This window comes from Sapajus apella, unplaced genomic scaffold (genome assembly GCF_009761245.1).
Source record: "Sapajus apella isolate SASKATOON/1434 unplaced genomic scaffold, GSC_monkey_1.0 scaffold381, whole genome shotgun sequence".
NCBI lineage: Eukaryota > Metazoa > Chordata > Mammalia > Primates > Cebidae > Sapajus > Sapajus apella.
In genome coordinates this window covers 20,313-70,823 of record NW_022437319.1, presented here as the reverse complement: position 1 = coordinate 70,823, position 50,511 = coordinate 20,313, and the positions used below count along the sequence as shown (strand labels likewise).

The 50,511-nt window shown below is 38.1% G+C and overlaps 2 protein-coding genes across 2 annotated transcripts; one reads left to right on the top strand and one right to left on the bottom strand.

Annotated features, from left to right (window-relative positions):
• The first annotated feature begins 2,529 nt into the window (after positions 1 to 2,529).
• On the top strand, positions 2,530 to 15,994 carry LOC116545812 (MICOS complex subunit MIC27-like). Its single transcript, XM_032272257.1, has 5 exons — positions 2,530 to 2,672; positions 3,210 to 3,300; positions 8,456 to 8,569; positions 8,765 to 8,885; positions 15,392 to 15,994. The coding sequence occupies exons 1-5, from the start codon at positions 2,530 to 2,532 to the stop codon at positions 15,478 to 15,480; spliced, it is 558 nt and encodes a 185-aa protein (XP_032128148.1). The 3' UTR covers positions 15,481 to 15,994.
• A 3,929-nt stretch (positions 15,995 to 19,923) lies between these two features.
• On the bottom strand, positions 19,924 to 36,833 carry SATL1 (spermidine/spermine N1-acetyl transferase like 1). The gene is given in 7 exon segments (XM_032272258.1): positions 19,924 to 20,094; positions 21,673 to 21,713; positions 22,575 to 22,676; positions 23,363 to 23,443; positions 32,013 to 32,064; positions 35,470 to 36,704; positions 36,707 to 36,833. Coding segments are annotated over 7 exon segments (1,809 nt in total).
• Between the last annotated feature and the right edge of the window lie 13,678 nt (positions 36,834 to 50,511).

Here is a 50,511-nt window from a genome sequence, read left to right as displayed (position 1 = left end):
GTTAGCTCTTCTTGTTGCATTGATCCTTTTACCATTATGTAATGTCCCTCTTTGTCTCTTATGATCTTTGTTGCTTTAAAGTCTAATTTATCAGAGATGAGAATTGCAACTCCTGCTTTTTTTGCTCTCCATTTGCTTGGTAAATCTTCCTCCATCCCTTTATTTTGAGCTTTTGTGTAACCTTGCATGTGAGATGGGTTTCCTGGATACAGCACACAGATGGGTTTTGTCTTTTTATCCAATTTGCCAGTCTGTGTCTTTTGATTGGGGCATTTAGTCCATTTACATTTAGGGTTAATATTGTTACGTGTGAATTTCATACTGCCATTTTGGTGCTAGCTGGGTGTTTTGCCCTTTAGTTGAGCTGGTACTTGTTGTTCCTTTATATGTGTAGAGCCTCTTTCAGGAGCTCTTGTAGAGCTGGCCTGGTGGTGACGAAATCTCTGAGTACTTGCATGTTCCCAAAGGATTTTATTTTTCCTTCACTTATGAAGCTTAGTTTGGCTGGATAGGAGATTCTGGGTTGAAAGTTCTTTTCTTTAAGGATGTTGAATATTGGCCCCCATTCTCTTCTGGCTTGTAGGGTTTCTGCTGAGAGATCTGCTGTGAGTCTGATGGGCTTCCCTTTGTGGGTAACCCGACCTTTCTCTCTGGCTGCCCTTAGTATTTTCTCCTTCATTTCGACCCTGGTGAATCTGACGATTATGTGCCTTGGGGTTGCTCTTCTTGACGAATATCTTTGTGGTGTTCTCTGTATTTCCTGGACTTGAATGTTTGCCTGCCTTGCTAGGTTGGGGAAGTTTTCCTGGATAATATCCTGCAGAGTATTTTCCAGCTTGGATTCATTCTCTTCGTCGCATTCGGGTACGCCTATCAAACGTAGATTAGGTCTTTTCACATAGTCCCACATTTCTTGGAGACTTTGTTCATTCCTTTTTACCCTTTTTTCTCCAGTCTTGCCTTCCCGTTTTATTTCATTGAGTTGATCTTCGACCTCTGATATCCTTTCTTCTGCTTGGTCAATTCGGCTGTTGATACTTGTGCATGCTTCACGAAGTTCTCGTGTTGCGTTTTTCAGCTCCATCAATTCACTTATATTCCTTTCTATTTTGTCCATTCTCGTTAGCATTTCTTCAAATCTTTTTTCATTTGGTTTCTTTGCATTTGGTTAGAACATGTTCTTTAAGTTGATGGAAGTTTCTTACTACCCACCTTCTGAAGTCTGATTCTGTCATTTCATCACACTCGTTCTCCCTCCAACCTTGTTCCCTTGCTGGTGAGGAGTTGTGATCCCTTGTAGGAGGAGAGGTGTTCTGGTTTCGGGTGTTTTCATCCTTTTTGCGCTGGTTTCTTCCCATCTTTAAGGATTTATCCACCTGTCGACTTTGTAGTTGCTGGCTTTCAGATTGGTTCTCAAATCTTTCAGATCGACGTTCTGTTTGTTGATGATGAGGTTATTTCTGTTTCTTGGTTTTCCTTCTGACAGTCTGGCCCCTCTGCTGTAGGTCTGCTGAGGTTCACTCCAGGCCCTGCTTGCCTGGGGTTCACCTGCAGCAGCTGCTGAACAGCAAGGGTTGTTACCAGTTTTCTTCTTCTGCTATCTTTGTCCCAGACGGATACCCGCCTAGTGTCAATCTGATCTCTCTTTTATGAGGTGTCTTTTTGGATATCTAGGGGTCAGGGATCTGCTTGAGGAGACGGTCTTTTCTTTATAGGAGCTCAAATGGTGAGCTGTGAGCTCTGTTGTTGTTCATTCAGAGCTGCTGGGCAGGTATTTTAGGTCGGCTGCAGCAGATCTCATAAACTGCTTTTTGTTCCCAGGTGCTCTGTCCCAGGGATTTAGGGCTTTATTTATGAGTTTCCGTTATGCTGCCGCCTTCTTTTATTTTATTTTTTTCCTTCAGACCTGCCCAGCCCTGCAAGGTGGCAGCCTAGTCACTGTCGGCCTATAGCAGCTTTGCTGAGGTGCTGCGGGCTCTGCCCCGCTGCCAAGTAGAACTTCCCTGCAGTCCTGTTTATATGGGTGTAGTTAGAACTGCTTTGGCGATGGTGGCCCGCCTCTGTTGAGGCGGAGTCTCTGCTGTTGCGGGTTGCCTTGGCAACGGCGGGCTGCCTCAGGAATGGCGGGTTGCCTTGGCAACGGAGGGCTCCCTCGGTAATTGCGCATGCCCCTCCCCCACAGAGCTGGACTGTCCCGGGTTCAGCTGCGCTTGCTGTGAAACTCTCAATCCAGAGTTTCTGGTTGCTGTTCTTTCGTGGGGGTGGAGCCAGCCGAGCCTGATCGCCTGGCTCCCTGCCTCAGAGCCTTTTTTAAGTTGGTGTTCCAGTCGCCTGTTGAAGAGGCGCCGGGGTCTGTTTGTTTTCCCCTGCGGCCACTCACTGCGCTGGCTTAAACAGCGGCACTGAGGTTTGTGGTGCTTTTTTTTTTTTTTTTTTTTTGCCCTGGAATCTACTGTCCTGGTTCTCTGCTCAGTCCCCTTTTTGAACCGACAAATGGGCGACTTTCTGTGGCTCCAATCGCCAGCCAAAATGGCCCCCGGACCGGTGTATTTTGTACGGAGAACCGCGGCTCCGGGGCGCCGACAAAGCAGCCGCGCGGGGCAGAGCAGCGGCGCTGGCCACAACAGCCGTGCTGGCGAGCGTGGAGCACCTCTGCCCGGGAATTTCCTAGGGTGTGGGCAATAAAAACGCGGCGTCCACTCACCCTCTGCGCTTTCACTGGGAGCTGCAATCCTGAGCTGTTCCTAAACGGCCATCTTGGATCGTCCAACTTCCCCTTTTTTATTTGGATACCCATTATTTCTTTCTTCTTCCTGATTGTTCTGGCTAGGCTTTCCAATACGGTCTTGAGCAGGAGTGGTAATAGAAGGTTTCCTTGTCTATTGGTAATTTTTCATTCTAACATTTTTTTTCCAGTTTTTCAAATATTATCCAACAGATGGCTTAATTTCTGCTTCTGTTTTAACCTCCTTCAGTTAAAACTCCACACAAATAATCATCTTTAAATTCATTAGATATAAAAGAAAAAATACTCAACCCAATGAGTTTAATATTAGCGGAAATATTTAGGTAATTCACTTTTTAAACAAACAACAATAAAATACCCACAGAATCAAAACCAATACAGTTGCTTTTAAGTCAGTCGTGTTGGATGTGTTTGGCTGTCCATAAGCTGTTTTCATGTTAACCTACTCACATTTTCCTCTCAGCAGTAAAGAGGCCTACAGTGATAGGCCTAAAAGCCTAAGTAAGAATGGAATCAATCAATATGTAAAGAAATTTCAAAAGGCAGACATATCCGTATAAATATCCATATAAACATTTGGATGGAATGTTCTTCTAGACAGCTTACCATGCATACACAGAGACAGAAAAACAGATGTTTGAATAGGCAGATAAGAATGAGATCATAGTATATGTCTTATTTTTATTTTTTAAAATAAAATATGAATATTACTTTTACAAAAGGCAAAACAAAAGAATTGCTGAACTTCAAATAAAATTTTCCTAGTATAAGAGATTTTCATATCCTTCACCCACTTTTGAATGGGCTTGTGAAAATGCAATAAAAAAATTTAAAAAAAGAGATTGATTTTTAAATGTTCTTCTAGAGTAAATAATAATTGTTACTTAAATTCCTAGAGTTGAAATCCTTGCTTTTCTTTTGACTATATCACATGTAATATCTGACAAATTCAAATATATATATATTTTTTCAGATGGAGTCTTGCTCTGTCGCCTAGGCTAGAGTGCAGTGGCACGATCTTGGATCACTGCAACCTGTGCCTCCCGGGTTCAAGTGATTCTCCTGCCTCAGCCTCCCAAGTAGCTGGGACTACAGGTGTGCACCACCATGCCTGGCTCATTTTTGTATTTTTAGTAGAGACATGGTTTCACCATATTGGTCCGGCTTGTCTTGAACTGCTTGACCTCATGATCTGCCTGCCTCAGCCTCCCAAAGTGCTGGGATAACTGGCGTGAGCTGCCGCGACCGGCCTGTAATGTTTTTCTTAACCTGAGATCCATGATGGACTTTAGGGAATCTATGCACACCCTCCTAGCCAAAACTTTATGAAAAGTCATGTGTGTACAAGAAAAACCTTATTTGTCATAACCAGGACCAATAGTTAACAATTTAAAATGTTAAAACAGTGAGTTGTAAAAAAATATAAATATATATACCCTCAGTTTTACTTCAGATTAAAACATAAATGTCCTTCTTCAGCCTGGCCAATATTGTGAAACCCCATCTCTAGTGAAAATACAAATATTAGCCAGGCCTGGTGGCGGGTGCCTGTAATTCCAGCTACTCATGGAGGCGGAGGTTGCAGTAAGCTGAGATCTCACCACTGCACTCCAGCCTGGGCGACAGAGTGAGACTCCATCTCAAAAAAACCATTTTTTTTCTTTTTTCTCTATTTTGAAGTAGGACTTTTCTTTGAGTATTGGTTTCCTGGTTAAAGATCCATAACATCATTCTAACCATAAGCCATATTTGTAATATGTCTTCTACAATTTCCAGATTAGGTTCCTTTAAAATAGAATGAACAGTTAAAAACATTAAAAAAAATAATGAGTGCTGAATCTTTTAGATGGATTTAGTTTATATTTCTCCCATCTGTTATAATTGTCTTACTCATGTCTAATTTTCATAGCAGTTATTTTTTAGCCATTCATATTTCAGTCTTTATGAAGCATTTAATTTAATTTTCCTAGAAACAGTAATTCTTTTTACACTCATATTTTATCATATTATGTTACATTTAGATTGTTTAATTACAAGTAAAACTGATGTAGCAACTTGAGGAAAAAAGCAACTTATTTTTGACAAGCATACTAATCAAATTGTGAAAGATAATACTTTGGCATATTGGAGAGCGCCTGATAGGAATGAATATTCAGCATTCTACAAACATCATTTATAATAAATTTTTAAAAAGTTTTATTAGTCAAGTCTCTTAAAAGGATGTCAGGTGAGAGCTTTTATACGGTGTCTCTATTTTCCTGAAGGAAAGGACCTATAGCTTTCAGGAGCTTCTCCAAGGCATCTATGATATTAAAAAGTTTAAGAAATGTTAGTCCAGAAAGTCTTTGAAAAATGCAAGTCTCACTCCAGTTATTCATCATTTTGAAAATATACTTCAAGATGGAATTACTGTTTGCTTTTTATAATTTTCCTCACAATATTTTTGTTAACATGTAAAGAGTAACAAGTAGTCAAAAAAAAAGTAGTCTGTCTTTGAAAACTATAAAATAGGAATAAACTAACCAAATAATGTTTTAAGGCCTATTTAAAAGAAAAAAAAACTATCAAACTTTACAGAAGGGCATTTTTAAATTTTCACAATATTTAATTGATGAATAAAGATCAAATATATTCAAGGTGTACAACATGATGACTTGATGTACATATACATTATATAATGATTATTACAATCAGGTTAACACATCCCCTTGCAGCACATAATATACCCAGAACTTGTTCATCTTATGACTGAAAGTTTGTACCCTTTGACCTCATTTACCTCACCCCTAACCCCTGGCAACCTCCATTCTACTTTCTGCTTGTATTCTGGGTATATATATATATATATATATATAAACAATGCAATCAGTGTCTTGAAGAGATATATGTACTTCCATGCTCATTGCAGCATTATTTGCGATAGTCAAGATTAGAAACAACCTGAGTGTCTCTCCGTGGATTAATGGATAAAGAAAATGCAGTACACATATGTAACAGAGTGGTATTTAGCCATTAGAAAAGGAAACTCTGCCATTTGCAACAGAATGGATGAACCCAGAGGACATTATACTCAGACAAATAAAACAGAACACAGAGAGACAAATACTGTTTGATCTCACTTATATGTGAAGGATGTTTAACAAAAAGTCTTGAATATCTTTGGTGATATATCCTGTTTCTAGATGAAAAGACTAAATGTTCAAATACGGCAAGTGTTTCAAAATCTAGAAATGTAATTCAGTTCTTACAAAAGTCCTGTATTTGAATGGAGTATGACATTCATGCACATAGTATTTATTGTCTGTCTACTGTGTATTGGTTACTACAGCATAGACAGTAAAATAGATCAAGAGGACAAAAAAGAATATCCAAAACATTATATTGAGTATATCTTTGTACACAACTGGGTAGGGGATTGACATGTGGTACAGGTGGCATTCCAGATCAGTGTGTAATGGAAAGGATGGATTTTTTTTCAGGAAATGTGTTGGAATAATTGGCTGTTTGGAAAAATACTCAGACCTTTACCAACTATCATGAGAAAACTAATTCTAGGTGGAATAAAGATCTAACCATAAACTAGAATACTATAAAAAGTATGAGAAGAAAAAGAGGAATACCTGTTTAATTTTGAGATAAGAAAGGCTTTCTTAAGCAAAATATAATACACAAGCCATCAAAGAAAAAGTTGACATATCTGATTACATCAAAATTAATACATTTCTGTAGATTACAAAATACCATACACAAAGTTAGTGGATACATGAAAAACTGGGAAAACTATTTGTTACATATATGACAAAGTATGAATATCCTTCATGTATTAAGAACTCCTATAAATCAATGAGCAAAAGATGAATGTGCCTTCTGGGAAAATGAAAAAAATACATGAACAAGCAATCTATATAATAAGAAACATAAATGGCCTAATATATATAAGATACTTGATTTTATCAACAATCAAATAAATGCAGATTTGGAAAACCATTTAGATATTGGTTTTTAGCCTTTGAATTTCACAAAGATTTAGAAGACTTATAATATCACTGGTGGTAAACAGGGTAGGAAAACAGACTTATACTCTTGATGGGACTGTAAATTGCCGCAGTATATTGCTGACTTTCCGGAGAGCAGCATGGTAATAGTGTCAAAAATTAAAATGTGTATACTCTTCAGTGCAGAAATTTCAACTCTAGGAATGTATCCTGAGGAAATACTGTAAGGGTTATGGCCCCAATTGTATGTGTAAGGATGCTAATTTCATCATTGCTTATACTTGTCATCCCTCTACCCCCAAAAAGGAAAACGGCTCATATGCTTACCAACAGGGGATTTGGTAAATCATTGTGCCTCAATAGGGAATTTGTTTAACAAATTGTGGCACATCCATTATAGAATACTAAACTAAGCAGCAATTTTAAAAAGTAGATCTAAGAGTATATAAAATGATGTAGAACCATGCCTGTGAAATATTGTCAAGCTTTTAAAAAATCCTATCTCAGAATAATATGTTTCCTGTGATCTCATTTGTATGTAAAAAGGAAAACAAACTAAATACATATGTAATTTATTTTGAAAATTTAATTGAAAACATAATTGAGATTGTATTATATAATCTATTCTGCAACTTTTTCAAATTAGTGGTTCATCATGAACTTCCATTCAAGCCAGTACATACAGAACTACTTCATCTTTTTTGAAAGATCTATAAATGTTAACATTATATTTGTTTTAAAATTTGTTTGTGTATATTTAATGTATATATGAGTAAAAATTCAGGAAGAATATGTATAACTGTTAACAAAGGTTATATTTGGGGAGGAAGAGGAATTTCTTTTTACTACTGTATTACTTAACTTTTCAAGTGTGGGTATATACTTAGGAAAAACAATAAAAATATTTCTATTTGAGGATGGAAACCTAATTTTTAAAACAAATATGTTTGTAGAAATTGTAATCTGGGAAAGCCCCTCAAAACATCTTTAAAACTTGAAAAATTAATGGCTGTTGAAATTACTTTAATCCGAATGAACAAAAGGATTGGAGAAGAATAGGAAAAAAGAAGAAATCAGAAGCAGATTTTCAAAGAGAAAGAGAGACGAATGAAAATGACAGTAACTTGAGGAATTCAGTGAGCATCCCAGCCTCTGCTTGAGTATATTTACCGATCAATGTTTATTTTTACCTTTCTACCAAAAAGAAGAATATTCTTTGGAAGAATTAGCTGATTCCTTTTATTTCTTTAGGAATGGAGAAAGCCCCATAAAATTTTAAGCCAAAGCATTAACTTTGTAGCTTGTTAAAAATCTAATTTTCTCAGTCAGCAGTTTTTTCCCAAAACTCCTGTTAATAGACACAGTTTTCACTTATATCACCATGTTATATACCTTAAATAGATACAGTTTTTTAATATGTCAACCTGATCTCAATAAAGCTGAAAAAATTTTAAAAAATAATGTAGGCATAGTTTTAGATTTATATGTTACGTTGTGAATGCAGATTATACATTTCTTATAGCCCTTTGTATGACACCACAGTTTTTTCACATAAGATTTTAGAAATGGTGCTTTGTGTTATATGATTTAGAGATTTATATCTTTATTGATTCCTACCTGAGTGTTCATATAAAATACCTGACAAATCTAAAATGTATTTTTATTTTAACTTTTAAAAATATATGTTATTTGACTTCCTTTTTGTTTTATTTAGGTAACAGGGAAAAAGATATATGCTACAAGCCAGCAAATTTTTGAAACAGTTAAATCACTGTGGACGAAAAGCAACAAAAAAGAGTCACTTCCTCAACCTAAGGAAAAAACTAAGGTAAAGTTTAAATGGAACAAGACGGTCCACATTGAGTTGTGTTTGGGTGGGTGTTGGCTTGTAATGAGGGTACTGGACAGAGGTCGAGGATAAAATAAGAAAGTAGATGAAGGAATTTGGTATAATTTTTTAAAGATGTTTTATTCTCTCAGTAAAACGATTTACTTATCAAGGAAAAATCTTTTTGGTAAACAGTTAGGATCCTCTGCCGAAATACAAGTATCTGGAAAAACAACTCACGTCTTGAAACAACACTCAGTGCCTTTGCCAACAGAACTCAGCTCTGAAGCAAAGACCAAATCAGTGTCCACCTCAGGTTTGTTGGGAATAATTGTTTCGTTTTCATTCTTTTCTTAAATAATTTGATAGCATTATCATTATTGGTTTGAACTTACAGATGCGTTTTCTCCGTAAATATTTTGTCTTTCTTGTATCTGTGGTTTGCATTTCTTTTTAGGTTATGAGGCACTTAGGTGCCTGGGATTGTTTTAAATTACCACATAGTTCATAATATAGATCTTTGTATGTGAGGATACAGAGTAGCACTGAGAGGTTGATTGGGTGAAACATTTCATATAACGTTATAAATATGAGCTATTTTGTCAGGTGGGGGAAAATGGGCCTTTCTAGATTCTAGAAATTTAAAGGTACAAGTCACACCTACATAAAGAAATGTAAGCTTCCATTTTTTGTGCTATTTACCTGTCAGTCTCCCTGTCAATCTTAAGACTTGTAATGTTGCTAGTATTCCATACTGGCAATAAATACTTTGTGGAACCAAACAGTGACAATTATGCTTTCTAAAAAAATACTACCATGATTTTACTGTGATCAAAAAGAAGGTGACAGAGTGTTTGATACCATTTTGACAATGTATTCATATTGATTTGCATAGTTTTATCTACATGTACAATGTGAATGGTAAAACCCATTAAGTTGTCTTACTGCAAAGGAAAGGTGACTAACTCAGAGGTTGGGGAATAATAATAGTATCCACCTTTTATCAAGCACATACTGTAATGCAGGGAGCTAGAAATGTGTTATTCAGCACTTACCCACAAAGTAAAACAAAAACCTCTGCCGGATCGGTAATTATTCCCATTTTATGATGAAGAGACTGAGAATCTGGGAGCTAAAATCAGTTGCACCAAATCATAGAGCTTGTGAGCGGCGCAGTTATGTTTATGGCCTAGATCTTCTTGACATCAAAGTCCAAGCTCTTTCCATTGTGTATAGATTATCTAATTTAAAACCGGAATTCAGTCTCTAATTTCAGTCTCCTTCTCTCTCACTTAATCTTTATATAAACTCTCATTGAATAACAAACCTGATTTGAGTTTTACTCTTTTCCTCTGTCCTCTCTCCTTTTTAATCAAGACAAGTTATACAGTTTTTAGAGTCTCTGAATAATCTACAGGTGACCATATTCTCACAAGAATATAATATGGTCATTTTTCCAAATGCTTGTTAATTACAGAGTATCTTTGTGAAGATGAAGCATACTGCAGCTTAACAGTGGGACCAAAACCTTCCCGAGCTAATGTCTTTTCTTCACACATCTGGATGATGGAATCCTTTATTGCCTGTCTTGGGTGATGTGGCATATGAAAAGCATTCTAAGGAGATAATGCAGAGGGAGAAAGAGATGCCAGTGCCACTCATTCTTATCATCTATGTCTTGGTCAGTTTGAGCTACTGTAAAAACACCATAGACTGGGTGGCTTGTAAACCACAGAGAGGTGATTAGAATTAGTTGAGGTGATGAGGGTGGGGCCTTCATGAATGGGATTAGTAGTGCTCCTATGAATCTTGAGAGAGCTTACTTTCCTCTACTCTCTGCCATGTGACAATACATTGAGAACTAGGCTGTCTACAAGCCAGAAGAGGGCCTTCACCAGAACCTGACCACGTTGGCACCCTGATCTCAGAATTTCAGTCTTTAGAACCATGAGAAATAAATTTCTGTTGGATCCAACATTTACTAGCTCTGTTACCTGGGACAAGTTATCAAACACCTCGAGCCTCAGCCTCCTCATCCAACAAAAAGGGAACCATAATAGTTCTTGCATGGTTGTAAAGATTAAATGAGATATTGCATGTAAAGCACTAACTACAATGCCAGAGATAAACTAAGGGGTATCAGTGGATATTAAAATATGTCATTATTATCATTTGCCTAGAGTAATTAGCCATTTTGCTGAGAAACATATTTTCATTGAGCACACTTTAGGAGTAAGTTACTTACCTAGTGAGCCCAGCCATGGCTACCACATTTCACCATATAGAGTAGATTGATGTACTGTCCAACTGTATGTTGTGGCTCTGAATATGAGTTGTTTTCTACAATCTCATGTACATTAATCGAGAAAATTATTATTATGGGAATTACAAATTTAGAAATTTGGTGTCATAGATCTCTTCAAGCATCCGATGAAAGCAGAATGAAATCTCATTAATTACAAGATTAATGTCCCTCTAAAGCAGAGGTTGGTAAACTATGGCTGGTATGCCACCTCTGACTCACTATTTTCATATATTCTGCAAGCTAACAGTGATGGTTGAAAAAATAAAAAATAATATTTTGTAACAAGTAAAAATTACATGAAATTCAGATCTCAATGTCTATAAATAACATTTTATTAGAACATACCCACACACATTCATCTATATATTGTCTATGGCTGCTTTTACACTACAGTGGCAGAGCCGAGCAGTTGTGACAGAGACCATGTGGTTCACAAAGTCAAAAATATTTGCTACTGACCTTTTGCAGAATAGTTTGCCAATTCTTCGAGAAAGAAGGGATGTACCACATACGCGTGACTCATGTCCCCCTTATGGTAGTTGACAGATTTTTTGTAGATTCGGAGACTAAATAGCCAAACTCAAAACGTCTTAACGGCAAAACCTAATTTCTTACAATTTTGGGGGGCTGAGGAGACAGAAACTAATCAGATGTCAGTCAGAAGCTTGGGAGTGCCATACCTGTACTGGGAGGAACCAGAAGTTAACTGACTTTTACTAAAACTACAACGCACCCCAGACCCAGCGCAATGCCTGACTAGATTGAGATGATAAGTGTTTCACCCTTTCTAAAGAGCTTCCACCTTTCTGGAGCTTCTACCTTTCTTTCATACACAATGTCCACCATACAAACAAACAAAGTAGTAGTTACGCAAAAATGCAGGAAGATGTGATTGATAGTCAGAAGAAAAAACAAATAAATACAACAGCAACAGCAGACCCACAGATGACTTAATATTGACGTTAACTGAAAAGGACTTTAACAATATTAATATTGTTAATATTTAACTGAAAGGACTTTACAATAATTATAATTAATAAATAGGAAAAAATGATGGACAAAATAGATGAAAATGTGGAGAATGTCACAGGGACTTAGAATCTGTTAACAAAAAAAACCCTAGTGGCTGTTCTAGAAGTGAAAAATACAGTACCCGAAATTAAGAACTCATTGGGTGGGTTTCACAGCAGACTATATACCAGAAAGCACAGACTTAATGAACTGAAAGACAAGTCAATAAAAACCAGCCAGACTGAAGCTCAGAGAGAAAAAAGGAATGGAAAAGGTTGACAAAGTACTTTATAGTGACGAGTGTCTTTAAGTGTTTGAGTTGCTGAGAAGATGAATGCTGAATGTCATCCTGATTTTATACACAAGAAACCAAAATAGAATTTGTAACAATCTTACTTCATTCAGGAATTTATTAGTTTTCTGTCCCGTTTTTTTGTACCTAACTTGCTTAAAATATCAATGAGATAACATGTGAACTAAATTATTAGTTATGTGATACTACCAGATATCACATAAGCGCTATTTGAGACTATAATTCGTTGCTGTCTCATAAGTTTAAACATATTTCTTTCCTATTTGTTATAACACCAGCTTTTTGAAAAGTCTGCTAAAAACTTTAAGCAGAAAACATTCTTATTAGAAAGCAAACATATAAAAGTGCAAAGGAATGCATCATGATGATTAGGGCATTCAGATTCAAGATGAGTTTTATGACAGTTCATTCTTTGAGAGGGTAAGAGAGCCCTTAATCCACTCAAGAGATTGAAGAAATTTCTAAGAAAGATATAATTCTTAATTGCTTATTAAGGGCATGAGATGAAGCTTTTTAAAAAGATAGAAATCAAATGACAGACTAAGTGGTTCTAAACCAGAGAGAACCATATCACAATTACTTGAGGGTTTTTTTTTTTCTCCAAAATTCATAGGTTCAGACTCTACTAAAGAATTATAAATCTCAATTTCCAGAGGTGAGGCCTCTAAACAGGTAGATTTTAGGAAGAACTCCATAGGGGATTCTGTTAACATATCACTCTAGCTAATAATCTCTGTTTTAAGTTGTTAGTAAATTAAAATCTTGAAGCCTTTTAAGAAATTTTAAGGGGTGATGTAAAGGCAAAAGGGCCTTTCTAATTCAGGAAATTGGGATAAGCTGAACCTTTCACCAAATTTAGAATAAGAGTATAGATTAAGGAAGTATTTAGAAGTGCTAGAGAGCTTAGTTGATGGTTCCCACCAGATGGCAGTAGAGATCAGCAGAACCACCAGTGTGTTCCTAACATTTTTATGTGCTACAACCTCTTACCAGAATGTTTTCAAATGCAGAAAATAAACACATAGTAATGTATGAATTTCCTTAAGTGTATTAAACAACAATATCTAACAATAGGTCTGAAAACTTTTAATTTTTAATTAGTGCCGAGTGTGAATATTTTGAGTTAATCTCTAACAATAATGTAATAAGATATCTGTGGTTTCTGTTGGTGACAAAGAAATCTAAAGTACTGCTGATACTATCGTGTTTTGTTGCCTGTATTCATTATTGAAGAAAATGTCCATTTAAGTCAAAGGTAAGTGAAAATAATGACAAATTTTCTTCATCCAAGTTAATAGATCACATGAGTTCTATAACATACCCCCAAAGGGACACGAAGTTAAGAATTTATACCGTGGAGCGCTTCATTACCTGTACCATCATAAATACTAATTACTTTGAATCTGGTTGTTCTGTTAGTATATTTGGTGATGAAGTTACACATAGGTATGTCCCGATATAATATATGTTTCAGAAAAGATAGGTATAAGATATATCATTGTATTCTAATTTCTCTCCTTTGTTTTCATTATAAAACTGGAAATTAACTTCCTTTATGCAGAAAAGGCATGGTTCCAAATGTAATAAAATTAATTTTAAGACAAATCAGATTTTGAACATATTTAAAATAAAAACAAATTTCAGGAAAAAGGTTTTTAGTATTATGTCACAAAATAAATATGAAATAGCTGTCTCTTGCCTAGTTACCATGCACAAGGTGTTGTATGCAGCACTTTGTGAGCATTATCATGTTTAATACTAAAAATACTTGTACGATATTTTTACTGCTATAAACGTAATTTTAAAGAAGAGCCTGGGTTGTCGTGTTGGGGTCAGACAAATGTGGATTCATTCCTGGCTCCACCACTTATCAACTGAATGACTTTGGTCAAGTTACTTAACCTCTTCAAATTAAAATTTTCTTATCTGTAAAATAAGGACAACGTAAAAATAGTATCTACTTCATGGTGAGATTATAGGATAACACATGAAAATAACTTAGCTACTTGCCTGGGACACAGGAAGCTTGTCAAGATCACCAGTGATCCACACATTGCTAAATCTAGGAGTCGACTCTCAATCTCCATCTTATGCAATTCATCAGTAACCTTTGGCACAGGTTCAATTCCTTCCTCCTCTCTTCCTCTTGGTTCTCTTACCTCATTCACTGGCTTTCCTCCTTAGTCTTCTTTCCTACATTCTCCTAACCTTCTTCATGTCTCCTAATCTTAACCCAGAAGACTCATTTGTACTTCAGATGTTTAATAGGCAATTCACATTTAACACAACCAAAACTTAATGATTCATTTGTTTTTCCCTAACCCTGCTTCTTCCATGTTTTCCCCTATCTCAGTAAATGTGACCTCCATTCTTCCAGTTTCTCAAGTTGAAGAGTCTCTCTCACAAGACATAGTCAACTCATTTAGGAAATCCTTCCCATTCCACCTTCAACATTATCCAGAATCTGGTACCTTTTCACTGCTTCCATTGCTACTTTCCTAATTAAAGCCCTCAGCATCTCTTCTGGAGTACTGTTATTGCTTTCTAACTGGTCTCCCTGCTTCTATTCCTTGTTTTCTTACAGATTTTCTTTTCCACAGGCAAGAGTGATCTTTTCAAAAACATAGCATCATTCACTCCTCTACTCAAAATTGTCCAGTAGCTTCTCATGTTACTTAAAGCCAAAATCTTTACCATAGCCCAATGTGACCTAGCTTTCCATTGTCTGATCACATCTCCTGTCGCTCTCTCTCTCACTGCCTCGCCGCCACCCCTACATACACCACATCTTGTCTACTGTGTTCCAACCATTTTGGTTCCTCAGACGTGGCTCAGGTTCATTACACTTGCCGTCTGCTCATCCTGGAAGGCATTGACTGCCGGTATCTATAGGGTGCACACCCTCACCTTCTGTTCTTGGCTCATATATCACCTTTCCAGAAGGCTTTCCCTGGCTGCCCTATTTAAAATTACAAATCACCTAAGCACTCCATATAGCCCTCTTTGTTTCATTTTTTTCACACAGCACTTAGCCACCATTTGATATATATTTAATTAGTTTGTCTCACCTAACTGAAACGTTAGGTCTATGTCGCCAGATATTTTTTATCTGGTTTGTTCACTGTTGTCTTCCCAGTATCAAAAATAAATTTGTTAAGTGACTAATTTTTTTTTCATTTTAATACTTTATCAGGTGCTACACAGTTTATGCCTGACCCCAAGCTCATGGATCACGGGCAGTCCCACCCAGAAGATATAGATATGTACAGCACTAGAAGCTGAAGTAGACTGCATAGAGAGACTACATAGAAAACTACAAGATGTGTGAAGTTGCAAATAATGGTGAAAAAAATCATGTAATGGGTAACTGATACATAGAGTATTACCTAAAACAAATTTTCCCCTTACATCTCCAAATGTGCAATTTGATAAATTAAATAAGTGGTTAACACAGAAACTGTGAATGCAATGCAAACGATATTACATGATTGATGAGGAGGCATAGATAGAAGTTTTAGCTTGCATTTGGTGACCTTTAAGGGCATTTATTAAAAAACAACAACAACAAATGAAGACATGAACTCCAGTGAGACTAAAATCTGAAAATACATCTATGTATGTATAAAGACATACATATTTATATGTATAAACATATATTTCTGCTCTAGCTTCCCTGAATTAATGTCAGTTAAATTAGAATGGTGTGTGGAAAGATGCGTTTCCCTCTGTTTTTTTTTTTTTTTTTTTTTCTTTTTCATTTCCTAGAGCTGGAATAAAATATCCGTGTTTTATGGGACATGAACTTGGCTTTGTCTCTTGGTTTTGTTAATGTTAATTCCTATTAAATGTCTAAAAACATCTCTAACTATTTGAGAGGGCCATATGCTACACAGGCTTTCTAATATTGCCTAGCAGTCCTTCCTAAATGGTTCCTAAGTGGTTCACTATTGTGTTCCCTGGAAGAGGTATTACAAACCTTTTATTCTCCTCGAGCCTCTTTATAACTGCCAAATTGACTGTGCCTCCTGTTTCACAGATAAAAAAGTAAATTATTAGACATGACCATTCCCAACTTCTTCCTATCTACCGTCAAGACTTACCTCTTTTCAGCCATGCATTCCCCTTTCTAAGACTAATCCTTAGAATGTTTGTGTTCTTGATCTCATTCCCTCCCATCTAAGACCATAATCCACCCTGTTTAATCTCCAGTGTTTGGTTTCTCTTTTTGCTAATTTGTTTCCTCTACCCCTAAATAACTTTAGGACTTCTCTATCTTCCGTCAACAATAACAAAACAAGACAAAAACCTTTCCTTAACTTGGCCTCTTCCCTTGAACTGTTTTTTCTCTCTCCTTCCTATGTGCTATACTTCTTTAAAAAGTAATTATTACTTTTTGACAAAAGTAAATATTGTTCCTTTTTCCCCTACTTTCAAGTCCTCTGTTAGTAAGTTGTGGCATTCTGGCCTCTATACCTACTTAATTTTTTTTTTTTTTTTGAGATGGGGTCTTGCCCTGTTGCCCAGGCTGGAGTGCAGTGGCACAAACACAGCTCACTGCAGCCTTCATCTCCCAGACTCAAGCAATCCTCCCATCTCAGCCTCCTGAGTAGCTGGGACTATAGGCACCCACCACCATGCCTAATTTTTTTGTATTTTGGTAGAGACAGCATTTCGCCATGTTGTCCAGGCTGGTCTAGAACTTCTGAGCTCAAGCAATCCTCCCAACTCAGCCTCCCACAGTGGTGGGATTACGGGTGTGAGCCACTGCACCCAGCCCCTACTTGAATCCTAATGTCATTATTGATTCTTTACCACTCTCTCCTTGAAACTCACTTATTCCTTTGCTTTCTGTTTTTCCTGCTTTTGTTATTCTTCATTTTTCTTCTCTTGCTCTGAATCCCTTAAATGCTGAGGCTGCTCAAGTTTCATCCCTAGTCCTATTTTCTCATTCTATATGTGCTCTCATTTTTATTTAACATGCTTCCCTGGCTTCAGTCCCCATTTATTTTATTATTATTCATATTTTCAGCCCCCATATCCCTCTAGTGGTATAGACCTTTATTTCTACCTACTGTATTTACCTAACATCCCATAGATATGCCAATGTCAGAATGCCTAAAACAAAACTGTCTCTACCTCCCGCTCCTTCAAATCTATTCTACCTTCTCTAATCCTATCATTACTCTCCCTCAAGTCATAATCATCACTTTTCTGGGTTTCTATAACAGCCCTTCGGCTAATTTGCTTACCATCAATCTTGCTGTCCCTCACTTCAGAATATTTCCTGCTTGCAGGTAACAGTAAAGTAGTTAAACAAATATTTAATATTAGCTTAAGAAAAAAAAAAGAGCCTATTTATAGCCTGGGATTTGGCGGTATACGGGATTTGGGCATTGGCTCATGGCGCTATCAAGGACCTAGACTTTTTCACTTTCCACTCCGTTCTCTCCAGTATGCTGGTTTGTCACCTCATGGTCATAAGCTGTCTGCTGTACCTTCAGGGAGCAGATACACATTCAAAGTAGGAAATAGCAGATAAAAATATGCACAAGATGCTTCTGACTCTCTTTTATCAGCAAAGTAAGTGCTTTCTTAGAATCTCCTCAGAAGACTTCTGGGTATGATTGAACCAGTGCTTTTCATATAGCCACACACTTAGCTCCAGGAAGATAGGGAATAGGGAAATCATGTTTCTTTTCCCCTGTGGTGAGGAAGGCACGGGTTAAGGGATTGGGAACAGGTGTTGAGTTTAAGCTAACGTAGTGTCTGCTACCCTATACTTCTAACCCATTTGTCTGTTATGACATAGTTGTCTTTCTGACACCTGTAATGGATAGTTGTCTTTCTGAAATCTTTAGTGGCTCACTATTGCCTGCTGAATCAAATCAGAACTCCCTAGTTTAATACACAAGGCCCTTCATATCCAATTCCAGCTTACCTTTAATCTATTTTCCCTCTCCGTACCCATCCTACTGCTAATGGGTATTATACCATCTTTATGACCTATCATTTGTTTCTTGAACATGCTTTGTTCTTTATTGCCTCTTTTTCTGCCTGTGCTAGTGTGTCCTCTCAAAATGTTCTTCCATCTTATCCCGCCCTACATTCTAACTTCCTACCCATCCTACAAGTCCAATTCCAGTGTCACGTCCCCTTTCTCAATCCCCCGGGGTAGAACTTAGATTCTCTTTTCTAGAGACAGAGTCTCGCTATGTTGCCTAGACTGACCTCAAACTCCTGGCCTCAAGCAATTCTCCCACCTCAGCCAAACAGACATGAGGGACTGTGCTCAGCCTTTTCTTAAAGTATACTGTATGGCCAGGTGTGGTGGCTCACACCTATAATCCCAGCACTTTCGGACGCTAAGGTGGGTGGATTACCGGAGGCCAGGTATTCAAGACCAGTCTGACCAATGTAGTGAAACCCTGTGTCTACTAAAAACAAAAAGTACAAAATTAGCCAGGTGTGGTGGCGCATGCTTGTAATCCCAGATACCTGGGAGGCCGAGGCAGGAGAATCACTTGAACTCGTGAGGTGGAGGTTGCAGTGAGCTGAGATCGTGCCATTGCACTCCAGCCTGGGCAACAAGAGCGAAACTCTGTCTCAATCAATCAATCAAGCAATGTACATAGTGTGTCTTAGTTTTGATTTAATATGAGTATGTTTGAGATCTGATCCACGGTTTTAAAAAATTGATTTCAAATACTGGAGATAAATTCTTAGGAGCTTACTTATGAAAAACTAGCAAGTGATAGTTGATATTTATAGATACGGTACTTACACAATTTATGCAATTAATATTTTCTCTCAGACAAGATTCCTTGTGTGTATGGCTGAATAACTTTTTTATAGTTTCTATGCCCATGAAATGCCTGGTAGATAGTAGGAATTCGCATGTTCTGCCATGCTGGTTGCAGCACAGGACACAAAAGTTAGAATTATTTCAAAGGACTTCTACTCTACTAGGAAAGAGAGAAACATAGAAATATGGTGTTGTATGTGTTATGTTCCCTAAGATAAGTACAAGCAAAGCACTATGGATGTTCGGAGATAAAATGTAGTTCTGGGATGATGTCAAGAAGGCAGTGGTACTTAAGCTGCTCGAGGTAGGGAAGCAACTTCATTGCTAGTTTTTCCTAAGTAAGCTCTTCAGAATTTATTTCTAGTATTTGAAACGAATTCTTTAAGCCTCAGATCAGTATAGTCAAACACCCGTATTTTATCAAATCTTAGGCATATCCTATACCTTTAATTTTTAAAAAATGCTGAGCACCATTGCTTATGTCTGGGACGCTAAAGTGGGAGGATTGCTTGAGGCCAAAAGTTTGAGACCAGCCTGAGCAACATAGCAAGATCCTGCCTCTAAAGAAAAATGCTGCCAGGTGATAATTACATTTATCCCAACATCAGATATGTCAAATTGTGAAAAAGAAGCATCTTACATTTGATGAAATATGGTGGGTAAAAAATAGCGCAACGCTAAGTATAAGTGATATTTAAATTATCTGCTCTTTTGGATTAGCACAGCTACTAGCTATTAGAATATTGATTTAGGTAACAGAAAGTTGACTAGCTCTACAAAATCTGTTTCAAAATAAAAGATCTGCTCAAAAAAGAATGTGATGATCACTTGCTGTATTGTACAACAGAGTCAAACTGCTGTTAGACTCAGGTGACATTCACATGTTGGAGGCTATGTTGGGATGAGTCATTACAAGGCCTCTTTCATTCTTCCTCTGTGATTTTCAGGAGTTCTTCTCTGTTGAACCTGAAGAGACGCCAGCCCTCCTCAGAGGAAAGGTCTAAAGCCCCTCGACTAGTATAGTAGGCGATAGAAGACTTGTTCCAAATGACGACACGAAAGTGCATGCAGCTACACTGGGTTCGGATGGCAATCTGTTTAAAAACACACAACCGAATATTACTCTCATTTGAATGTATAGTCTTTGTCAAAAGAAACTATCATGAGAGTGAACAGGCAATCTACAGAATGGGAGAAAATTTTTGTAAGCTACCCATCTGACAAAGGGCTAATCCACAGTCTACAAAGAACTTAAAGAAATTTACAGGAAATAAAAACATCAAAAAGCGGGTGAAGGATATGAACAGACACTTCTCAAAAGGAGACATTTATGCAGCCAACAAACATATGAAAAAAAGCCCATCCTCAGTGGTCCCCAGATAAATGCAAATCAAAGCCACATTGAGATACCATCTCATGCCAGTTAGAATGGCAATCATTAAAAAGTCAGGAGACAACAGGTACTGGAAAGGATGTGGAGGAATAGGAACACTTTTACACTGTTGGTGGGAGTGTAAATTAGTTCAACCATTTTGGAAGACAGTGTGGCTATTCCTGAAGGATCTAGAACTAGAAATACCATTTGACCCAGCAATCCCATTACTGGGTATATACCCAAAGGATTAGAAATCATTTTATTATAAACATACATGCACACGTAGGTTTATGGCGGCACTGTTCACAATAGCAAAGACTTGGAACAAACCCAAATGCCCATCAATGATAGACTAGATAAAGAAAATGTGGCACATCTACACCATGGAGTACTATGCAGCCATAAAGAAGGATGAGTTCATGTCCTTTGCAGAGACATGAATGAAGCTAGAAACCATCATTCTCAGCAAACTGACACAAGAACAGAAAACCAAACACCTCATGTTCTCACTCATAAGTGGGAGTTGCGCAGAGAGAACACACAGACACAGGGAGAGAAACATCACATACTGGGGCCTTTTGTGGGGGTGTGGGGTTGGGGAGGGATAGCATTAGGAGAAATACCTAATGTAGATTATGGGGTGAAGGATGCAGCCAACCCCCATGGCAGGTGTATACCTATGTAAACTGCATGCTCTGCACATGTACCCCAGAACTTACTATTTAAAAAAGTATAATCTTTGTTAACACATATGTTTTATTGAGGGTCTACTCTGTACAAGACCCTATGTGAATAATACTTTCAAATATAGCAGTTAACTGAAATTTTCTGTAGCTATAAAAAAAGTCTCACTGTTATGAGCTTTAAAACCCCTCTTATTAAAAGCTCAAAACTGATTTGCTACCCTTTATTGTATATAAAAGGTTTACCTACCCAAAGAACACATGTTCTCATATGTTCCAAAATACAAGAAGATGTTGCTTTTATAGTCTTGTAATATGCATACTGTCGGCCTGTTTTATGAATAAAAATGCCTTCTGATAACCCTCCTGCTTACTTTCACTTGATAGCAAAAAGCGTGTATAGTGTGGTTGTGGATTATATGTAAATCCATTTTAATTGAATATAGCTCATATTCTCTATATGAGTCATCTGATTTGAAAATTCAGTTTAATTTGGGTGGAAATTTGAAGTATAGGGATTATGTTCAAATGGTGTTATTAATGATTTATGGCCTGTGAATATTTATTGAAGAAAAGGTTAATAGATAGAATATCAATATTAATTTAATACATACCTGACTCAGAATCTTCAGCATTTCAGCTCCAATACCTAGACCTTTTAAATAGACAATGCAAAATGAAAACTGAAAATTTCACTTAACCAGTTATTTGCTTTAGTTAAAAAAAATAATATCTAAAACTCTGAATCTGGTTTTTGTATATTATTAATAGCTTGTGGAAACACAACTCATGAATGCTTTCATATCTCTTTTTCCTAATTGGAATGAGGTACTAAAGGTCATGGAAGAATTTGGGTTTATCTTAAAGATCAGTGAAGAAGTGAGTCTCTGCCACTATTGTCTTATAACAGTATATTTCTTATCTATTTTTACTGAAAAGCACCTAAAATTTAAAAGCATTTTTTAAAGATAAAAGTATACCTCTGTGGCCAGGCACAATGGCTAATACCTGTAATCCCAGCACTTTCGGAGGCCAAGCAGGAGGATCACTTGAGCCCAGGAGTTTGAGACCAGCCTGGGCAAAACAGACCCTGTTTCTACAAAAAAACGAATTAGCTGGGTGCTGTGGCACATGCCTGTAGCCCCAACTACTTGGGTGGCTGAGGTGAGAGGATTGCTTGAGTCCAGGAGGTTGAGGTTGCAATGAGACGTGATCACACCACTGCACTCTAGCCTGGGTGACAGCAAAACCTTGTCTCAAAAACAAAATAAAAAATATATATATATATAGCCATGTGACAGCTTGGCTTATTCAGACCTTAAGAGGAGCTAATAAAATGTTTTTCTAATCTGTGACTGAGTCTTCACTCCATGAAAGAATAACTAGAATAGTGATCAAACTCATTAATTATAGCAATAAGTTACATTACCTAAACCACCATATGTAAAGCCCTATCTCATTAAAATATGTCATTTTAATTTGTAAAGTATAAGTAATATCATAAATGTAGTTTTACCTTGGTAAGCTTTTGTGACATAAAAGTCCTCTAGGTAAAGAACCTTACCAATCCGTGAGTCATATGTAAAGTAGTACATGGCAAATCCAACAGTCAATTTGTCTAGGAAGATACAAGAAAGGGTATAGAAAGATTGTGTTGAATGTTCGCCAGTTCTTTACCCCCAAATTGCATGTCTTTTATTGTTTTTTTTAACCATCAATAAATGCTCACTGGAAAAAAATTACAGAAACGTATAACGTAGAGGGCATAAGTCCCTTAAAATACAACCTTTAGATTATAAGCCTTCTTTTTACAGTGTGGCATACGATCTTTCAAAGAATTTTAGCTGGGTGCAGTGGTTGATGGCGGTAATCCCTGTGTTTTGGGAGGCCAAGGCAGGAGGGTCGCCTGAGCTCAGGAGTTTGAGATCAGCCTGAGCAATGTAGTGACACCCTGTCTCTACAAAAAAGAATTTTAAATTAGTTGGACATAGTGGCACATGTCTGTAGTCCCAGCTATTTGGGAGGCTAAGACACTTGTGCAAAGAAGTTGAAGCTGGAGGCTACAGTGAGCCATGACCATGCCACTGCACTCCAGCCTGGGTGACAGAGCGAGACTGTCTCTTAAAACAATAATAATGCTTATACAAACATAAGTACATACCATGCATTTTCTTTAAAAAACTGGATTTATATACATATTCTTCTCTTCTGCTTAATAGTAATTATGTGCTACATAACAGTACTATGTTTTTAGCATGGAAAAAATATACTCCAGATTAAACTGAGAAGAAAGATTTACTCTACCTGATGGATTTTGTTGACTGTTTGCTTCTGCAATCAGGCAGTAGAAAAGGGGAGTGTCCCCAAAGCCATCTCTGAGTAAATCTGAAATAACAATTCATATATAGTATGTCAGAAAGTTTATAGCAGAGAGAGGGAGATGGTAGATAGGAAGCAATAGGAATTTCTCTCTCTACCTGGATAGCACTCGTATTGGTGGAAACTGAAGTGAATATTTGGGAACTCTGGAGTTTATCTGAATGTTTGCAACTTGCAGGAGGTAGCCTGGCTGGTCAACTGCAGTTAATTTGGGTCAAATTCAGCCATCAATGAGGTGGCAGCTACCCAGCACTCAGCACCCTCTGCTCCAGTCCCACGACAGGCAGCCATGGGAACAGCAACCTCTATTTCTGTAGCAGTTTGCTGGAGCAAGGGTGACCAATAAACATCTTGTCCTCAAAATACTGACGTTCTGTTTTTTGGCTGTGGATTGTTACTCTTATCACTGAGGTGAGGACTTGTAGGTTAATCGCCATTGTTTCAACTCCCAGGAGCTGAAGTAGCTTCCAGGAGATTTACTGGAGCTGCCCCGTTTTGTAAGACATTTGGGAATTGAAAATGCATATACAAGGGAATTTAGAAAGTCACTATGTGTGACTAGAGAAAAACTCAGATAGGACCTGAGAACACATTAAGCTTTCAACTCAGGCTGCTCCCTAACACAGAGACACCCTATAATGCTTTAAAAGAAACTCCATCAAATCTTTGGGGACAAAGAGAGTCTGATTTCCAAAGTCACCATAGTATAAGTTTCAAATGTCTCGCTTTTAACAAAAATCACAAGAAATAATGGTCATTCAAAGGAATAAAATACATTAACAAAAAACATACCGGAAGAAAGCCAGATGTTTGACTTAACAAACAGCTTAAAACATCTGTCTTAAAGATGCCCAAAGAGATAAGACATGCCCAAATACAGAAAAATATATAAACAAAATGATAACATAAATTATTAAAAATTCCCTCCCCCTAACATTCTGAAGCTTAAAAGTAGAATAACTGAAATGAAAAAAAAAATGCACTGTACTGGAGGGATTCAAAGGCATATTTGTATAAGTCAAAGAAAGAATCCATCAACTTGAAACTAGGCCAGGTGAAATTATTGAGTCTGAAAAACAAAGGGATGAGGAAAAGTGAACAAAACCAAAAGTGTTTGTGGAACATTATCACCATAAACTGGAGCAGGATATATCTTGTGGGACCTAACAGGAGGTGAAAGACCGACAGAAAGAAAAGGAAGAAAAAAAAGAAAAAGGGAGGGAGGGAAGAAAGGAGGAAGGAAGGAAAGAAAAAAGGAGGGAGTGAAAGAAAAAAATTAGAAAAAATAACAGCTGAAAACTTGTGGGACTTACAGGAAGGGAAAACAGAAAGAGAAAAGAGGAAAGGAGGGAGGGAAAGAATATTTGAAAAAATAACAGCTGAAAACTCTTGTACTTACAGGAAGGGGAAGACAGAAAAAAGAAAAAGCAAGAAAGGAAGGAAGGAAAGGAGGGAAGAAGATTTGAAAAAATAGCTGGAAACTTTCCAACTCTAAGTAGGATACACCCAAAGGAATCCATACCTAGGCACATTATAATCAAAGTCTCAAAAGCTAAAGAGAGAATCTTACACAGTAATAGGCAATTTGTCATATACGAGGGATAGTCAGTTAGATTACCATCTGATTACCCGTCAGAAACCTTGGAAGCCAAAAAACAGTGGACTGGCATTTCAAGTCCAGGGGCCTGGGAGAGTGGGGACTATTAACTAAGAATTTTGTATCCACCAAAACTGTCCTTCAAAATGAGGGAAAAATTAAGACATTCCCAGACCGCTCCCCCACCCCCACCTCCCTAAAAAAAACTGAAGAAGTTTATTACCATTAAGCCTACACAGCAAGAAATGCCAAAAGGGGTGTTTCAGGCTGAAATGAAAGTAAGGTAGACGGTAACTCAAAGTTGTATGAATAAAAATGTCTGGTAAGGAGATACATGAGCATAATAAGAAGTAGTACTGTAATTGTGTTTATACAGTTGACCCTTCAACAATATAGGTTGGAACTGTGCAAGTACACTTATACATGGATTTTTTCAAACACAGATCAAAAACAGAATATTCATTGGAGGAGAAACCCAAATATACAGAGAACTGACTTTTCATATATGTGAGTTCAGTAGGGCTCACTGCAGGACTTGACTATGCATGGATTTGGGTATATGCAGTGGGTCCTGGAACCAATCCCCTGCATATACTGAGAGATGACCCTAACTCCACATTTTGTTTTCTACATTGTTTAAAAGACGAATGCATAAGAATAATTATGAACTTTTATTTTTTTGAGACAGAGTCTTGCTTACCCAGGCTGGAGTGCAGTGGAATGATCTCAGCTCACCACAACCTCTGCCACCTGGGTTCAAGCAGTTCTCATGCCTCAGCCTCCCATGTAGCTGGGACTACAGGCATCTGCCACCATGCCCAGCTATTTTTTTACAAAGTATTTTTAGTAGAGATGGAGTTTTGCCATGTTGGCCAGGCTAGTCTCGAACTCCTGCCACAAGTGATCCACCCACCTCTGCCTCCCAAAGTGCTGGGATTACAGGTGTGAGTCACCATGCCCAGCCTAATGTATGCTATTTGGCACCCAATGTTTAAAGATGAAATCTCTGACATCAATAACAGAAGAGGGGAACAGACTCACTGCAGGACTTCAGTTTGCATGGATTTGGGCCTTTCATATATATATTTGCATATATATGAAGAATTTTTGTATGATATTGAAGTTAAGTTGATTTAAATTCAAATTAGATTGTTATAACCATCAAATGTAATCCCCATGGTAAACAAAAAGAAAATGTCTATAAAATATACATATAAGGAAATGAGAAGGAATGAAAATGTTTCACTACAAAAATAAAACCCAAGTAAAGGATTAATGGAGGAAAGTAGGGACAACCAAAAACTTTAAGGCATATGGAAAACAAACAGTTAAACAATACAGGTGAGTCCTTCCTTATGAGTAATTACTTTAAATGTAAACAGATTAAACACTCCTGCTAAAACACAGAGATAGGCAGAATGGATTAAGGGGGAAAAAAACAAATAAACATGATCCAAATATATACTGTCTATAGGAGACACACTGTAGATCCACAGTCACAAATATGTTGAAAATGAAATGATGGGAAAATATGTTTCACGCAAATAGTAAACAAAAGAGAGCTAGGGTGGCTATACTAGTATCAAACAAAATAGACTTTAAGTCAAAATCAAAGGACATTACGAAATGATAAAGGGGTTAATTCACCAAGAACATATAGCATTTATAAATACACATGCATTGAACATCACAGCTCCAAAATATATGAAGCAAACACCGACGGAACTGGAGAAGAATTACACAGCAAGATAATAATAGGAGATTCACTACCCCACTTTCAGTAGTACTTAGGACAATCAGGCGGAAAAGTAGATGACTTGAACACTATAGACCAATTGCACCTAACAGATATATACAGAAAACTCTATCCAACTACAACAGAATACACATTTTTTTGTCAAGTCCACATGGAACTTTCTTTAGGATAGATACATTAGGCTACATACCAAGTCTTAATAAATTTTAAAATGTCAAAATCACACAAAGTTTTTTTTTTTCTAACCACAGTACAATGATACTAGAAATCAAGAGCAGGAAAAAAACTTGAGAAATTTACAAATATGTGAAAAGTAAACAACACACTGTAAACAACCACTGGGTCAAAGAGGAAAGTATAAGGGAAATAGGAAAACACTTAAATGAATGAAAATGAAAACACAAGAAACAAAAGCTTATGAGATGCAGTGAAAGCAGTGCTCAGAGAGAAAAGTATAGCTGTAAATGCCATGTTTTTAAAAAAAGAAAAATGATCTAAAACAATAATCTAACTTTATGCCTTAAGGAAGTAGAAAAAGAAGAGCAAACTAAGCCCAAAGCTTGCAGAAGGAAGGTAATAATAAAAATTGGGTAAAGATGAATTAGAAGATAGAAAAAATATGGAGAAAATCAGTGAAGGTTGATTATTTGAAAAGATCAAAATTGACAGCTAGACTGACAAAGAGGATGCAAATAATTAAAATCGGAAATGAAAAGAAGGACATTGCTGCCAACATTACAACATTGAAAGGGAATATAAGAAAATATTATGATTTATATAACAAGAAATTGGATAACATAGAAGAAATGGACACATTCCTTCAAACATACCAATTACCTAAACCTCCTTAAGAAGAAACAGAAAATCTCAACAGCGCTGCAAGAGTTTGAGTCAGTAATCAGAGATCTCCCAACAAGAAAAGTAAGGAACTGAATGGCCTCATCCGTATTGAATTCTACCAAGCATTTACAGAAGAATTAATATTAGTCTTTCCCAAACTCTTCCCCAAAAAATGGAGAGACAGGAACACTTTGTGATTAATTCTGTGAGGCCAGCATTACTCTGATTCCAAAGGCAGTCAAAGACATCAGAACAAAGTTACAGGCCAATATTCCTTAATAATGTAGGTTAAAAAATTCTCCACCAAAGAGCAAATTGACCCAACAACATATATAGGGATTATTCACCATAATAATGTGTGATTTATCCTAGGAATGTAAGGGTGCAACGACATAAGAATATCAATGTAATATATTAATGAAACAAAGGGGGAAAACCCCACATAATCATTTCAATGATTGCCAGAAAGGCATTTGACTAAAGCACGGCACTTTCATAATAAAAGATTTCATAAAAGTAGGAATAGAACGACATTCCTCAACATGATACAGTGTGCTTATGAAACCACGTTATACCAATGGTGAATGCCTGAAACCATACCCCCTAAGATTAGGAACAAGACAAAGATTCGCATTGTATTCAACGTTGTACTGGAAGTTATGGCCAGAGCTATTAGACAAGAAAAAGTAAATAAAAACCATCCATAGACCAAGTGCAGTGGCTCACACCTGTAATTCCAACACTTTGGGAGGCCAAGGTGGGTGGATCACCTGAGGTCAGGAGTTCATGACCAGCCTGGCCAATCTGGCGAAACCCCATCTCTACTAAAAATGCAAAAATTAGTTAAGTGTGGTGGTGTGCACCTGTAATCCCAGCCACTTGGGAGGCTGAGGCAGGAGAATCGCTTGGACCTGGGAAGTGGAGTTTGCAGTGAGCCAACATTGCACCACAGCACTCCAGCCTGGTCGACAGAGTGAGACTCCGTCACAAGAAAAAAAAAAATATTAGTAGAAAGGTAAAGGTAAAACTATCTTTATTTGCAGATCACATGATTCTATATAGAGAAAATTCCAAATAATCCAAGAGAAAGCTGCTAGAGCTGATAAACAAATTCAGCAAAGTTGCAGGGTACAAGATCAACAAATAAAAGTAAGTTGTGTTTCTATATACAGGCAAAACCAAAACAAACAAACAAAAACAAAAAATAAATTAGGAGAGCAGTACCATTTACAATAACCCCTAAAAAAATTGAATACCTAGGAATAAATTTAATTAAGGAGGTTAAAAACTTGTATTCTGAAAACTATAAAACATTGCTGAAAGAAACTGGAAAAGATCCAAAGAATTTTTTTTAAATCCCCTGTATATGCATAGGAAGACAACATTGCCAGGATGCCAATACTAAGAAAAATGATCTACATATTTAATGCAGTCCCTATTAAAATTCCAACAGCCTTTTTCGCAGAAATAGAAAAGCTGATTCTCAAATTTATATGGAATTCCAAGGGGACCCAAATAGCCAAAGCAATCTCGAAAGCAAAGAATAATATTGGAGGACTCACACTTCCTGACTTTGAAACTTATTACAAAGCTGCAGCAATTAATACTGTATGGTGGTGACAAAAGGACAGACATGTAGACCAACGGAATGGAGACCTCAGAAACAAACCCTCACATATCTGATCCATTGATTTTTGACAAGGGTGCTGTGACCATCCATGTGGAAAAGGACTGTCTTTCAACAAACGGTGCTAGAGAAATGGAATATCCACATGCAAAATAATGAAGTTAGACCCTTTACTTCACATCATGTACAAAATTTAACTCAAAATAGATCAAATACCTCAATGTAAGTGCTAAATCTATAAAACTCTTAGAAGAAACATGGGAAATCTTCAAGACATTGGATTTAGCAATGATTTCTTGGATATAACACCAAAAGCACAAGTGATAAAATAATAAGCAATTTGGACTTTATCAAAATTAAAATATTTCGTATGTGTCAGGATAATATCAAGAGAGTAAAAAGGCAACCCATGGAATGGGGGAAAGTATTGGAAATAATATCTGATAAAGGATTCATATCCAGAATACATAAAGGACTCCTACAACTCAACAACAACAAAATGAATCAAGTGAATTAAAAAATGAGCAATTATCATAGACACTTCACAAGGAAGATATACAAAGGGTCAATAAGCACATGAAAAGGTGTTCAACATCACTAATCATTAGTGAAATGCACATCAAAACACAATGCGATACCACTTCTCACCCAGTAGTTTGGGTATTAAAAAAAAACAGAAATAAGTGTTGGTGAGGATATGGAGAAATTAGAACCCTTGTGCATTGCTAATGAGAATGTAAAATGATGCAGCTGTTGTGGAAAACAGTAGTGAGGCCCCTCAAAGAAACCCAAAATTATTATATGATCCAGCAATTCCACTTCTAGGTATGTGCGTAAAAGAATGAAAGCAGCAACTCAGACAGACACTTGTACACCAGTATTTCACAGCAGCATTATTCACAATAGCCAAAATTTGGAAACAGCCCAAATGTATATTGATGGATGAATGGATAAACAAAATGTCATATATATACATATATATCTATATCACATTGTATATACACGTACAATGGAATGTTATTCAGTTTTGAAAAGGAAAGAAATTCAGATACAGGCTTCAACTTGGATAAACCTTGAAATATTATGCTAAGTGAAATAAGGCAGACACACAAAGACAAATATGGTATGTTTCCAGTCATATGAGGTACCTAGAATAGGCGAATTTATAGAGATAGAAAGTAGAATGGTAGTTATGAGAACCAGGGGGGAGGGAGGTCGGCAATGAGGAATTATTGTTGAATGGTTACAGAGCTTCAGTTGAGGTGATGTAAAGATCTGGAGATAGATACCGATGCTGGATGTATTGAATGTCACTGAATTCTACAGTTACAAATGGTTAAAATGATGCGTGTATTTAATCACATTTTTAGAAAGTTTACAACAATAGGTAAGAGTAAACAAAAATCATATATCTCACCTGCCTCTATACAAGTACACATGGACATTTGAAGATAAAAACAGGACTGAGGATATTATGAAATTACTGCAATTTAAATATATACTGAAATTCTAAGGCAGAATGCTGGAGTATAGAAAGCATTTTGTTGTTTGTTATGATTGTACATATTACCCTGAGCAGCATTTTTCTAACTACAATGAAATAGTGTAGGTGCATTATCTCAACACAGTACAGATTGAGTATTCCTTATCCAAAATTCTTGGGACCAGAAGTGTTTTGAATGTCTGATTTTTTTTTTTAAATATATGGCATCATATACTTACCAGTTGAGCATCCCTAATCTGAAATCTGAAATGCTCCAATGAACATTTCGAGTGTCACTCCAGTGCTCAAAACTTTTCTGACTTTGGAGCACTTCAGATTTCAGATTCTCAGATTAGAGATGCTCAAATTTTTATGCTGTTTCAGTTAAAGTACTGCTTTCATAGAGTGTACACTACTTTCAGCTTTGTATTTCTTACTATTTATTTTAAGCCAACAAAATTACTATTTAGTTAACATTCTGGTCATGTTAATGATCAAGAATAAGGACATAAGTATCATCACATAAGATAACTGATCTATGACCTATGCAGCTCAGAGTTCTATTTCTGACCAAGGCACTAAGACTGGTTTGTTAAGGAATGGTGCAAAAGACTCCACAAAGCATCCCATAACTTCTTTCTGAATCTGTCTCCCACTATTACAGTGAAAGCATTTATATCCTTGGTAGAATGTTCTCAGTTTATTACATGCATTCTGAAGTATTCAGCTTCAAGGAGTTAACCTTTGTCAATTCATCTAGATTTTGATAACTGTCTTCGCCTAGTCTTTGCCATTTGTAATTTTATATATGTTAATAATCTTTTCTCTTCGTCTTCATATTACTGCCTAAAATGTTCTAATTCATCACAAATCACTAGCCTATCCCATTAATCTTGTTGACTATCAAAATGTAGTAAATACTTTGAAAATATTTTAAATCATTTTGCTTTTGTCAATTTCATTGTATCAAGCCACTACCCACATACTGGGTGTTAAATTATCCTTTTTTGACCAATAACACTCCTCGTTTTACATTCTGAAACAGCTGAACTCTATTGCAGCTGTAAAGGTAGAAGATCTGTTAAATATCAATTTCGTACTATAAATGGGGAAAATAGAAAATAGTGGAGCACTGACACAGCTATCAAATTTATGTCCTGTACATGTTAGTAATGGTGTCATCTTTATGTACCAGGAACAATTGCTTTTACGTATCTAGGTAGTACTGTGTGTTTCTTTTTCTTGCTCTGAAAACACAACAAAACATCTTACCAGCTGCTGTTAACTTCATCGTACCTAGCATGTTTTCACAGGCAGCCAGTTCCTGTTAAAGTAGATAAAACCTTCAGTTTATGATTTAGCAATAAATTATTAAAACTATAATCATCATAATTGTATTAAACATTTATTGACATGTGATGTCCTGGGCAGTGTTAAAAGTTAGTCAGACTTAATCCCAGACATCTAGAAACAAAATCTAACACAGTAATGCAACAAAAGGATGTATATATATTACTAGAGAGAGAGAGATTAACTATGTTGATACCTCACACATATGAATGCCAATTATCAACGTTAGTAGCGTTGAATGCAGCCAGAAACTGGGAAGTAAAGCAGAAAATGTTACTGAGCATTTAAGGCAGATGTCATAAAGTTAATGTATTATGAAGCTCATAGACTTTTCAGAAAAGTCTCTCAGATGTTGGTCTGTGAGATGTTTTTGCCAGTTTAAGTTTAGGCTTTTTTATCGTGGCTTTTTACTACATCATTTTTTTGTTTTACATATTCAGATTATTTTCTTCATGGTTTATATCTCATGCTTGGAAAGGTTACAAAATTCACTCTTGTTTTCTTTTCAAGTTTGTAATATTAATAATTGATTTGTTCAAATTTTTTGGTGTAAGAAGTTAGGTAGAATTTCACCTTTATCTTTTCCTCCCAATTGCCCAACAGCACCTACTCAATAACCCATCTTGGCGGACTTGAAATGTCCTTTTTATCATGCTACATCCATATATACAGTCATCCCTTGGTATCTAAAGGAGATTAGTTTCAGGACCTGCTTCCTCAACACCAGGATACCAAAATCTGAGGGTGTTTAAGTCCCTGATATAGCATACTCTTTGCATATACCCCATGTACATTCTCTCATATACTTTAATTCATCTCTGTATTACTTATAATATCTAATACAATGTAAATATTATGTAAATAGTTATACTGTATTGTGTAGGAAATAATGACAAGAAAAAGTCTGTCCATGTTCAGTACAGTTGCAATTTTCAATCCATGGCTGTTTGAATCTACAGATGCACAAACCATGGATGCAGAAGGCTGACTATGTACTTAAGAGTCTGAACTCTCCATTCTGTCCCATTGATCTATCTTTGCACCAGTTACCACAGTGTTTTAATTACTTACAGTTTTATAATATCTGATATAGATTATCTCCTCTTATTACTCTTCTTTTTTGAATTTCTAAAAATTTTTCTATGTGAAAATTTGGAGATTTTGACTGGAATTGCATTAAACTTTTAAGGGAAATAAGCTTTTAAAATATAGGAGGACAGCAAGGGCCAGATTACATAGAGCATTAGTAAGAAGATTCAATTTTATCCTCAAGACAAGCAGAAGCTCAATGTAGTTTTAGGCATTTCGGCTGCTGTGCAGAGACTGGATTGGGCAGGGAGGACAATATTTATGTCAATACCTCCCCTAAGATGCTGTAAGCAACCTGAGGGCAGAGACTGTAATCCAAGAATCCTTATATCTTTTATACTACTTGGTATATAATCTTCCTCTAATATGCATTCAATGTTTGTAGAATGAACAGAAATCAAATATTCATACTACCCAGCACCATCTGTGGATTACCATGGTCCAAAGCCACACTTTAAGGACTACCACAATAAAAAGCTTCAGAAATTCTCGTAAACAAGAAGTTATGGCTGCCTGGCAATGAAATGACTAGGTTCCCAAATAATGCTGTGATGCGGTGATTAAGAATAGTATAAGAGGAGTGCATACAGAGAATACTTTGAACCGGACAGTCAATAAAACCTGCAACACATTCAGCTAAGCAATTACTGTGATTGCTAACTCTAATAAATTCCTGTGCAAAGAGAGACTGTTTTGCAAACTTAGCAATGAACAGGAGTTAGAATGAATGGACATAAATTATTAAGAAGAATGTAAAAGTCAAAGCCAATTAATCATTTCATACATGTATGTGAGACAGAGTAAGTAATTTAGCTTTTCTATTATTTTGGCACAATGAATCCTTATTAAAATTACTCCCAATAAACTTCTGATGTATTCTCAGATACATGTGACAAATTAAAAGGTAAATGTGGCCAGAAACCCTACAGATAGTTTCACTGAAATGGGGTAGTCTAGTGACATATTATTGCCTTGGTGACGATGATGGGCCTTGCTTGGAAAGCTAGGACAAGTACATTTGTCCAGGTAAATAGATTAATTTTTCATTCAACAATAAATTTATTAATTGCCAACCAGCTGTCAGATGCTAGAACTACAAAAATCTCTTTAAAAGATGTTTTCTACCACCTGGAAGAATGTGAATCTGTAATAATAAGTCTGGCGTAGTATTGATGGACGATCTAATAATTCAGATTAATGTCAGTTAGAGAGACGATGTGAGAATTTGTGGAAATGGAATAGAATGTAAGCTATAAAAGGATAGATAACCCAATTCTTACAGGTCTGTAACCAGGCCTAGAATCGCTTCAATAGGTAGATTTCACTAGAAAACTATGGGCATTTTATTTCGGCCATTAAAACACACTCTCCAAAGGGAACAGAAACTTGGCCCGACTTAGATAAGACTTAAATATATTAGTGAGGAGATTAAAATGTTTTCATTATAAAACTCTTATGCGATTTGGATATCTATAATCTGGGCCTTTTTCCAGCCACATATTTACTCCATAAACAGTCTGGTCTACTGCTTTACATGCTTTATATGGAATTGTGTAGGTTGTCCATCACATAGATGATTGCTTTTAGCACCACAGAACTTCAGCACGGTAACTGTGACTACTAGATAGCTTGTCCCTTTAATTAACTGGAATGGTTTCCAAGGAAGCCATTAAAATAAACATTTAAATGAGAAATATGTAACCAAATCCTTTGGCTCCTGGGGGTTTTTGGTGGATGGGCTTCAGTGATCAATGAACTATCTGAAAAAGTATACAACATTTGTTGCATGTGAATATTGTTTTTGGGGCAGTTGATCATCAGTTTCTACAGGTAGGTTTGGTCTTAGAAGCAATGAGACTCCCTACCCCGAAATCTTAGCCACTAATATCTGAAATTCTACCATTGGAGGTTCATTTGTTTAAGGTGAGCATTTCTCTTCTTTAAGATGCTCTTTTAAAGTTAAAATGTCCCCAGGAAAGAGAACACATTCAGTCCCTAAAATTTCTAGGAATTGGCTCCCCCATAACTTTTTGAGCCCCTTACTGTATGCCAAGCAATTTATGTGCAATCATTTTATGTTATTGGTTCATAACAACGTTTTGAAATACATATTGCTATAATCTTGGTTTTAGATCCAGAAAATGAAGAGTAAAGAGGTTAGGTAACTACCAGAGGTTATGTACACAGGTCATAACTAGCAGAGGCAGAATTCGAACCCCAGCTATGCCTCCCTTACTGTTTTAGCCCTACACGAATGCCGTGAGGCTCCACGCAATAAGAACAGGCTTACTTCAATCAGACGTAAAATTTCTGAGCAGTCTTCGGCCTTTGCAGTTCTTATTTGTAAATAATCCATGCTTGTTTGCCTCATGGCCAGTTGGCTCACACTTGCCTGGCTCCTGCCTGGTTGACTCAGGCCTGGTTGGCTTACAACTAAGTGGTTCCCTTCTGGCTGGCTCAGGCCTGGGTGACTCGGGCCCGGTTCATATGTTCCTGGTTGACCTCTGCTTGGATGGCTCAAGCCCCATCGGCTCTTACTTGATTGGCTAGTGCCTGGTTGCTTCATGCCTAGTTGCCACATGCCTGGTTTACTGGTGTTTGGTAGGCTTGGGACTGGTTGGCTGGTGCCTACCTGTCTCATGCTTCGCTGGCTCCTACCTGACTGGCTCGTGTCTAGCTGCCCCATCACTGGGGGGCCTGGTGGAGATGGACCTTGTTGGCTTATACCTGCTTCACTCAGTACCAGTTGGCTCAGGTCTTGTTGCCACATGCCTGGTTGGTTCCCACCTGATTGCTGTGTGCCTGGTTGTTGCACGCCAGGTTGGTTAATGTCTTGTAGGTTTGTACTTGATTGTCTCATGCCAGCTTGGCTCGTGCTTGTTTGTTTCATGTCCACTTGTTTCGTGTCATATACGCTTGCACTCCATTGGCTTATGTCCAATTGGCTCTTACTATGTAAGCTTGAGCTTGACCGGCTTATGCCTATTTGGTTAGAATCTGATAAATTCAATTGGCTCGTGCCTGGCTCGCTCACGCCTGTTTGGTTCCTACTTGATTCGTTAGGGTCTGGTTGCCTGGGGACTTGCTCGCTCACGCCTGGTTGACTGATGTGTGGGTGGCTAGGGACTGGTTGGCTCAAGTCTGTTTGCCTTGTGTCTGGTTGGCTCTTGCCTATCTGGCTTGTGCCTGATTGGTTGGTGCCTACTTGACTCATGCTTGGTTGGCTCCCACCTGACGGGCTGTCTAGTTGCCACATCACTTTGTGGCGCACACCTGATTTGGTCTGGTTTTTTTGCTTCAAGCTTGATTTTCTGGGGCCTGATTGGCTTGGGCCTGGTTGCGATGGGCGTGGTTGGCTTAGGCCTGCTTTATTCAGGACTAGTTGCCTTAGGCCTTGTTGCAGCATGCCTGGTTGTCTCCTAGCTAATTGCCGTCTGCCCAATTGTTTCATGCCACGTTGGTTTATGTCTGGTAGGCTTGTACCTGATTGCCTCACGCCAGCTTGCCCCATGCTTGGTTGTTTACGTCCACTTGGCTTGCACTCTATTGGTTCATATCCAATTGGTTCATACCAAGTAAGCTTGTGCTTGGCTGGTTTATGTCTTTTTGGTTGGAATCTGATAAACTCGATTGGTTTGCGCCTGATTAGTTCATGCCCAGTTGATCCCTGCTTGGTGGACTAAGGATGGGTTGGCAGATGATGGGTGGGCACACAACTGATTGGCTGATGACTGTCTTGATGGAACAGGATCCCTTAACTGTAGTGCTGTGGTGGGAGGCTGTTGGTGTTCCCGATTCTTCTCAACTTGATTTTCACTTTGCGGTACCCCTCTGTCAAGGCGGGAATTGGAAAAAGAGAAGACCACCTCAGGAAGATTATTGATGCCTCCGATTTGCTGGAGTTGATTTCACCAGCGATCACAGCTGCAAGCTTGGCGGAGATTCAGGTTGTCATCTGGCCTTTCCCTGCCAAAAGGGCGGAAGTAAAGGGAAGAAGAAAATGATCCTGGAGGAGTGTAACCACCAGCCCACTCTTGCGTGGTCCTTGCGTCATAGTGCGGAAGTCACAATGCCGGTATCAACGTGCCTACGTGCTCCCCCGTGTGGTGAGGGAGGGGCGAAGCAGGGCTCGCTGGACCACTTTATTTCAGCCTCTCTTAAGAGCTTAAAATGGTGAAGTCAGAGGCTAGAAGGAGTCTCAGAGCATATGCTTGGCACTCTCGAGTGCCTGCTGTTTTACCCAATTCAAAGAAACTTGCCCTAACTCCCCTCCCTTTCCCTACGCCCCATACCTCAAATAATTCAATTCCTATTTCCGTCCTGATTTTTCACTTACCCTGGAAACTAATTGTCCTGACGAGGTACTTAAGTCTCGAATCCAGACAATACTTCTTTAAAAATAATCATAGCTGGGCTGGGCGCGGTGGCTCAGGTCTATAATCCCAGCACTTTGGGAGGCCAAGGCGGGTGGATCGCCTGAGCTCAGGAGTTCAAGACCAGCCTGGCCAACATAGTGAAACCCCGTCTCCACTAAGAATACAAAAATTTAACTGGGCGTGGTGGCGGACACCTGTAATCCCAGCTACTTAGGAGGCTGAGGCAGGAGAATCGCTTGAACCCAGGAGGTGGAAGTTGCAGTGAGCTGAGATTGCACCATTGCACTCTAGCCTTGGCAACAAAAGCAAAACAACTTCTCAAAAAACATTTGCATATATATTATGTATATAATATATATGTCAATATTTTATATTTAAATATATTCTAATATATGTTAAATATATATTATATTGTAATATATATTACATTACAATATATGTTAAATATATAATAATATAATATATATTAAACATATAGCTACAGCTACCATTTACTGAGTTATTTTATGGCCTAGGCTCAGTGGAATGTATGTTACATTTTCTTGTTCAATCCATATCAACCCTATTATCCCCAATTCTGAGCAAATTGACTCAAAAGATTTGGTTATCTCCCCAAGGCTTCATAAAAGTTGGTTGAGAGCCTGCATTCAGACCCAGATCTATGTGACTCACTTTCCAGGCTTTTTATTATTATCATTTTAACAGCGGGCTTACTTCCTCAACAATGTATATTATATAACTGGTTCTAATATTGTTTTAGATGGAATGTCTTTTATCTTTTAAATATAGCAGAGAACTTTAGTTGAGGCTGTTCTAAGTCTCACACTGTGTTAACGGCTTTACATATGCATTATCTCACTTAATCATCAGAATAACCCTGTGATGTATGTATCGTTAGTCCCCATTTTACCAATAAACTGGAAGTTAGATTAACTAAGTTTCCCGAGTATAGTAAACGGGGAATAGGGGTGGGGGTCCAAGGCTCATCCCATAGACAGAAGCATTCAATGTGAAGAGCCCAGTCACTGTTAGGCCTATGCTGGCTATAAATTGTACCTAGAGAGCCTATCTTCTTACATGACAAGCAGACCAAGTCACATCACAGAACTGTGTCAAGCCTAATACAAATTAGATGTAGGTATGTTGCTGCTTTTCATCTACCTTATAATAGAAATGAGAGCTAGTATTTAGTGAATTATTTCTGTGGTGTCTAGCATGGTTCTAAGTTCACTCATATTAACCCAATCCTCATAACAATCCAGTGAGGTAGGATATAGTCTTATACTCATTTTTCAAGTAAAGAAACAGATTAAGAGAGGTTAAGTAACTTGACACAGGTCACACAGATAAAAGTCCAGACAAAACAAGGAAAACCCAGTTATTTTGTTTTCTTCTGAAATGTAGAAGAGATGAAATAATTTTTCTGTTTGTTTTACAAAATCAAACAATTTGCATAATTTATTGTGAGAATGGATGCAGTTTGTTTTTTGCTTTCTTAGAGGAAGAGGCAAGTGATAGGTTTCTGGTTGATGCCTTTAAGTAAATTTTTAAAAATGCAGTTTCATAATCTAGAATTGGTTAACAAATTTCTTTTGCATTTTGATTTTGGCTCATGAATCTTTACATGAGTTTAAGACTATTTAGATATTTGTTTTTTGTTATTTTTAAATAATATTGGGTTTGAACACAATGCAAATGTGTTTTTAAGGGAACATACACAAACATATTTTAGCTTAAAGTTACTTATTAGCACAATTTGTCCCATCTTGGAAACTCAGAATAAGACTGCCTCCATCAACCATTTATAAATCCACCTGAACTGGTTCACCATCAGCGAAAAGGTACTTTTTAGACTATTTTTAAAAAAGCTTCAGTAGTCATTCTTTGCCACAGGCGGCAGTGTTATCCAGCTTAGGAACCAAAAATGTAAGTAATATTGTAAGCTTGTTCATTTTTCATAAAAGTATACATGCTATTTGAATTTGAAGTTTTATTTTATTCCAGATTTTATCAGAAAATTTCTAAAAGCTAATCTTAGTTTTAATATACTACTTTATTAAGTATCTAGTTTAGGTAGTGAGTTTTGTAAGCCAAGACTTCCCAAATTCTGTTTCTAAAACTTGAAAATGTACATGCATTGTCTGCTCTACCAAAATGTTTTGAATTAATATAACATATGAAGCAACCCTTCAGAGATCTAAAACTATGGATGTATTTACACATTTAAAGTCTAATGACTATAATAGAGACAATCCCCATTTCCTGTAGGTGCTAAATAAAATCTAGTATTCTGAATTCTGACACTTTTAGTAGCAGAACATAACTGAATCATGAGACAACAAAGTATGTTACCTGCAGCAAATTTGTATGGGTGTGTAGCAACCTCAATTCTTGCTTCCCCAGAAGAAAGAATTAGACTGAGGGGCATAAGGTAGAAGAAACCAAGGCAAGTTTTACGGCAGGAGTGAAAGTTTATTAAAAGCTTGAGAGGCCAGGTGTGGCATCTGAGGCCTGTAATCCCAGTACTTTGGGAAGCCAAAGTGTGTGGATCACTTGAGGTCAGGAGTTTGAGACCAGCCTGGCCAACATAGTGAAACTCTGTCTGTATTAAAAATACAAAACATTAGCCAGGTGTTGTGGTGGGTGCCTGTAATCCTAGCTACTTGTGAGGCTGAGGCAAGAGAATTGCTTAAACCTGGGAGGCAGAGGTTGCAGTGAGCTCTCACGATCACGCCACTGCACTCTAGCCTGGGTAACAGAGTGAGACTGTCTCAAAAAAGAAAAAAAAAGCTTTAGAACAGGACGTAACGTACACTTGGAAGAGGGCCAAGCAGGCGACTTGAGAGCTGACGCGCAGGGTTTGATCTTTCTGTAACTGCTTCCTTTTTCCTTCTGACAGAGTAGGGGTTGGGGGTGGTGGTTCTGTGGGTCTTGGACTCTTGCTAGCGGTCAGGGCAGGAATGCTCAATGGGTTAGTGAAAATGGTATCTAGCCAGGTCCAAGGAAGACAGGGGCAGAATTATGCCTCTGCTGTGTCCCACTGATGAGTAGTCTAGGGTTTCTCTGTAGAAACCCTAGACTCTTGAATATTGAGAGGACGGTATCCCTCACTGCGGATCATTTGGAGCTTGATGGCCTGAAGACAAGAGGAGACAAATTAGGTTATTATTTAGAAGACTGGCAAAACAAAGTAATAGGCTGAAGATAGGTCAAAAAAATCCTGAGGCTACCGACATGCTGTAGTCATAAGTTAGATGCATGAGGTTGCTAGCTGATTTCAATATGTGCCCAGAATTAGACTAGTGGTCCACGTTTTTGCATTATCCATCCCCTTGGTTTCTTTTGAGCCGCAGGCAGAGGTCACTAGTTGGTTCACAGGAATAAGCAGGATTAGTCTAAATTGCAGCGAAAAACTCAAAGACAACTCATGAGTCTAGAATCTAATAACAGTAGTGCAATATTTATTTAAACTTATTTTTTCTATCTCCAGTCCTCATTTGTATTAAAAAGAAATCATGATAAGACTGATTTGTTTGGAAAATAAGCTTTAGTCTTATTATACTTGGCTTGATTATTTGCATAAAGCACAGCAAGAATAATTGTTTGCCATATAAGCTCCTTTTAAAATTGGCTTTGATGGAACTTTGTTCCAAAGCAATCTCAGATAAGACTTTTCAAACCTTAATTAAGCCCAGCCATAGGTGGGTGCCATCAAATACCTGTATGAGTTGGGTAAATTACTCTCCTCTTGAGGTCCCACGATAACTTGGGGTCCCTGGGCCTGTCAGAAAGTGGCTTTCTTTACTGGCCACAGGTTAGTAGCAATGAAGAAGGACTGGGTATACAAGATATGGGACCAGTTTTCCCAAGGGATTTTTATTGACTGTGTAAGTAAAATTTGATTCCTTAAAAGAAAGCCTGCCATTTCAGTAGAAGATTTGGTGAAATAATTAGTGGCTCCAATTGTGTCCTATTACAAAAGAAAGCAGATTCTTATTGGACTTATAAAAATAACTATATTGTTATAAGTTAAGAGTATTCACAAATGGTTTCCAACTTCTTGAGAAATCAGAGAGATATTAATATGCTCCAAATTTTATTTATAGGAAGATAATGTACACAATTATTAAAAGCTCAAAATAGCTCAAAAGAAATGTTTTCTTGACTCTTAAGGGATCAATAACATTTTAAGCAAAAAGTCATTAAAGGATTATTTCAGTCTTCTATTAATTCAGTGCATGCAGTCCTGTTCTGGTTGATATTCATGAACATTTTAGATCTCCATGAGAGTTAAGTGTTTTCCTCTTTTCTAATGTCACAATCTCCAAAGTTATCATAAACCTGCATTTGAGAGCACCTGTTAAAGTTCCATAGCTTATTATAAAGCCACATTTTGAAGAGAATTAAAACAAGACAACAATTGTCTGTGGATAACAAAAAGTCTTAGGGCAGCAAGAGTCAAAGACAAAATTGAAAAGAAATGGGTTACCTCTGTGGCACACAATAACATAACATATACTAAGTCGTATCAGAATTACAGGAGTTTTTCATAACTTTGAAACACATACCAATAACACATTTATACAAGTACAGTCTAAAGAAAGCCATATTTTACCTTTCCATTAGTGTACTAATTAGTGTACTATTGATGTCAAACCCAGTTCTTAATAAAAACTTATAGATAAATCCATACACTCATAATCAGTTTGAACATAAGGTAGGATCTTATAAAACTTTTATAACCCTTTACAATTTTCTGTTAAAGAGCAGAACAGTGCTCTAAGAAATTCATGTTGTGCTTTTGTTCCAATGTTCAATTTGCAGATGAAGTGAATAATACTTCTTTAATTTTAGCTAATATGTTTGCATGCAGAATTTCTTTTACAAGATTAGTCTTTCACAAACCATCCACAATTTTGTCAAATCTTTAGCTTTATCCTATCTAGAGTAAAACAGTCCTTTAACTCTTTAGGCAAAAAGAAATCCACATTCCCATGGCTTCTTATGATCTTTTAACAAAAGCACATTCTACATTCCTTACACACCTTGCATGTAAAACTGTTTTTCCAGTGGTTGCAAATGCATGTTACACTGTTAACTCTTAGAAAATTTTACTTATGGTGAAAAATCTGGTAAGTAAGCAATTCTAATTATGTCCTAGGTGTGGAGCCTAGGACACCAGACAGGAGTGCAGATAAGATTTGACTCCTTCCAGCATAGCTAGGGAGCATGGCTAACTTTATATGTCCCCAGGCCTTAACTAGAATTTAATGGCTTTAAAGCAGGAAAGTTGTACAGTTATTAAGAATCATAGTAGATGACTGACTAGAAGCTGTGACATTTGGAGGATCACATCGAAAAAAACCAATAAGTATGTGAATCTTTCACCGACAATCAAGGTATCCAGATTCTCTCATCAAAATTGACTAGAAGGCTGATGTGACCCACAGAGAGAAGGAAGAGCAGTGTGGTGTGGTGGCCCACCTAAGAGTCACAGGAGGAGGGGGAACTCCCTCCCTCCAGCCAAGGGAGGTGGTGAGTGAGTGTGCTACCCGGCCAGGGAAACGGTGCTTTTTCCATGAAACTGTGCAACCCATGAATCTGAAGATCCCACTTGCAAACCCAAACCACAGAGGCCTAGCATTCCAATCCCAGAACGTGCAGATTCTTACAGCCTCTCAGCAGGAATCTGCTTGAGCCTACTGAACTCCCCAGGTTGGGATGGCCAGCACTGGCTATAGCTGCATGCTGTCTAAGCTGTGTGAACTCCTTGGGGGTGGGACAGCAGCCAGCACTGGGACTCGGAACTGCCTCACAGGCTAAGATCCCCGGATGGGGGAAGGGCAGCCCCCATTTCTGTAGCTCCAGGCTGTGCTTTTCCCCTGCTGGAGCCAGGGAGGCCGGATGGCTTGATCCCAAGGCTTGTCCACAGAGGCCAACACACCGGCAGTGGCAATCTGTAGCCAGCATGCCTCTTCAGGCCTAACCCCAACCTATCCTTCTTGAGTTGGCACGGCTTCCCTGCAGGATCCACAATAACTCCAGCCAGAGGCTCAGGGGCAGAATTCAGATCACTCTGGGCCTAACCCGCTACGAAGGGTGGCTGCCATCTCTGCGGACCAGCAGACTTAGCCTTTCCTCCTGGTGGGTCTGAGGAATCCAGGCAACCTAGATGAGTGGGTTTCGTCCCAGCAAAATTCACCCTCTCCATCAAGGGACAATGTGCTTTGTAAAATGAGTCCTGCTCCCCATGCCACCCAACTGAGTGAGACCCTCCAACAGGGGTTGTCAGACCCTCTATATAGGAGCAATCCTCCTGGCATCAGTTTGGTGCCCCTTGAGGTCAGTGGTCCCAGAAGAAGGAGCAGGAACTCATCTCTGCTGCTCTCCAGTCTCCTTGAATGACATCTCCAGGCACAGGAACAAATCAGATGAATAGGGCCTGAAGTGAACCCACAGTAAACCACAACAGCCCTATAGAAGAGGGACCAGACTATTGAAAGAAAAACAAGCAGAAAGTGATAACAGGATCATCAACAACAACAACAAAAAGCCCCAGAAAAACCCCATCCAAGCATCAGCAGCCTCAAAGACCAAAACTAGACAAACTCATGAATATGAGAAAGAATCAATAAAAAAGTGATGAAAATCCAAAAGGCCACAGTGCCTCTTCTCCTCCAAATGATCTCAATGTCTCTCTATCAAGGGACAGAACTGGATGGAGGATCAGATGGATGAATTGACAGAAGTAGGCTTAAGAAGATGAGAGATAAACTACAATGAGCTAAAAGCATGTTCTAACCCAATGCAAAGAAGCTAAGAACCTTGATAAAACATTAGAGGAATTGCTAACTAGAGTAACCAGTTTAGAGAGGAAAATAAACAGAACGATCTAACTGAAAAATACAGCAGAAGAACTTTGTGAAATTCAACAGCCAAATCGACCAAGCAGAAGAAAGGATATCAGAGCTGTTTTTTTGAAAAAATTAACAAAATAGATACATCATTAGCTAGACTAGTAAAGAAGAAGAAGAGAGAAGAATCAAATAGGCACAATAAAAAATGATAAAGGGGATATCACCACTGACCCCACAGAAATACAAACTACCATGAGAGAATACTATAAACATCTCTATGCAAATGAACTACAAATTTAGAATAAATGAATAAATTCCTGGATGCATACACCGTCCCAAGACTAAACCAGAAAGTCGAATCCCTGAATAGACCAGTAACAAACTCTGAAATTAAGGCAGTAATTAATAGCCTACCAGCCAAAAAGGAGCCCAGGTCCAGACTGCTTTACAGCTGAATTCTACCAGAAATACAAAGAGGACCTGGTAGCTTTCCTTCTGAAACTATTCCAAATTGAAAAAAGGAGACTCCTCCCTAACTCATTCTAGGAAGCCAGCATCATGCTGATGCCAAAACCTGGCAGAGACACAACATAAAAAGAAAATTTCAGGTCAATAACTCTGATGAACATCAATGTAAAAATCCTCAATAAAATACTGGCAAACTGAATCCAGAAGCACATAAAAAACGTATCCACCGTGATAAAGTCGGCTTCATCCCTGGGATGCAAGACGGTTCAACATATGCAAATCAGTAAACATAGTCCATATCATAAACAGAAACAAAGAAAAAAACCACATGATTATCTTAACAGATGCAGAAAAGGCCTTTGATAAAATTCAACATCCCTTCGTATTAAAAACTCTCAATAAACTAGGTATTGATGGAACATATCTCAAAATAATAAGAGCTATTTATGACAAACCCACAGCCAATATCATGGAATGGGCAAACCTAGAAGCATTCCCTTTGAATATCAGCAGAAGACAAGGATGCCTTCTCTCACCACTTCTATTAAGCATAGTATTGGAAGTTCTGGCCAGGGCAATCAGGCAAAAGAAAGAAATAAGGAGTATTCCAATAGGAAGAAAGGGAGTCAAGTTTTCTCTGTTTGCAGGTAACATGATTTTATATTTAGAAAACCTCATCATCTCAGCCCAAAAACTTCTTGAATTTATAACCACCTTTAGCAAAGTCTCAGGATACAAAATCAATGTGAAAAATCACAAGCATTCCTTTACAGCAACAATAAGCAAGCAGAGAGTCAAATCATGAATGAACTCCCATTCACAACTGCTACAAAGAGAATAAAATACCTAGGAATACAGCTACCAAGGGATGTGAAAGACCACTTCAAGTTGAACTACAAACCACTGCTCAAGGGAATCATAGAGGACACAAACAAATGGAAAAGCATTCCATCCTCATGGATAGGAAGAATCAATATAATTAAAATGGCCATACTCCCCAAAGTAATTTATAGATTCAAAGCTATTCCCATCAAACTATCATTGACATTCTTCTCAGAATTAGAAAAAAACTATTTTAAATTTCATATGGAACCAAAGAAGGCCCCATATAGCCAATACAATCCTAAGCAAAAAGAACAAAGCTGGAGACATCACACTGCCTGACTTCAAACTATACTAAAAGGCTACAGTAACCAAAACTGCATGATACTGGTACTAAAACAGTACCAAAGGAGCAGAACAGAGACCTCGGAAATATTACCACACATCTGCAACCATCTGATCTTTGACAAACCTGATAAAAACAAACAATGGGGAAAGGATCTGTTATGTAGTAAATGATGCTGGGAAAACTAGCTAGCCATATGGAGAAAAGTGAAACTGGACCCCTTCCTGATAATGTTATACAAAAATTAACTCAAGATGGATTAAAGACTTACATGTAAAACCCCAGACTATGAAAACCCTAGAAAAAAATCTAGGCAATACCAACCAGGGCATAGGTTCAGGCAAAGATTTCATGACAAAAATGCCAAAAGCAATTGCAACAAAAGCCAAAATTGACAAATGGGATCTAATTAAATGAAAGAGCTTCTTCACAGCAAAAGAAACTAATATCAGTGTGAATAGGCAACCTACAGAATGGGAAAATATTTTTGCAATCTACCCATCTGACAAACATCTAATATCTATCAGTTACAAGTAACTTCAACCTATATACAATAAAAAAACAAACAACGCCATCAAAAAGTGAGCAAAGCACATGAACAGACACTTTTCAAAAGAATACATTTATGCAGCCAATGAACATGAAAAAGAGGTCAACATCACTGATCATCAGAGAAATGCAAATCAAAACCACAGTTCGAGACTTGGATCCAAGATGGCCATTTAGGAACAGCTCAGGATTGCAGCTCCCAGTGAAAGAGCAGAGGGTGAGTGGACGCCACATTTTTATTGCCCACAGACTAGGAAATTCCCAGGCGGAGGAGCTCCACAGGTCACCAGTGCAGCTGTTTTGGCCAGCGTGCCTGTGCCAGCCAGCACCGCTGCTTTGCCCTGCGCAGCTGCTTTGTCAGCGCCCCGGAGCAGCGGTTCTCCATACAAAATACACCAGTCCGGGTGTCCTTTTGGCTGGCGATTGGAGCCACGGGAAGTTGCCCATTCGTCTGTTTAAATAGGGCACTGAGCAGGGAACCAGGACAGTAGATTCCAGGGCAAAAAAAAAAAAAAAAAAAAAGCGCCACAAACCTCAGTGCCGCTGTTTAAGCCAGCGCAGTGAGTGGCAGTGGGGGGAAAACAAACAGACCCTGGCGCCTCTTCAACAGGTGACTGGAACACCAACTTAAAAAAGGCTCTGAGGCAGGGAGCCAGGCTATCAGGCTCGGCTGGTCCCACCCCCACAAAAGAACAGCAATCAGAAACTCTGGATTGAGAGTTTCACAGCAAGTGCAGCTGAACCCGGGAAAGTCCAGCTCTGTGGGGGAGGGGCATCCGCCATTACTGAGGCAGCCAGTCACGACGGAGGTAGTCGGCCAATGCTGAGGCAGCCCACCGTTGCCAAGGCAACCCTCCATAGCAGGGAGACTCCGCCTCAACAGATGTGGGCCACCATCTCCAAAGCAGTTCTAACTACACCCATATAAACAGGACTGCAGGGAAGTTCACTGGGCAGCTGGGTGGAGCCCGCAGCAGCTCAGCAAAGCCTCTACAGGCAGACAGTGACAGGCTGCCTCCTTGCTGGGCAGGGCAGGTCTGAAGGAAAAAAAAAAGAAGGCAGCAGCAAAACGGAAACTCATAAATAAAGCCCTAAATCCCTGGGACAGAGCACCTAGGAACAAAAAGCAGTTTATGAGTTCTGCTGCAGCAGACCTAAACGTACCTGCCCAGCAGCTCTGAATGAACAACAGAGCTCACAGCTCACCACTTGAACTCCTATAAAGAAGAGACCGTCTCCTCAAGCAGCTCCCTGACCCCTAGATATCCAAAGAGACACCTCATAAAGGAGAGATCAGATTGACACTAGGTGGGTATCCTTCTGGGACAAAGATAGCAGAAGAAGAAAACTGGTAACAACCCTTACTGTTCAGCAGCTGCTGCAGGTGAACCTCAGGCAAGCAGGGCCTGGAGTGAACTTCAGCAGACCTACAGCAGAGGGGCCAGACTGTCAGAAGGAAAACCAAGAAACAGAAATAGCCTCATCATCAACAAACAGAACGTCAATCTGAAAGATTTGAGACCCAATCTGAAAGCCAGCAACTACAAAGTCGACAGGTGGATAAATCCTTACAGATGGGAAGAAACCAGCACAAAAAGGATGAAAACACCCGAAACCAGAACACCTCTCCTCCTACAAGGGATCACAACTCCTCACCAGCAAGGGAACAAGGTTGGATGGAGAACGAGTGTGATGAAATGACAGAATCAGACTTCAGAAGGTGGGTAGTAAGAAACTTCCATCAACTTAAAGAACATTTTCTAATCAAATGCAAAGAAACCAAATGAAAAAAGATTTGACGAAATGCTAACGAGAATGGACAAAATAGAAAGGAATATAAGTGAATTGATGGAGCTGAAAAACGCAACACGAGAACTTCGCGAAGCATGCACAAGTATCAACAGTCGAATTGACCAAGCAGATGAAAGGATATCAGAGGTCGAAGATCAACTCAATGAAATAAAACGGGAAAGCAAGACTGGAGAAAAAAGGGTAAAAAGGAATGAACAAAATCTCCAAGAAATGTGGGACTATGTGAAAAGACCTAATCTACGTTTGATAGGCGTACCTGGATGCGACGAAGAGAATGAATCCAAGCTGGAAAATACTCTTCAGGATATTATCCAGGAAAACTTCCCCAACCTAGCAAGGCAGGCAAACATTCAAGTCCAGGAAATACAGAGAACACCACAAAGATATGCGTCAAGAAGAGCAACCCCAAGGCACATAATCGTCAGATTCACCAGGGTCGAAATGAAGGAGAAAATACTAAGGGCAGCCAGAGAGAAAGGTTGGGTTACCCACAAAGGGAAGCTCATCAGACTCACAGCAGATCTCTCAGCAGAAACCCTATAAGCCAGAAGAGAGTGGGGGCCAATATTCAACATCCTTAAAGAAAAGAACTTTCAACCCAGAATCTCCTATCCAGCCAAACTAAGTTTCATAAGTGAAGGAAAAATAAAATCCTTTGGGAACATGCAAGTACTCAGAGATTTCATCACCACCAGGCCAGCTCTACAAGAGCTCCTGAAAGAGGCTGTACACATATAAAGGAACAACAAGTACCAGCTCAACTAAAGGGCAAAACACACAGCTAGCACCAAAATGGCAGTATCAAATTCGCACATAACAATATTAACCCTAAATATAAATGGACTAAATGCCCCAATCAAAAGACACAGACTGGCAAATTGGATAAAAAGCCAAAACCCATTGGTGTGCTGTATCCAGGAAACCCATCTCACATGCAAGGATACACAAAGGCTCAAAATAAAGGGATGGAGGAAAATTTACGAAGCAAATGGAGAGCAAAAAAAAAGCAGGAGTTGTAATTCTCATCTCTGATAAATTAGACTTTAAAGCAACAAAGATCATACGAGACAAAGAGGGACATTACATAATGGTAAAAGGATCAATGCAACAAGAAGAGCTAACGATCCTAAATATATACGCACCCAGTACAGGAGCACCCAGATACACAAGGCAAGTTCTTAATGACTTACAAAGAGACTTAGACTCCCACACAATTATAGTGGGAGACTTTAACACCCCATTGTCATTATTAGACAGATCAAGCAGACAGAAAATTAACTAGGATATCCAGGACTTGAACTCAGACCTGGACCAAGCAAACCTAATAGACATTTACAGAACTCTCCACCCCAAATCCACAGAATATACATTCTTCTCAGCACCACATCACACCTACTCTAACATTGACCACATAATTGGGAGTAAATCACTCCTCAGCAAATGCAAAAGAACGGAAATCCTAACAAACAGTCTCTCAGACCACAGTGCAATCAAGTTAGAACTCAGAATTCAAAAACTAACCCAGAACCGCACAGCTGCATGGAAACTGAACAACTTGCTCTTGAATGTTGACTGGATAAACAATGGAAAAAGTAAACAAATAAAGATGTTCTTCAAAACCAACGAGAATGAAGACACAACATATCAGAATCTCTGGGACACATTTAAAGCAGTCTCTAGAGGAAAATACATAGTAATAAGTGCCCACATGAGAAGCAAGGAGAGATCAAAAATTGACACCCTATCGTCAAAACTGAAAGAGCTAGAGGAGCAAGATCAAAAAAACTCAAAGTCTAGCAGAAGACAAGAAATAGCTAAGATCAGAGCAGAACTGAAGGAGATAGAGACACAAAAAACCCTTCAAAAAATCAATAAATCCAGGAGCTGGTTTTTGGAAAAGATCAACAAACTAGACAGACCACTAGCCAGATTAAAAAAAAGAAAAGAGAGAATAACCAAATTGATGCAATAAAAAATGATAAAGGAGATGTCACCACAGATTCCACAGAAATTCAAACCATCATCAGAGATTATTATAAACAACTCTATGCACATAAACTAATAAACCTGGAAGAAATGGATAAATTCCTGGACACTTGCCT

Excerpts from the sequence above, each read along its gene's own strand:
- LOC116545812 (XM_032272257.1), top strand. The coding sequence starts at position 2,530 with ATGGCCCCCGGACCGGTGTATTTTGTACGGAGAACCGCGGCTCCGGGG. Across the intron at positions 3,301-8,455 it reads TTCAAAAGGCAGACATATCC|GTAACAGGGAAAAAGATATA; the intron begins GTATAAATATCC and ends TGTTTTATTTAG. Across the intron at positions 8,570-8,764 it reads AACCTAAGGAAAAAACTAAG|TTAGGATCCTCTGCCGAAAT; the intron begins GTAAAGTTTAAA and ends TTTGGTAAACAG.